At 35.7% G+C, this 60,876-nt stretch overlaps 1 protein-coding gene and 1 long non-coding RNA gene across 4 annotated transcripts; one reads left to right on the top strand and one right to left on the bottom strand.

Annotated features, from left to right (window-relative positions):
* Nucleotides 1–11,026: 11,026 nt before the first annotated feature.
* LOC145004349 (dammarenediol II synthase-like) lies at nucleotides 11,027–38,313 on the bottom strand. 3 transcript variants are annotated; one of them, XM_078963244.1, is made up of 14 exons: nucleotides 38,009–38,312; nucleotides 31,597–31,785; nucleotides 24,422–24,511; nucleotides 14,930–15,124; nucleotides 14,550–14,634; nucleotides 14,221–14,387; nucleotides 13,944–14,132; nucleotides 12,921–13,277; nucleotides 12,683–12,841; nucleotides 12,304–12,350; nucleotides 12,082–12,225; nucleotides 11,596–11,854; nucleotides 11,438–11,521; nucleotides 11,028–11,365 (listed from the first exon to the last, which is right to left on the bottom strand). In XM_078963244.1, exons 1-14 carry the CDS (start codon nucleotides 38,207–38,209, stop codon nucleotides 11,255–11,257), a joined length of 2,277 nt encoding a protein of 758 aa, XP_078819370.1. In that variant the 5' UTR covers nucleotides 38,210–38,312; the 3' UTR covers nucleotides 11,028–11,254. The 3 variants fall into 3 exon arrangements, with proteins under 3 accessions (XP_078819371.1, XP_078819370.1, XP_078819372.1); XM_078963245.1 differs by lacking the exon at nucleotides 24,422–24,511 and having other exon boundaries at nucleotides 11,027–11,365; nucleotides 38,009–38,313; XM_078963246.1 differs by lacking the exon at nucleotides 14,930–15,124.
* Nucleotides 19,208–21,016, top strand: LOC145006024 (uncharacterized). The gene is made up of 3 exons (XR_013662755.1): nucleotides 19,208–19,568; nucleotides 20,070–20,828; nucleotides 20,919–21,016. It is a non-coding gene; the product is annotated as an uncharacterized LOC145006024 (long non-coding RNA).
* Nucleotides 38,314–60,876: the final 22,563 nt, after the last annotated feature.

Below are 60,876 nucleotides of genomic sequence, written 5' to 3'. Positions count from 1 at the left end.
TCGTTACGGTCATTACGAATTCATCGTGATGAACTTCGGTCCGAAAAATGCCCCCGTTGCATTTATGGACCCCATGAATCGAGTCTGCCACTCATTTCTTGATAAATTCATAATCGTTTTCATCGATGATATCCTCGTGTACTCTCGAAGTGAAGAGGATCATAACCAACACCTCCGACAGATCTTAGAGACCCTTCAAGATGAAAAGTTATATGTGAAACTCTCCAAGTGTGAGTTTTGGCTTCGCAATGTGAATTTCTTGGGGCATGTAGTTAGTCAGGAAGGCATCCGTGTAGATCCCTCCAAAGTCAAGACCATTGAAGGCTGGGCGATTACAACAACGCCAACGGAAATTCGTCAGTTTTGTTATGAGATTTGATTTGTGCCAGATACTATGATGTTTTATGATACACGATTCACGTTTTATTTATGACAACAAATGATTTATGATTTTAACAATGATTTGAAAACAAACTTTTTGGACCGTATTTTCGAGATGTTTCAGGCGTACCAGAGGGTACACTGGGCGTACCAGGCTCATAGTGAAAACCCTAATTGTAGGGTGTGTCCCTATTTAAGGAACATGTTGGCCTTATTTCTGGCCACCATTTCCAACCCTCAACCCTCTCAAACCCTAATTTTCATCCCTTTAGCTTGAGTGACCATTTGTGAGCTTCTAAGTGTTCTTTTGGGATTCTTTGAGTGAAGAAGAAGCATTGAAGAGAATAGAGTTGGAGTCCAGGCTTTGGATCTAAGCTTTTCTGTGGTTGGAGCATCATTTGAAGGTATAAAGCTCAGAGATTTCTCATCCTTTTTGATTTGTTCATATTATGGTCCATTTTAGGGTTTTTGGTCCCAAAGCTTGAAGCTTTATGAGTTGTTCAACTCCAGGGCCTAATATCTATCCCTTTAAGTGTTTCTAGTAGAGTGGATTCATAAAAATGAGGTCTTGGACGTTAAAAACCACCCCATGCATGAGATATGAGCATTTTTTGGGAGTAAAGAGTGAGAGTTTTTAGGTTTGGGACTTGCTCAACCATGCAAAGGCTTAAAGTCACGAACTTTATTGTGTGTGATCCTTTAGGGAGTCAAGATCTGAGAGTATGGCTATGGTCTTAATGGATTAAGAGTAAGGGAGTGGGAAAAGCAAGTTTGGGACGTACGCCAAGCGTACTCCCAGTACGCGCAGCGTAGCGCCAAGGATCCCCGATGCATGCATGACGTGGTAGTACGCCCAACGTAAAGGGGCTGTACGCCCAACGTACGCGCTGTAGTTGATTTTTGTTGACTTTTAGGGTTTGGTCAAATTATGGACTATAGAGGCCAGGGAAGGGTAAAATGGTATTTTATCCTTTTGTGATGTTGTGGTGGGTTTAGCCTAGCTTCTTTGAGGGTCGTTTATTAATTAGAAATAATTATGGTATGTGTTAGGTGGAGGCTAGACCGGTGATTCGTGTATGAGGTTTATTTGCTTGCTTACGAGGTGAGTCTTCTCACTATACTTACCATTAGTGGTAACTTTGTGTGACCAGAGGGTCTTGTATGCTTATATTGAGTATTGTGATATCCTGCATTATGTCTTTGTGATTTATGTTGTGTATTATTCTGAGCTTTACTGAGTTAGGACCGGAGGGTCCACCCGAGTTGTGGGACTGGAGGGTTCCACTGAGACACATTGACCAGAGGGTCTAATTTGAGATATAGCCATGAGAGGATAATGATATATATATATATATATATATATATATATATATGTGTGTGTGTGTGTGTGTGTGTGTGTGGTATTTTGGGGAAGTCACTAAGCTTTGTGCTTACCGTTTTATGTGATATATGTTTCAGGTACTTCTTAGGATCGCGGGAAGGCGTCGGCTTGATTGTACACACGAGATGAAGTTATGTTTTTGAGGATTCTGGATTTTTATTCAAACAATTATGGATATGTGTTTTTGATAATTTGATACTTTGGGGGGTTTTTGTTGAATGTGTTAATAAGAATTATGTGATTTTAAAATGAAAAAAAAAATTGTTTGAAAATTTACGGTGTTACAAGTTGGTATCAGATCCTTGGTTTGAGGGATTCGGATGTACTCTCGGGTATATATGGACTCAAACTGAGGATTTGAGAAAAGTTTCAAAGAAATGATTTTAAGAGAAAAATGAGTTGGAGCAGTGTGTACAATCAGTCAGTGCCCGAACGGTGATTTCCTAAAATACCCTTACTTATTTGTGTTATGAGATATTCATTAGATATTAGGGATGAATGCTAGAGGATAGTCTAGGTATTTCATATTTTAGGGCTAGAGTTGCCTAATTTATGATGCCTTAGCCTAGGACATGCTATCGATCGATATTATCTGCTATTTTCCTTGAGTATGTGTTGAGTAGGAGTATCCATCAGGAATCACTTAGAAGGAGTTCTGAGTCGAGGAATAATCTATGAGAGATACCTAGATGAGAATATGAGGGGTATACTAAGAGAGTATTCTAATATTCATGAGAGATAGAGTACCTGTGAATTGGGATCCTAGGAGGAGGATTTGGGGTGAGTATAGGTTGGTGTGGAAGGTAGTATTGGGCCCGTACTACTAAAAGCACTGGATCTGTCTGCAACCTAAGTAAGAATCCTTAGGATGCTAAGAAGCATGTAGGGATGGGTAATCGAGTGTGAGTATGCTCGAGCTAGTCTCTGATGATTTTCGTGTTGTGTTTCAGAGACATTATGGTGGGTACATGCCACAATCCCACGAGCAGTGGGACTAGTGATGATGAGATCCGCAGGATCATTGTGGAGGAGGTGACCGCAACTATTCAGGAGGCGATACCGAAGATGTTTGGGTCTATTAAGACCACATTGATTGAGACATTCGATGAGGGATATGTTGTCATTACTGAGGCTGATGCTGCTGCAGCCACCGCAGCCATCGCCGCTGCTAGGCCACAAGGAGGTGACTCATTGTTTCTATGGGAGTTCAACAACATGAAGCCACCAGAGTTTGATGGGACACAAGATCCGATTGCTGCTATGAGATGGATCTCTGACATAAAAGGGTGTTTTTACACGTGTTCATGCCCCGAGCACCTGATAGTTCGGTTTGCGCTGAACCAGCTTCGCTTGGGAGCGAAGGACTGGTGGAAGTTCGTAACCGCTAATTTTACTCTTGCAGATCATGCTGCAGTGACATGGGAGAGGTTTACAAAGCTATTATGAGATAAGTATGTTCCCTCGGTGGAGAGGGAATGGTTAGCCCAGGAGTTTTTGTCTCTCAAGCAGAAGACAAAAACTGTGATTGAGATCACGAGGATGTTCCATGAGAGGGTGTTGTTTTGCCTTGAGCACGTGTCTTCTGAGCAAGCACGTGTGAGCCGATATTTGAGCATACTGAGGAGGGATATACGGGAGTTCATGGCGAACTCGTCGTACTGGACATTGGCTGAACTTCAGACCAATGTGGTGCGGAAGGAGATAGAGCTAGAGTTACAGGCTAGGGAGGAGGGGGAGTCCCAGGGGAGGGACCGAAGACCAGTGCAGTCGCAGTCGACGACGAAGCGGGCTAAGCTCGTTGGGCACGAATTTGCTACAATGGTGGAAAAGAGGGGCACATGGCGAAGGATTGCCCCAAGGGGTTTGTAGTTTGCTTTCACTGCAACCAGACCGACCATCAAAAGGCTGAGTGCCCTCAGCTCATTTAGGGATCAACCCATGGTTCTACACCTGCTGCTTTTCGTGCTACTGATAGTCGGATAGAGAAGGTCAAGACACTGAGAGCTCCTGGGAGAGCTTTTCACGTGACAGGGAAGGAGGTCCACGTAACACCTAAGGTCGTGGTCGGTGCGTATTTCCTTATTTGTATAATTTTGAGATTTGTTGTGCTTCTATTGTATTGTATATATGTACTTTTCTTGTGACTTATGTACCTGCTTTGGTGTTATTTTACTCGGGTGCAAGTCGATCCTTTGTGTCTTTAGCTTTTAGTCATCACATCAGTATCAGACGTGAGGCATTGGGTCGACCTCTGAGGGTTTCTACATCCGAAGAGCATGCAAGTTTTGCCACTGATGTATTCCGGAGATGTGTGCTAGAGATTTTTGGCGTTGAGTTTTTAATAGATCTAGTGCTGATAGCGATGGGTGATGTTTGTGTCATAGTGAGCATGGATTGGTTGAGTCGGTTTGGAGATGTGATCGATTGTGAGCGTCCGATGGTGACCATACGAGAACTTAGTAGGGGAGTGCTTATGGTGTTTGTCGAGGGTACCAGATCTGTATCAGCTTTCCGATCCGCCGCCAGGGTGACACAAAGTCTACAACAGGGTTGTATGGATTTTTGGCGTACGTGATGGATATGCGGGTTGCTACAGAGAGACCGAGTTCTATATCAGACCGAGTAGCTCACCATGGGGAGCGCTGATCCTTTTTGTTAAGAAAAAGGATGGTTTACACCGGATGTACATCGATTACCGGGGGTTGAACAAGCTGACAGTAAAGAATCGTTATCCTCTACAGAGGACTGACGATTTATTTGATCGGTTGCAGGGGGAATCTTGGTTTTCCAAGATTAATTTGAGATCTGGATACCATCAGATGAGGGTTTTCGAGGAGGATATCCAGAAGATGGCCTTTAAGACTCGTTATGGGCACTATAATTTTGTGGTGATGCCTTTCGAACTCACCAACGCACCGGCAACGGTCATGGATCATGAATCGGGTGTGCAGGCCCATGTTGGATCGGTCGGTGATTATGTTCATAGACGATATTATGGTATACTCGAGGTCCAGAGAGCAGCACGAGGAGCATCTTTGGGAGATTCTTGGAGTATTGAGGGCGGAGAGGCTTTACGTCAAATTCTCCAAGTGTGACTTCTGGTTACGAGAGGTCCAGTTCCTGGGACACCTCGTTAATCAGAATGTGATATTGGTCGACCCGGCCAAGATTGATGCAATTATGAGATGGGAGGTGCCGAGATCCCCATCCGAGATCAGGAGTTTTCTGGGTTTGGCCGGATACTATCAGAGGTTTATTAGAGATTTCTCCAAGATTGTTGTTCCTCTTACCAGATTGACCAGGAAGGGTGTCACTTTTGCCTGGGGGCCCGAGCAGCAGGCCTCTTTTGAGACTCTTCGCCAGAGATTGTGCGAAGCTCTAGTGTCAGCCCTTCCAGACGGAGAGAAGGACTTCGTACTTTACTGAGGTGCATCTATATCAGAGATGGGTGCGGTATTAATGCAGAAGGGGCACGAGATAACATATGTATCGAGGCAGTTAAAGCCTCACGAGACGAGGTATCCCACCCATGATTTGGAGTTGGGTGCGGTGGTGTTCGCCCTCAAGATCTGGTGCCACTATCTGTATGGAGTTCGGTGTACCATATACACGGACCATAAGAGCTTGAAGTGCCTCATAGATCAACCCAACCTAAATATGAGATAGAGTAGGTGTTGGATGTAGGGAAAGACCATGACTACGAGATCTTGTATCATCCGGGTAAGGCTAACGTGGTAGCTGATGCCTTGAGCCATAGAGTGCTCCGATTCGAGATGTGTGTATGAGGATGACGATGATGACATCGAGTGCTCCGATTCAAGATGTGTATATGAGGATGACGATGACGACTCCAGTCTTAGATTCCATCTGAGAGGCCCATGTGGAGGCCGTGAGACCAGAGAATCGTAAGAGAGAGTGGGTAATCGGGCAGATTTATGAGTTTAGGATGGATAGTTGGGGATTATGACTTTCTGTGGGCGGATTTGGGTGCCATATACAGGTGGAGCTTGGCGCATACTGATGGAGGAGGCACATAGATTGAGATTCTCGATCCACCCGGGAGCCACTAAGATGTATTTGAATCTGAAGAGGGATTATTGGTGGCCCTGTATGAAGAGAGATGTGGCATGGGTAGTTGAGAGGTGCTTGACCTGTCGCCAGGTTAAAGCGGAGCACCAGTGTCCACATGGCCCGTTGCATCCTCTAAAGATTCCTCAATGGAAGTGGGAACATATTTTCATGGATATTATGATTCTATCACCAAATTACCGAGGAATGTGCGAGGTGTCGACATAATATGGGTGATTGTAGACCGATTGACGAAGAGTGCTCACTTCCTAGCTATCAGTGAGAGCTCTTCTATGGAGAAATTGGCCAAGATTTATGTGAGAGAGGTGGTAGCACGGTATGGAGTGCCGACATCGATAGTGTCATATCGAGATGTGCGCTTTATTTCCAGGTTCTGGAAGAAATATCATGAGGAGTTGGGTACCCGATTTCACTTCAGTACCGCATACCACCCACAGACAGATGGCCAGAGTGAGCGGATGATTCAGACGCTCGAGGACATGCTACGTGCATGTGTTATGGACTTCGGTGGAAGTTGGGACACTTATTTGCCTTTAGCTGAGTTTTCATACAATAAAAACCACCATTCCAATATTTATGCCTCCCTTTGAGCTCTTATATGGGAGGAGGTGTTGGACTTCAATCTGTAGGGGATAGGTAGGGCAGAGAGTGATGGGTGGCACTGAGATAGTGATCAAGATGACTAAGCTGATTCAGCAGGTCAGACAGAGGTTACTGATGGCCCATAGTCGCCAGAAGAGTTACGTAGACCGGTGATGATCCGAGCTAGAGTTCCAGGTCGAAGATTTTGTCCTCCAGAAGGTATCTTCGTGGAAAGAGGTGATCCGATTCAGGAGGCGGGGAAAGTTGGGTCCTAGATATATCGATCCTTTCAGAGTGACCGCCCGTGTGGGGAAGGTAGCTTATCGGTTAAAGTTGCCTGCAGAGTTGAGCCATATTCATAACACCTTCCATGTGTCCCGGCTGAGGAAGTGTGTAGCCCATGAGACGACGTTAGTATCTTTAGAGGACATTCAGGTTGATGAAAGCTTGAACTATATTGAGAGGCCGATAGCGATCTTGGATAGGAAGATGAAGGTCTTGAGGATTAAAGTGGTACCCTTGGTTCAGGTCCAGTGGCAACAATGGAAGGGATCCGAGTGGACTTGGGAGCCGGAGTCTGAGATGGGTGAGCAGTACCTAGAGTTATTTCCAGAAGATGAATTTCGAGGGCGAAGTCTGATTCTAGTGGGGGAGAATTGTAACATCCTGAGACAAGAATATCTCATTAACCCTTGTTTTATTGTAGTTGTCAAGTTTAACCTTTCACTTGAGAAAATGTGTTAGTTGAGTATGTAAGGCGTACGCGTGTGTACGCTCGGCGTACTCATGTGCGTCCAAATGCGTGATCTGGACGCGGAGACCACCTATTACGCTGGGCGTACTTGGGTCAGAGTTAAAACCATAATTGTGGGGTGTATCCCTATTTAAGGAACGCGATGACCTTATTTCTGGCCACCATTTCCATCCCTCAACCTTCTCAAAACCCTAATTTCCTTCCCTTTAGCTCGAGTTACCATTTGTGAGCTTCTAAATGTTATTGTGGGATTCATTGAGTGAAGAAGGATCATTGAAGAGAATAGAGTTGGAGTTCAGGCTTTGGATCTCAACTTTTCTGTGGTTGGAGCATCATTTGAAGGTATAAAGCTTAGAGATTTCTTATCCTTTTTGATTTGTGCATATTATGGTCCATTTTAGGGTTTTTGGTCCCAAAGCTTGAAGCTTTATGAGTTGTTGAACTTCAGAGCCTAATATCTATCCCTTTAAGTGTTTCTAGTAGTTTGGATTCATAAAAATGAGGTCTTGGATGTTAAAAACCACCCCATGCATGAGATATGAGCATTTTTGGGAGTAAATAGTGAGAGTTTTTAGGTTTGAGACTTGCTCAGCCATGCAAAGGCTTAAAGTCACAGACTTTATTATGTATGAGCCTTTAGGGAGTCAAGATCTGAGAGTATAGCTATGGTCTTAAAGGATTGAGACCAAGGGAGTGGGAAAAGCAAGTTTGGGACGTACGCCGAGTGTACTCCTAGTACGCGCAGCATAGCGTCAAGGATCCCCGATGTATGCATTACGAGGTAGTACGCCCAACGTAAAGGGGCTGTACGCCCAACATATGCGCTGCAATTGATTTTTGTTGACTTTTAGGGTTTGGTCAAATTATGGACTATAGAGGCCATGAAAGGGTAAAATGGTATTTTATCCTTATGTGAGTTTGTAGTGGGTTTAGCCTATCTTCTTTGAGGGTTGTTTATTAATTAGAGACAATTATGGTATGTGTTAGGAGGAGGCTAGACTGATGATTCGTGTACGAGGTTTATTTGCTTGCTTATGAGGTGAGTATTCTCACTATACTTACCATTAGTGGTAACTTTGTGTGACCGAGGGGTCTTGTATGCTTATATTGAGTATTGTGATTTCCTGCATTATGTCTTTGTGATTTATGTTGTGTATTATTTTGAGCTTTACTGAGTAAGGACCGCAAGGTCCACCCGAGTTGTGGGACCGGAGGGTTCCACTGAGACACATTGACCAGAGGGCCTTATTCGAGATATAGCCATGAGAGGCTAGTAAGAAATGTGTGGTATTTTGGGGAACCCACTAAGCTTTGTGCTTACCGTATTATGTGATATGTGTTTCAGGTACTTCTCAGGATCGCGGGAAGTCGCCGACTTGATTGTACACACGAGATAGAGTAATGTTGTTGAGGATCCTGGATTTTTATTCAAATAATTATGGATATGTGTTTTTTATAATTCGATACTTTGGAGTTTTTGTGGAATGTGTTAATGAGAATTATGTGATTTTAAAATGAAAAAAAAATGTTTGAAAATTTACGGTGTTATGGCACCGGTGGTGCTTTGCCGAAAGGGTCGCCGATGGTGATATTTTGTGGAACGGTGACGAGAACAAGGGAAGTAGGAGGAAGTCTGAGATGAGCGAGAGAGAGAGAGGGAGAGAGAAAGAGACAGAAAGAGAGAGAGGTGGCATCCTTTATATATTAAATAATTACATTTTCTTTTATCTTTTTTTAATAACAAAAAACTTCATAAATGGTCCCTATTTTGCGAAATGATGAAAATGCCCTTCTAGTAACGGTCAAAGGATGACGACGTCAACTAAAATGATCATTTGTTAAAAGTTTTGAAACCATAGAGACCATTGGTAAGGTTTTTTAAAATTAGGGATAAAACTTAGATTTTATGAAACCATAGGGAATATTTATGAAGTTTTGTCAAAAAAATCTTGTAGACTTACACCTCGTTCCTGAGTTTAACAAGAAGAAAAAGAAAATAAAGTCACGAGACAAAAGAAGAGAAAAGAAAGGTAAACAAAATTTTCTTTCGTGATCCCGAGTTGGAGAGAAGTGGAAGGAAAAAAGAATCATTTTGTTCTTTCTTTCCAAATCCTCCCAAATCGGAAGGAAAGTTAGGCCCCGTTTGATATGCATCTTTCCAGGTCCAAACAGATCTTTATGGCTGAATGGACCGGAAAGACTGTTTGATTTACACAAAAAAATAGATCTTTCCCGGTAAGATGCGTCTTTCCCAGAAAGCCCAAAATCATATCTTTCTGGCTGAATGGGCTGAAAAGACAATTATGCACCAAACCCCACCTCTTTCTTTCTTTCTTGGATTATTAATTTTTTTTAAATAATTTTTTTAATTTATTTTTTATTGAATCATTACTTTTTTTTTATCATTCAGCACAGTCAATCAGATGTACAATCAAACAACATGATTTTTTTTCTCAGTCAGAAAACTTTCCCAGACAACACTTTACCAGACAACACTTTTCAAGACAGAAACTATCAAATGGAACCTTAGGAGGGAAAGTGATCCTCCCATTTCCCTCCACTTCCTTCCACTTCCCTCCTATAATGAAACTCGGGAACACCAATCTCTTTTATTTTCTTCTCATTTCCACTCATTTCCTTTCTTCCTCTTGTTAAGTTGAACTCGGAAATGGGGTGGTTCTATATATCACGCTTAAAATGAACAGACATAAACCGACTATGCAAATTGTTGATCGTATTTGTAGTCAGGGAAATTTTTTGTACTCGACCCTTTTCCGATTGAAAGGGGGATTCTCGATTAGTTGGCAAGATAAAAACAATTCGTATTTCATCTTCTTTTTTCTTAAGATAAAATGGCAAAGAAATCTCCAAATTGGTTGTTAATGCATGACGAACTGATGGAAAATATACTTCAAAGATTGAATAGCGTGGAAAAAGCAGAAAAAGTACGCAGAACTTGGCGAAGAATTTGCAAGGATCCGGCGATGTGGAAGGTCGTCGATATCAATAAATGGCGGGATGGTAGTGATACGAATTACAAACTCGAGATCGAGATGCTGACTAAGCAGGCAGGCGATCTCAGCTGTGGGGAACTAATCGACTTCAGTATCGGAGGATTTTGCACCGATGATCTCCTTGATTATGTCATGCTACGGTAGGTTTTATTCCTTCCCATTGCTATTCAATTTCATACTCATGTTTCACACGCACACACCATTAGCGACTAAAAATCCTCATTTGGTTATGGTAAAATAAATTATCATCTACTTTTTTTTAGCATTTGGATGCATACGTCTAACATTTGGAACTTGGGAATGATAATATAAACCATCACACACTTGAGATGAATAGTGGTTGCAATTTTTCCCAAATTAGTTGATAATCAATCCTTCAAAATATGAAGAACTTTGAAGTAGCGCATCACAAATTCACAATCACATATAGCTAGCCAGATTATGGTGTTAAATTGTTGAGTTTATTTTAGTTTTAATTAATAGTTTTAACTTTTAAATGTTTCTATTAATTTGTGTGGGTCCGGTCCAGCTCAAGTAAGCTGAAACATCTTTGCGTTTGGGCGTGCTATGATATGACGAGCAGTGGGTTGAGTCAAGCAGTCAAAAGGGTTCCACTATTAGAGAAACTCTTGTTTATTTGCAACTCCCTTAAGGTGCAAGACATTGATGTTATTGGACAAAATTTCCCTCAGCTTAAGTCCTATCACTAGGCCTAATTTTAATCAAAGTACATAACTTCGATAATTAATAACAACTATTAGTTTTATTTTTATGTCAAAAATTGTGTTAACTTCTTTGTCGAACATATTAATCATGTATATAGTTTATTTGATTAAAGTATAATACAAAAAATGTGCAACACTTCAAAAGTTTTTGAGTACATGTCCAACTTATTTTCACAGCATATATAACAGATCCCAGGCTATAGTACAACTTATTTTTATATCATATAAAAGACCCCACAACTTAAGCTACATGACACTCATCCACATGTGATGTGCATGCATTTTCTAGTCTTATTGTTGAAATAAGGAGCTCCAATTTATTATATCTTTATGTAGCCCAAAATATATTGCGATATTTCGAAAGTGCCAATAACGGGAATATATTCCTATATAACGGATAATGTAGAATGCAGTTCCTCATTGCAGTTCCAGTCATCTCCTACATTATTATTTAATTACATTATTAATAAAAACCGATAAACCATGTGTTTCAGTTCACATTCAAATTTACCTGTTGTGGAAAATCTCCATCATCCATCTGTGCATTGATCAAGATCTTTGCTGCTTTGTGTAATGGTGTTGGATCTCTTTCAGCCTGATCAATTGGCAAACAATTAATGTTAGTTTCTTTCAAGTAATCAAAAGAAAAAGTGATTGGTATAAGCTAACCTGTCCAGATGACATGAGACCTAGCATAGCCCATGCTGTTTGAACTATATTAGTTCTATTTCCATCTAGTGGTGTGTAGACTTCGCTAGGGCAAGATTTGTAGCTTTCTCCCCAACCACCTTCTTCATTTTGTATCGAAAGTAAAAACTTGGCTCCTTTGCAAACTGCTTCACAATCATTATATGTTTTTCCAGCTGATTCTAAGCCTCCTAACGAAAAGAATGTGCCGTATATGAAACATATCCCCCAATAGCCATACCTATATATATATCCAGTTCCACAAGTTTTTGGATCAATAAATTAAATCTGATTCAGACTGTTTGGTATCATATTTGGAAGCCTCGATCTTGGCTCTTTTGATATGCCTATTACTTGGTCAGATTAAGAGGTTGGTTGTGTCTGAGCCAATCGGACCTTTATTCATTCATATCTGACTCAATCAACAACTATCAAACAACGCTTAAGTATCTTTGTTCAAAAGCTTACCATGAACCATCTTCCCATTGTATATCCTCTAGATAACGCACTGCATTTGCCACAGCCTTTTCTATTTCTTTCTCCCGATGCCCGGGGTGGAAGTGTTTGAACTCTATGAGAGCTTGCATCACTGAAGTTGTACACTCAACATGCCTAATTAGATCACCAATAAATAGAAATGTAAGGGTTTATACAATTTTGCTAAATAGAAAGATTCGGTAAAGACTTTACTCTCTTTCAACAACAATGTCAGCGAACATTTCTGAAGGATTCAATGTCTACATAGAGAGAAGGCATAAAAGTGTTAGCATTTTATGTTAAGCCTAATCACAAAAATAGCCATCTATTTCTCAAAATAACTTTTTCATTGTGAGTAAAACATCAACTTTTTTTTTTCGAAATTATGCATTTTTCACGATATTGTGTTTTAAAAACATATTGAGACATTAAAAAAAATTGCGAAGAAAATATTGAAAAAGCAAATTTCCCAAAAAAATGTATTTTACAAAATAAGTGGGTGTGATAAAAGTTTGTGCGATATTACCTTTTTTGTTATTTTTGTAATTAGCATTTAATTTATCTCTAAAGGAATTATTGACAACATTTGTACCTGTAAATATGGATGTGGGATTGGTTTTTCCCAAACAGCAAAACCTCCTGTTGTAGGGCTTTGTACATAAAGAAGGAAGTTAACAGCATCATACAGTCGCTGGTTATCTACATTTTCTCCAGAAATTTCTTCGGGCATTTGGGATAGTAAAAGTAGGCACTGCAACATTTTTTTAGTGTTAAACAATATTTCCTCCAACATGTGAAAAATAAGAACATAAAATAGGTTGCAATATCACTTTCAATGCTTCTCCTGTGCAATCTGAGACAGGCCACCCATGATCTTGATCTGTGAATGTCCATGATCCTTTGCTAAACTGTCGACACATTTTAGTGAAATCTCCTTTCGGGTTTTGCTTAACCTGAGATTCTTTGATAAAGAAATGGGCCTTTTTAAGAGAATCCCCATATTCTTCAGGCATATTACTTGCGATTATTGCTTGAGTTGCAAATGCACTACACCATAATTGACTACCAAATGTTTGCGACTTCATTCCATCTTCTGCTAGCCACAAGTAATCCGGTAATCTAGCAAGGTGATGCTTGAATTCATTCCCGTTTGGGTTCTCTGCCCACCAACACATCATTTGAAAACCCTACATCCAAAACCATAGTTATAAATTTATGGGATGTTTTTTCTTCTCATTAAGTCATTTTTGGTCACTTAATTTTTGGTTTTGTGCTCATTTGGTCACTTAACTCTTTTTAAGTTTTAAAAGGTTATCAAACTTTTAGCTTTGTGCTCATTTAATCACTTAACTTTTGGTTTGGTCACTTAAATTTTAAATTTGTGCTGATTTAGTCGCCTAACTTTTAAAATTGTACTAATTTAGTCACTAAACTTTTATTTTTCTTAAAAGTTAAGTGACTAAATAAGCACAATTTTAAAAGTTAGATGACTAAATGAACACAAATCCAAATCTAAGTGACTAAATGAGCATAAAGTTAAAAGTATGATGACCTTTTAAAACTTAAAAAGAATTAAGTAACTAAATGAACACAAAACCAAAAGTTAAGTAACATAAAATGACCTAATCCCTATATACAAATATTTACAATCTGTTTCCTTTTTGGACTAAATATTAAAATTGCGTAAATCATCGCCATTTTACCCTTACATTCAAAAAAAAAAATCACAAAGTCTTTTGCTCAATTTTGTTGGTTTTGTAAATTTTGCTACTCATTTGTAGGTTTGAGATGGGAAATTTGAATCCATATCCCCTTTATGTTTTATCACTCAAAATACTTGATAGTACTTTTACCTTTTCAATACTTGCCATGGTAATGTACCTGCTTTCTTCAGCGTTATAACGAGTTAACTCAATTGTTCTTTTGAGGGCCTTTTCTCTTAGTTTGGTAAAAGGCCAGTACTTGAAGAGTGGCTCACTTAAGTAATAAAGACCATCCCATATCAAATCTTGGACTATTGTGTGAGGGTAATAGAGATCTTCCTGTATTTCATTAAAATAACAATATATTAGTTAGTACAAGACCTCTTTTTCGTGATAAACATGCTTGAAAAGTCGATTAGTTGACAACCTTACAACATTGATGGCGTTGTTTATTCCAATTTATCTCATCATATGGGGTAAGATAAATCTCTTGCCTCAGTTGAAGAACAAGATCAGTGATTGGACCATGGAATTTTCTCCCGTACAAGTATGACATGGGCATGTAGGCTGTTCGACAATAACACCACATTTTTCCTACACAATGGGCAAGAAAAATGGCGAGATTGATCAATTAAATTTTTTGGTTCAATATTAAAACATTATTGCTCGACTTTTATCTTAATCTTTTCGACATTTTCCAATTATTCGTTTTACTTTGTAAGCCTTACTTTGAGATATGAATTGGTATGTAAGTACCTGGATGAAAGGGTAGAAACTCGGGGAAAATCCAAAATTCTGGTGGTATTGGGTTGCATCCTTCCCATTCATATACACCAAGCACCTATACACACTAAAAGGTGTTAAGCATTTAAATAAATATTTTTCAAATATTATGCAACAAATTTCAATATATTTGATATTGTTTGTTGATAAAGTTGATTTTTAAAGGAAAAAAAATGAAAGTTTGAGAGAAATAAATAAATATTACTTTCTTTAATGTATTTTATTTATATGATACAAATGAACAAGATGAGATATGAAAATTTATATGATACAAATGAACAAGATGAGATACAGAAAACAAGATATACACAATACAGAATTTGTATAGATGTATGTGATGCAAAAATCTTTACCGAAAGATAAAGTTTTCCCCAAGATGGTACATAAGTTGCACCACCATGGTCAAGTATCCATTTCCTGGCTCGAGTAAGTGCAACATTTTTGTCATCTTTTTCTTCCCCTAGAAGTCGTAGGGATATGTAGCTTAACACGGACACAAACATAGTGCTATGTCCTTCAATATGAAACCCCCATCCTCCATCTTCATTCTAACAAAATTAACACATTCTCTAATTAAGTTGCTTAAACCAAGAAAATTAACAATATTAAGCCAACGCTTAGTTAAAAGTTGCAAATATGCATGGTAATTTTATTACATGGACATTTAACATAATATAATGATGAATGAATTAAAAATTGCAACTTGTGTTATTAAAATTATTGATGAATGAATTTTTAAATATCAAAGAAGATAAACATTGTTGAATCCATGATGAATATCTTGTGGGTTGAGTCCCCGATCTACTCAAACTCTTCTAATCATATAAATGGTTCAAATTCAATTACATGTTCATGCATATAAATGCACAAATCAGATATACAAATTACGTATATAATTCATTAGTTTATCTATGAGATTTTAGAGAGAATATTTAGATTAACTGAAAAACTAGCACCACTGTTGAAGCATGTAGAAATGTTCTCTTGATTTGTTTATGTGGACTAAGTCTATCTAAAGTTTAAGTTTCCATGTTTTGAGTTTGTGTCTTATTAAAATCAAACAGTCAGTAGTTCTAAATTGAATAGGATGTTGAGATGTTATTCAAAAGTTAATTTCAATTAATGGGCATTATTAATGCTCATTTTGTTTTCTAGCTAGGTAGTGTGGTAGAAAGGGGTCCAACTATTTAGATCATTTTTATATTCTTAAATGATCTTTTAATAATTATTCTAACTTTTTTATAAAATAAACTAATAATTACAAAATAATTATTTTTTTATTAAATACTATTATATAATATTAGACCCCCCATGATTATTTTATATTTTACTTCAAATAAAACTAATCATTACATTCTAAAAGGTTCAATATAAAGATATGTTAATAGAGAAAAAGAATATCATTTTTATAAAAAAGTATTAAAATAAAAATATATTTATTTTTTTCAAATCTATAAAATAAAATATTTTGAATAAAAATTTTAATTATTTTTTCTGTTTTTAAATAAAAGGGAAGAATAAGATTTTTGGTGTGTATGTAGATTTTCATTTCAGATTGATGTATACTTGTATACATACATGAAACAATGGTTACTATAGATATATGTACCGTCACTATATTTTCTATTAATAATACTTAGTTTTCATTTAAATATTTAATATCATTTTATTTTTATTTTTTGGTTTATAAAAATATTAAAATATATAGAAAACGTTGACACATTGTATATTATTTGATTATAAAAGAATAAAATATATAATAAATAAAAAATTGATACTAATTAAATGATAGGTACGAGTTTAAAAAAAATAGCTTTTAGTAATTATACAAGCTATTAATATTATAAATACACGGAAATTTATATCTAAAAAATCATTAATGAAAGGATCCTCTAAAAAAATTTAGATCCAATTAGTACCACCCGTAGGAATAATACAAATGGTCCAATATACTAATTTGTTTGTGGTCTAAAGTAGGTAATATGTGTAAGTTTTTATACTTTTAGTTAGGAGGTTGCTAAATTGATATTTGACACCCCTTAAACATCTTATGGATTTTTTATTAAAAGTGAATATATAATAAACTATTTATAATTTACTTTTTTTAAAAAACAATGCAAATTCAACAAATAAAAAACCTTAAAAATCAAATATATCTACTTCTAAATTTATAATTAATGCATTAATGACCGATAGCTATATATATCATATGTTATACCTGTTATATGAGAGGTCGTATCAATGTAATAAATGCCACCTTTTCATTTGTATCCTTTGATTACTAATATGACATTATATCCTAGTGGTTTGTATCATATAGGCAGATCAACTATCTCTCTTGTGTGGTTTTGCAAGATGCAATCTAATTCACTTTAATTTTTTTTCTTTGTATTGAGGTCTTTGGAATACTTATATCTTCGTTATTAAGAGGGGAAATACATGTTTAAAGAACAATGCATTTCTATAACCCATTATCGTGTCCTTGTGAACGTCAAGTAATTTAGATTATCGTGTCCTTGTGAACGTCAAGTAATTTAGACTTGTGTATAAGAAATTGATAGCTACTATGATTTCGTACATTTCAAATAAAAATACAATCAACAGTCTTGAACTCTTTCTTTATTACCCTTGGTGTAGTTACTGAAAGCTACACTAAATACCCTACACTCAAATGTTTTATAAAATCTAATTTTGTTTTTCAAAATATTGCATAAAAACTACACTAAACTGCTCTAAATATTGCAAAAAAAAAGTTTCATTTTTTAAATTGCTGGAAATTGAAGGCATTTTCTTTTTATAACATGTTCGTTTTCGTACAAGAGAACTTGTTTTTATAATTGTAAGATATATTGATGTAATATATAGAAAAAAACACATATAACTACACAAAAAGAATAATGCATGTGTCACCATTTCCTTTAAAGAACTTTGCCATACTATTGTACATTTGTTTTTTAAGATACAACAACAGCGAACAATTCTTTAATCCTGCCAATTCAACTAGACCTACTTGGCGATAGCTTTAAAACTTATAGTAGTAATATGGTGGTAGAATAAAGGAAATTAACACTTTTCTATGTATATCTTTTGTATTATAAGGCTATATTTATATAGCATTTTTGTAACAATTAAAATGAAAATTAATCCCGTACTAAATTCAAATAACAAAACTGAAATCATGTTTAGTTACTGATTTTTATTATGGGTTGACCACAAAATACAAAACCTAAATTATATTTAATTATTGTTTGAAATTCATCTTAAAACATACGTATTGCAATCCGAAAAAAGTGTTTATGAAAACTTATTATGTACTTTTGTGGTCGATTGGTTGTGCATACATGTCTAGAAGGCATGTGCTCACATATAAGATTAGTTAACGAAAGACAATTTTGGTACATATTTGAACACCTTCATAGGGATAACAGAGGGTATTTCTGCTATATATTTTGGTTGACAAGTTATTCCTATGTAGGATGAACAAACATCACCACACACACGACGACTGACCCACCATACTTTGTACAATAAATGACTTTTTTAAACATTCAAAATACAAAGAATAAAGCTATTAGAAAGGAAAACATAAACAAATAACGATTTTTCGATTTCAAGCTTATACAAGACCTACATCATGTTCCAAAATGGGTAAAACCTATTTGCAAAAAATGGGCAAACCTATATTTTTCCAACAAACCTCATATAAATGAAAACTGATCAATAAATTATTAGCCACCAATATAAAGTCCAACAATTGGTACCTAAAAATGATAGATATGTGTTACCATTAGAACATTCATTTAAGAAGGTATACTTATTCACCAGAGACCTGATGTTCTTGAACTATCATAAATTTTTTGTTAGCAATAACTACCTCTATGTAACTATTTGCTTAGTAGATCTACACTAATATCGTTTGTTTTTATATAGTCCGAGATATATAATATTAGGTATGGAACCATCAAAATTGACTTCATTTTGATTAAAAAATACAATATTTTTCATTGTTAGTTTTTTCCTATTGCTTTTGAGCTCATAATATTTATAATTTAATAATTTATCCCCAACATCTATTTATTTCTAATGTGTTGTTTATATTAGACATCTAGAAGGTTTCATAACATTCTTTGATACCTACCATATGTATACTTGTATCGTTCTTTTTGATGTGTTATGGGAAGAAGTTTATTAAGTTTTTAATGAACAATTTCAATCTTTCATTATAGTTTTCTATATTAAATTTGAATATGAAAGCTTATAGGTAATTGATTATGTATTCTTATATATGGTTTGTGGTGAAAAATTAAATATTTAAAACTCCATAAAAATATGTATAAATCATATCATCTAGTTTAATAGAGGATATAAGAAAGATGGTAGAGAGATTTGATTGTATTTAGTTAAAACTATTTAGTTTTTGATGATTATATACCTAATATTAGGTATAAAATAACCACATATTCTATATCTTCCATCCTAATAAATAAGTAGCCAATTGTTACGTGGCAATTGCTAAGCCCCTCCCAATCTAATTTTCCCGCTCAAACTTTCCAAGTGAAGTTCCGTAATTACCCTCTGCTACTATAAATTTGAAAAATCAGCAATAAAACTTATCTTGAAGAGTTCTTCGACCTAAAATCAGGAATGAAATCAACGAGAATCTCGCCTAAGTTTTTTCCTCTTCGTTCCATTTATATTGTTTAGAGTTCCCTTTTTTTATTTTCCCCTCAATTGTATATCCGACTATGTATCTTCATCACATAGAAAATCAGGAACTCATATATCATCCTTCCAAATCACAACATCTTATCAAACTAATCTTATACAAAATTGAAGGTGTAGGTTTTTTTTTTCACAAATCCTTTCTACATTGCTTCGCCGCCTTCTACCACCTTCGCCACCTCCGATTGTTGTACTGATCTAGGTTTCTCTCTACATGTTTAAATCTCAATTTATTTCAAGTGAAGATTCGTACCACACTTATAGTTTCAGGTAAACTTGGGTTATATAAATACTCAGTCGTCCAAATCCAATAAAAGATTTGGGTAGTTTCAAGCTTTGTTGTTCAATTATAGGTTCAAGCTAGCCAATTGCATAACTAGGCTCTTAAAATCAACAATCAATCTATTGACCTGCTTGAGCCCAAATCAGTAATCATTGAAATGAATTAGATTTGTTGTTGTCGGTGTGGCGAATCTGGAAGAATTTCACACAAATCCAATCTATTTACTTTTGTTTATATTTGAGTGATTAAGAAGGTTGGAGATGATGTCAGGTTACGTCTATGAAGGTTTCATGTAATTTCCTTAACAATCCAGATATATTTTTGTAATTTTTCGACTTTCAAGGTGATTCTCATTCTAGGTTTATTTAATGATTTCTTCGAACATATTTCTCATGCTTTAAATGTATGCTTATTTTGTTGACATTACGACATAATACCTAGGTTTGCAATATTTCTCTTATTAGGGACATTTTACTTTGACACAACAGGTTAAAGCAAGCCCCCAACTACAATTTTCTTGATCTTCATGACATGGTGGGCATTCATGCAATGATTTATGAGTGGTCATTTGAAGAAAGATGCGAACGCTATAGAGAGGTTTGCATCTCTTCATGCAGATATGTTGGATTAAGAAAACTTTGTTCTGCTTTTGTTGGATGTTGTATGGTTCCTCATATTACATCCGATATTCTTGGTACTCTTTAGTTTGATGATTCTCAATTAACCTTTTTTCTACATTTTTCAAGGTTGCAATTTCAATGCATTTACATTGAAATGGAAACTTAGGTTCGCTTTTATTGTTTACTATCAAATGAATATAAACAAATAATTAGCTAATAATGGAACTCATCAAATGGGATAAAAGGCATTTACTTTCATTTATTTGTTAAATATAACAAATAACAATCACATCATGCTTTCATTATATTAATACAAAGCCCTAGGGCGTGGTATGGTTTTCAGGTGGAAGCTTCGCAACATAATAGTGATCCAAAATATTGTCATTCTCTTGGGACATGGTACAATTTTACATGGAAATATGTTAATATCAAACATGATTCTATCTTTTTAATGTCATTTTTGATGCAGTATTATATAGAGGTTTTTAAACACAAATATTACATGTTTTTATATAATATAAATATAACTAATTTGCTAAATTTGTAAAACAGGTGACTAATGTTCATTGTAATGTTTCCTAAATAGGATGTGATTTGGATTCACTAAATTAAATGGTTTTTGGTTTGGTGAGTCTTTTTTTAATTGTATAAAGCTTTAGTTAATTCATATTTTTTGTTTCTATTTATAAAATTTGGATTTTATTAATTGGTTTGCAGAATGGAAAGATAATGACATTTGAAGAAAAAAAAGAGATATGACTAATCTTGGAGTGTAGTACCTTTGTAAAATGGTTTATGGAAACAAGTTATTTGGCACTGTAAATATTTGTTTGACTTTTTTTTTTTTTTTTTTTTTTTATAATTAATTTAATCAAATATTTTCCAGTTCCTAATTTTATTTTAATTTTAATTATAATTATAAAAATAGTTTAAGCTTGTTGGACAAAAAAAATTATGTTTTAATTTTTACAATCAATATATATTTACTTTATGAACCTGGTTTCTACGGATTTAAACCTAATACATATTATAGAGATCAGTTTAGGCCATCTTGGATTGTCCCTCAAGAAATTATATAGCCATTATGCGTCTTTTTCCTATTGATAGTGCTTTAAACTCGATTGCATTGTAGATCTTGATATTTTTATTTTATACGATGATTTACATGTTATAACTCTACCACTAAGTGTGAACATAATCATATTGCTTAATGTAAATCTTTGAAATATACATATCTACCTTACAATTTCTCATGATATCTCGTGAAGCGAAACAATTCTCTCTAATAAATGAATGTTTTTTTTATCACTTGTCAAATTCTTAAGAATTTTGCCACATGTAATTTTGTGGGCGTTTTAGAATTATTATTTTCCACTTAAATGTTTTTGGGAATTTCAATTTTTTAAAATAAAATTCCACAAAATTCTAACAAGTTTTATAAGGAAAGAGAATAATTCTATTAATTTGATAATAAAGTCTCATAAATGTTTTAAATACTATTTGATTTCTTTTAGAAATGTTCCAAAAAATTACATTATGTTATGTAAAAGTGTTATTTTATAAAATATTTAATGTTTTAAATATTGATATTAAATGTTTATTTTTAATAAACCCGTGTAATACACGGGTCTCACACTATACGAGTTTGAGTATAACCCCCATTTGCCTACTACAAAACCTTATGGTGCAACTAATAAGGTACATCAGAATACAAAGAGTTTATGTTTTTATAGAACTATTGGTTTTTGTAAAAACTAAGAAGATATATATATATATATATATATATATAATATAATATAATATAATATAATATAATTCTATATGGAACAATTTGTGTATGAAGCATAAACAGTGGAAATATTCTTTTCCTTCAAAATCACAAGAAATCAGTTTTTATAAATTATGAAAAATCGTTTTAAAAGTTAAAGAAAAATAACTTATAAATACAAGAAGTTCAAAATTTATTGCAACACCCCGACTCTCTGGTATAAACATTACAACTTTATTTTTATTTTGAAAGGTCTGCTCGACGAGTTGGATGCCCTGACTCGTCGAGTAGGAATGAACTTGGCCACGTGTCTTAAGTGACCAACTCGACGAGTTATAAGACATAACTTGACGAGTTATAAGACATAAGTCGACGAGTTGGAGCTGGAGGATGAAACACTAATTTTTAGGCTTTACACCCTATTTAAAGGACCTTAAGTCGTTTCCTCCATTCCTTCACCACCCCCTTTACGACTAAGAGAAACCCTAACCTGTCTAAATCTTGTTCTTGAGTGTTTTGAGGCTAAAAGTGCTTCGTTGGTGCATTCTTTGAAGAGATTTGAGGAGCCAGCGGATTGGGATGAAGATAAGCGTGTGGATCCAGTATCTACTTCATCTTCGCATCATTTTGAAGGTAACAAGTCATTACCTTGACTTCCTTCTAGCTAGACCTCTCCATGCTTGAGATTAGGTCCATTTTAGCATGTTGGTGATTCATTTCGGGTATTGGGCATGATCTGAAGTTGCAATTTCAGATATAAACCCATCTTGGTCTTTATAGTCACAAAGCTTCAGTCTTTAGCAAGATAATGCCTTTTCCTCACCTAGAACCTATTCTTTAGCTTGATTTTGGCCCTTAGCACCTTGTATGTATCTAAAGTTTGCAACTTTACGTAGGAAGTATGCCCTAGGAGCTTAGATCTGCAATATGGAGCTTTGGGATGGCTTATAAACATCTGAATGGAGAAAGGACTGAAGGGACTCGACGAGTTGCATGGCTAACTCGGCGAGTATGATGAAGATTAGCCTTTAAGGGTTTCTGCATGTACTCGACGATTCAACAAGATGACTCGACAAGTCAGTTAGGGTTTTCCCGACAATTAGACACACATGAACTCAACGAGTTGCTTGGGAACTTGGAGAGTCAACTAGGATCTTCAGAATTCCTTGAGTTCTGGAAGGACTCAACAAGTCAGTGAGCTGCACTCGACGAGTTGGGTCAACATGGACTGTTGACCTTAACTATTGACTTTGCCTTTGACCAAGGGTTGACCAGTTTGACTTCTGGGGTTATTTTGGTAATTTGGGATTTTATGGAATTGGATCATTGATGGGTGTAGGTGCTGGTGTTGGAGCTGTATTTAGAGGAGGTTGATATTATCATTCCGAGCTACTTGAGAGGTGATTTTTCCTCACTATACTAACAGGGTCGAAGGCACCAATGCCGACCTTTTACGGATTTGTATCCAGGTTATTGCATGACATGCTTATTGATTTACATCCTGGTAGTTAGGATGGTGATATGCTTAGTAACCTGGTTAGGTCGGTATCTTGATATATAAGATGATGTTATGTTAGTGACCGATTAGTTCTGTATCCTGCTTTGTGCTGAAGGACACCATATCTAGGGTGGTCCGGATAAACTGAAGGCCCTGTAAAGGGGTTCAGTCAGGCCGAAGGCCCACCGATCGGTTCGGATAGGCTGTAGGCTTTGCAAGGTGGTCCAGACGTGCCGAAGGCTCAGAGAGCGATCCAGATAGGCTGAAGGCCTGCGAGGAGGTCCAGTCAGGCTGAAGGCTCATTATGCATGCTGTTTGCTTATATGTTATTGATATGTTTTATGGTGTTGGTATTTTGGGGGTAACTCATGAAGCCTTCGAACTTACATTTATCGATTATTGTTTCAGGTACTTCTGATGATCGTGGGAAGACGAATGCATGATCGTGCACCTCATTATGTTTTATGATTTGATTCTGTGATACTCTGATGTTAAACAATTTTGAAAATATATTTGTAATAATTATTGGTTTTTGAATGATTTAAAAAGTTTTAAATTGGCGTGAATTTTATGGATGTTACATCTAATCTTGTATTTATTTCTATACAATTTTTTTTCCTAAGATTATAGGAAAGTACTAATATAATGTATATATAAAAAATATAGAACGTTTCCTCTAACTTATACTTATGAACACAAACTTTGGTAAATCGATGATATTCCATAATGAGAACTGATCCGTACACAATAATTTTTCTCCATACACAACAATTGGTGCTTTAAAATGTTATATTGTATAACTATATAATGCACGAATTATTGTGTATGACAAAAAATTGTTGTGTACCAATCACTTCCCTTCCATAAAACAAAAACAAAGATAATAAAAAGTATAACGGTGTGTAATAAAAATGTATTCAAATGAAAAGACAATGATTTAGACATGATTCTTACTTGATGATTGTAGATAAAACGTTTCATCTCTTTCTTGTGCTCCTTTGTTAAATGTGTATCGATGGCTCCACTAATGTATAAGATGATAATCTGCACATTCAAATTGAGTTATCTTTATTTTCCTATATATTAATAGTATAATGTTGATTTTAAATATACTTACAAGAACATAAATCAACTATCGATCCTTATGATTTATAAAATATTACACTTGTGAGCAAATTCGCATGCAATTTCTCTATAAAGCAAAAGTTGTGGCTCAAATTTGAGATATCAAATCATACATATTACTATAAAAAACAAGTATCATAGTTGTTGAAGTAGATTATTTAACAAAAAAATTGGTATCATATCTCATTGAAAATTTTGTTAATTATAACTAGTGAAAGGGTGATGAAATATTGTTAATCTTTCATACTGTATGAGAAATCCATCATACATAATTCATCGTTATGTATGATATTTGTTTTTATAGATAAGTGACTAAAAATGTGAAACATTTTACCTTTACATTTTAATGAAAATTTTATAATTTAACTACTAAAAACCTAATTAATCCCCTCATTTAATATTTAATATTGTTTCCCATCCTCCTCAATTTCATTCCTTTCAAAATTCCATTACAGCTAAAAGAAGAGGTACCCAAATTCATTTCCACAATTTGATACCATCCCCTAAAATTCGTTCTCTTCTACTGACTGAGAGGTGGTAGCTATATAATGAAGATGAAGACGATGATGATGCATCTGAAGCACATCCTTAATTCCTTATGGTAAATTCAATTCTGATGTATGCATGTGTTAAGTTTTGACTATAGCTTCAATTACCTCAACCACCTTTCTATTATCAACATGTCTTACAATATTTATACGCCCTAATTTTGTTTTGCATATTAATGTTGGTGATTCTAGTCTCACTTGTACCACACACCAATCAACCCTCATGTACTGATAGTCCTTAAGAAAATGATTTTATTGAATGAAATTAACATCTTCATCTTACTTATATCGGTTGCTCTCTATTAGTATCTTATGAGGTTCCTAGTGTATTGTAAGGAGAGGTTATCCAAACCATTATTAATGTTATTAGTCAAATTCCTACCACATATAATTTTGGCTTGTGTCCTTTTGAAAAACCATACTTGCACTTACATGATTATTCCTTGTTGTGTATCTTTGGTTGCACTTTTGTTCTTCGTCCTCATGTTAACCATAACATGTTGTCTCATCTATATGTGCTATTTATTCTTTGAGTATATGAAATCAATCAAAAGGGTATAGTTTCTTTGGTCTATTATGTCATATTTTTGGTGCATATTCCATTCGTTTCCAATTCCGATTTGCCTCATGACATGACAAAGTCAAATATTTTGTTCTTCGTCCTTGTGTTAAGCATAACAATTTGTCTCCTTGGTATGTGCTATGTGTCCTTTTAGGATGTGATATCGATCAGAAGGGTATAGTTTCTTTGGTCTGTTTAGTTAAAAAATTTATATCTCACATCATGTCATATTTTTTGAGCATTTTCCATTTGTTTCCGATCCTACTTTGTCTCATGACATGACAAAGTCAGACCTTTAGATTATTGATCCTTTTAGTGTTGGCATTGATGGAAATCCATCGAATGCCTTGTTTCATGAGATCCACACCATAAATTGTTACATGCCCCTTTTTCACGTATCATAATATTATTTGTTTTGGTCTCTCGACAAGAAAACTTCCTAGGGGGTCACCCATTCTAGAATTTCTCTCACCCAAACACACTTCACTGTAGAGTTCTTATGGGATCTACTGCCTCAGGACTTTAAAACGCATTGTGATAGGGAAGGTATCCACACTCCTTATAAGGAAAGTTTAGTTCTCTTTCCTATTCAATGTCAGAGTTAATGGTTATTTGTTATATAACTATTGGACTCTTATTATTTTTTATATCAAAACATCCTCTCTTCTTTCTTACGGATCATGTGATCGGTAATATCTATCGACGTAAAGGACAATGTTTTATCTCAAAGGAAAAATAGTCCAATGCTAGTGTTCAGACTCATAATTTTGATTGGCTCAATCAGGTTACTTTAAACTTTTAGGAGGCGTTGAGAGTTAAAGGTTATTTGTTATATACATGTAGGAATCTTATTATTCTTGATATCAGAACATCATCTCTTCTTTCTCGTGGATCATGTGATCGGTAATACCTTTTGACGTAAAAGAAAATGTTTCATATCAAAGGAACAATACTCTATGAGGGAAAGTAAGTAGTCTGAATGACTAAAAAGGATCTACGTGAGTTGCATTCCCAATGCCTTAAGTTATTCATGACCCACGAGCCCAGTTATCCCAGGGCGTTCGTAGTTTGACTAGTGGTACATGTATTGAAGGAATGGAAGATCATCTTAAGGTGATGATTGGATTGCACATATTCTGTAGGACTTGCAAGCCGTTGGTTTATTATTGGACGACATTGGATCAAAAAGATAACCTTTATATAATATAAGATTTATAAAAAAGTATGAAATATATATATATATATATATATATATATATATATATATATATAGGTGTGAACATTATTATTGGGCATACACTATTATAAGCACATGATATATATTTGGTACTGGAGGAACCATGAGGAAACCCACAGACCTAGTGGACGATACTCATGAGTGGAATAGTGGTATGTATGGTAGATATTTTGTGTCATTGCCTTTCTGTGCTCGTTTTATGTTACCTCAGAGTCCTTTGGAGTCTGTGTTAAGTATTGAGATAAAAATAAGCGATTTTGTTCCTGTTCGGGAGAAGTTTGATGGGTATCTATTGTGATTTGTGGACACACTTTTTCTCTGGTTTTGACTTCGATCAAGATCAATTCATTTGACGTTGTCATTGGTATGAATTGAGTGGATAGGTTCGTGCTAGTGTCAAGGGTATCATTTGACTGTGTTGTATGATGTTATGCATGTTATATTTTTTGGTAGAACAATTTATCAATGATGACAGGACAATGCATTCTAGTGATGTGTTATGCTCTAATATTATGAGGATGTATTATGCATGTTATGTGGTGATGAGAAAATGATGAAATATAAATGTCCCTTTATATGTAAATGAGTAACAAATTAATAATAGGGGAAAACATACTTAGAACGGAAATGGTAGTAACCTAGAATTAGGTGCTTACCCTATCCGGATCGTATGATAGCCGAATAGTTTGAAATAGTACCTATAGGATAAGAGCATAAGCCAATAGCGAAGTCGAGTGTTTTTCTAGACAACCATTTGGTACATGGTCCCTGTAGTGTAGTGGATGTACTGGAGTGATGTTAGCTATGCGGTTGGCGCAACGCAGACATCACGTTTGAGTGGGAGGTATAAAGATGGAAATAGTAATTTTACCACTCTCGAATGGCCACACATCGTAATTCTACATGCATCATCAGAGTAGCAAACACGGAGTTTTGGGGCAATGTTATGGGTGAAAGTCGTGTCTTACTTAGTGCATTACACCGAATCGATCATGTTAGTAGTGAAAAAGGGTTATTCCTTATGGGTTAGTGATGAACATAAAGACCTCAATAATGAAGTAAAAAAGATAATAACGAATATTAATATGTAAAATATTATAGTGATGAAAAATGAAGAATAATTACAAGGATGAGTAGTGATGAGTAATTATTAAGACTAAATTGCAAATTTTGTCCCTATGGTTAGCAAAAAAATGTGGATAATGTCCAAAATCTTTTGACCTTGCATGGATGGTCCAATACCGAATCTTTTTTTGGTTATTATCCATGTCAAACATAAAATGACTATTATACCCTTTTAATTTGATTATTCCAATATTATTTTATAATTTAAAAATAAAAAAGAAATATCATCCCCTGTGTTACCCTCTCTCTCTCTCTCTCTCCCTTTCTCTCTCTCTCTCTCTCTCTTGCTTCTTGATTCACCACACACAAGAACAACCATGGGCTATAACCCATATATGCAACACCTTTAAGTGGATGTTTCTAAAAAAATCAGAAGAATGCATTTATGGAGAACTGAGTCACTACAACGAATATAGGGATTTGGACCTTCAAGAAATTGAGATATGAAAATGATGGTGATGAATAAGTGTTTAGAAATCGACCCTTTATCATATAGACACACTGATGAACCCATAAATTGACACCACCATACCATCTGATAACCCTAAGTCTTTGATTCGAACAAATACAAGACCCTAGTATCTGATCTAAAAACCCTAAATCGTTGTCAATGGAGAAAACCACCATATGAGCTACTATACGCGCGCGCACACACACACACACACCAGATGCCCCGCTATTAATAGTTGTCGAATGAAAACCTAGATTTAACGGTGAAAACCGTACCGCCTTAGAAGTATTTGGTCAATGGAACCCTAGAAATTTTTGACGTCGACTTCGCTAGAACCCCAAAAATATCCTACCATTGATAATACTTTGAAGTGTTGTCCATCTGGTTCATCTAACAGATTTATACCCTAAATAGATCTACAATATGCTTGCTTGTGTATGTCAAATATTCATCTAATTTATCTCACAATTCAGCTCATGATTTTATAAACATGAAGTGTTCTTGATTTGGTTTATCAGAGTTTGTGTTTATTGAATCAAGAAGAGAGATCGAGAGACACAGGAGAGAGAGAGAGAGAGAGAGTGAGAGAGAGAGATAGAGAGAGAGAGAGGTATGTGTGTGCTTATATGTGTATTAAATCTGCTTAAGGTTTTCCCAGAACTTCATTATGTTCGTCCATGTAGTTACTCAATTTCTAAAAGGTCCAAATCCCTAAATATGTTCACATTTTTTACAACCCATAAGGACTAGTTTTGCAGTTTAGTTAATTATTAATGAAGATTAAAATGAAGGTTGGTAATAACATATTATACTGATAACTGTATAATGTATGTGATGCTACATAATGCGTGAAGTTGATTACATGTTTTGTGATGATTTACTGACCTGTTTTGGGATATGCATGTTCTCCAACATTGTGCTTATGATTGACTTACTTTGCACTTGCTGACACTTATTCTTTTCTTGTTGCTATTGCCTTGCGTTGGTTCAGGTTTCATAGGATATTGCTTGTGAGTTTGGGATGCTTTTGGGCAGTTTACATTTATTGTTCTTTTTAGTACTTGATACCTTCTTGGAATGTATGGTGTTTACTTTGTTATTGAACTTATAAACCTTTCATATAACATTTGAATAATGTGTTTCTTGATTTTGTCATGAAGGTGACACTGTGGTTTTAAATGAAGGTTTCTGTTAAAATGAAAGATTATTTAAAATCTTCTGCTAACGTATTCTGCTAGAAGTTTTGAAAAAAAAATGTGAAATTTGAGTAAAAATCACAACGTTACAAGTTGATATCAGAGCTAGGACACATGTCGATGTGTTCGACAGGAACATCAAACTTGTAAAGGGGGTGAAGGTGGGTGGATACTTTCACATGATCCCACATTGGCTAGGAAGGAGAACTAAGCATTCCTTATAAGGGATGTGGATACCTTATCTACTGTAACCGTAGTTGTCCCTCTTCTATGATAGTCCACACATCTTAGTAATTCTAACAACCTCCATGTTTATTATTACTCCTTTTATTCATCATCTTTTGCTTCTTTTATTGATAATAAACATCATTTTCTATGAAACTAAGCCCAATAGAAAGATTACTATTGAACCCATTTGGTAACATGTTATGGATGAGGAATTGGTTTCCTTTAAATAGATATCAAGAACACATTCTGATTTGGTAATATTCGTGATGAGGTTTACATGACACCTCGTTAGGGTATTATATCAACCTAGTGAAGTTTCTTGAGTTAACAAACCCCTATACGAACTCAAAAAAAGCTCTTATTGCTTAGTTTTAGAAGTTTTATACAATGAATACTTTGCTTGGTTTTTTCTATTGTATTCTCATCGTTTTTAAAAATACATAATGGTAAATCAGATTCTATTATCCATATATATATATATGTAAATGACATGATTATCACTTGTGATGACTATGATGGATTTGAGTCTCAAAAGTGTAATTTGGCATATTGTTTTGATATGAAAAACTTGGGAATGATATGTTATTTTTTGGTATTAAAGTCTCTTAATATAAAAGTGTTATATTTTTTAGTAGAACTATATTTATGATGTATTTTAGAATGTTTGGCTCCCTAAAAACAAGACTATAGACACACCCTTCAACCAATGCTCTTTATTGATAGTGTTCATTCATTGGATTTGTGCTTATACCCTAATATTATGGGCAATTTGGTTTATCATTACTACTTTCTCAGACATAACACATTCTATTAATGTAGTTAGCCAATTTGTCATGGCTCCTAGTATCGTTTGCTAGGGAGCAGGTCTTCGCATTTTGAGATATCTACGAGTTACTCGGTTTTCAAAGTCTTGTGTTCCCTTCGACATTCTCTTTAGAGATGCATACTTATAATGATGTTGATTAGAATGATGATGCCAATGATCCCAAGTATAATATTGTTTTCTACATCTTTTCTTGAGATTCTCTTATCTTATGGAAGAGTAAGAAACATAATGTTGTTTCTCATTCTTCCATTGAGGTTGAGTATCATGAAATGGTCGTTACTAGTTATAGGATTATTTAGTTGTGTTTGTTTATTGTGGGCATATGTCTTGATGTTTCTTAGCCCACTCCCATACATTGTGACAACATACGTACAATGCATCATACAATGAGACAACACAATTACAATGCATACCAATCATAATTTTGTGATTAAATAGTAGACAAATCATATTGTGATTGAATGTGATTACATGTGTTATCATCTCCAACTTGAAATCATTTCTCTGTCTTATGTCCTTTAGCTCTACATTATACTAAAGTTCATATGACTTCAAGATTCGTTTCTCATCTAACAAACTCTTGATGTTTATTGGTGTTATATTGTGAGTTTGAAGGGAGCTTAACATATATTTATCTTAGGCCTTTATTTATCCCTTTTAGTTATGTTTTTTTTTAATTAACCGGGCTCTTAATCTTACGTCTTCACTTATATATAACGGTTATCGCAACCGGTAAACGATCAGATATTGGTTTTTAAACGTTTTTCACTACATATACAAAATCAGATAATAGATATCTTATGAATAAAAGGAGTATTTGACGAAACTTACAAGTGGAGGAGTGAAAAATAAAGGGCCACCATGTTCAGTAGCCCAATGACCATCTTTTGTTTGGATAGCACGATTAAATCTGACTGCTTTTCTTATTGCGGTTGTTACCGCTTTTTGATTCGCTTCCTCATTTTCCTCCAACCTTGCTGGTGGTATGCTTAATACATCAATTCCATTCTCCTTGATTAACTACAAAAGATTATCCACTTTATACATAGAACATTGTAATCATTACATTAAAAAACTGTAAATCACGTTAAAAGTACTTACGGAGAAACATAGAAGTATATGGCGATAGATGTTATAAGATGCTCTTGGTGAGTATTTGGGAAGTTTTAAGTACTATTAATGCGTATATATGTGTCTTTATGGTAAATACTGGTAACTAAAAATATAATGGATTATTATCAATCCTCTTGATGAATAAACTTATGATTGTTGTAAAAGCTCCCAATGAGCAGTGAGCTTAAAGAAGTTATAAATTTGATGCTCTTGATGAGCTTATAGAAGTTATGAAGTTAATGCTTTTATTAAACTTGAAAAAGTTATCAAGTTGATTCTTTTGATGAGCTTAAAGAAGTTATGAAGATGATGCTTTCGATGAGCTTAAAGAAGTTATGAAGATGATACTCTTGATAGGCTTAAAGAAGAAACGGAGTTGATTCTCTTGATGTGCTTAATAAAGTTATTAACATGATGTTTTTGATGAGCTTAAAGAAGACGATTTTCTTATTGAGCTTAAAAGGATGATGCTCTTATTGGGCTTAAAAGATACCGTTGATCATGCTCTTATTAAGCCTATAGAAGATAAAAAGATGATTATCTTATTTGGAAAATGTCAGATATTGTGATAATGCTAGTGACGAATGTATGACAAAATTTCAGGGGTAGCATATATGATTCTAAGGGTAGCACGCTAGAAAATTAAAATTACGTTGGAAAATTTCCCAAAAAATTTACAATGTGCTGCAAATTTGAGAGGTTGCATCGGCTACCGTGAGAACCCCTAAATCCGCCCCTAGATGATGTTATTTTGTAGCTTATGTGGGAATTCACGTGAAAGACGTTAATAGTGAGATTATGTAGATATGAAATGAATGTTTTGAGAATTGATACATGTTAGAATAATGAAGGTTATAAAATTATGTGAGAAATGATTAAAATTTGTTTGAAGTTAGAGTAAATTACATGAATGGTCCCTATGGTTTGGGGTAATTTGCACGTTTGGTCCTTAACTTACTTTTTTAACTCGGAAGGTCTTTACTGTTTGTTTTTGTTACGTGTTTAGTCCCTTCTATTTGTTTTTGTTACGCGCTTAGTCTCAGTCTTACCTAAAAAGACTATTATTTGATTAGGGAAAAATGATGGGATAAGTAGGGTAAGGTGAGTGGAGTGGGGTTGGGAGTGTGTTTATTTAAATAAATTAAAAAATCAAGGGCAAAATAGTCTTTTTAGGTAAGACAGGGACCAAACGTGTAACAAAAACAAACAGTATGGACCTTCCGAATTAAAAAAATAAGTTAGGGACCAAACGTACAAATTACCCTAAACCATAGGGACCACTCGTGTAATTTACTCTTGAAGTTAATATGACATGTTTTTACGATGAATGGTAAAGATGCAGATGTTAACTTTATGTTTCAATATGTGATGTAAACTAATAGAATGAAGATCACAAGATGGTTAAAATACTTTGATGAGTTTACACTTGATAGTATATAGTGAGAGATTGCTAAAAGTAGTAGTTGGTGCGTTTATTGAGTTGTTATGGAACAATGATGATTATGGATTGAAATTATATGTGCTTTTACTGTGAGTTATAATACATATAACTTGCAAAAGTTTGAAGTTATACGAACTCCATGGTTGTATGGAAAGTTTGTAATATTACGTACTAATCTTTAGAGTTTACCAATTTTTATGATGTATATTTATAGGTAATGTACTAATATATAAATTTGTATGATGTATATTTATAGGTAATTTATTAATATACAAATACGCAGAAAGGATGTTTTAGTTGAAGAACATGACCAAGATAAAGATCAAATTTAGAAGATAGTTGTTAGATTAGTCGACATGTATAGTTATAGTTTTCGTTATTTATTCAATTACTAATTGTGATCCATGTATATTATACGAGTTAATTAAAAAAAATTAAATATTTATTAAACAATTTTAAAGTAAAATTTGAAATAAATACAACCAAAATTTTGCATTATTTGAATGTGCTTAGATTTAGGAATTTTAAAATCAAATGGAAAATCTATATTATTGAAATTGATATTTATTTATTATTATATAAATACCATATAAAATTTAATAAATAGTAAAAAAAACATAAATAACATGTCAGCATTAATTAATCTAAAAATATAAGTGTCAAAAGGCTTAAGAAGATGACAAATCAAACAAATAAATCTTGATTTATTAAAATAGACTAGTTGTGAAACCAATGTACTACATGAGTTTATTTAAAAAAAATTAAATATAAAGTTCTAAACATTTAGGAGTTTTAATTTATAAAAAAACTAAGAAAAATCTTTAATTTTTGAAATTAAAGTATTCATCATGGTTGTCAAAATCGCGATCTTGATCGTAGGATCGTACGATCCTACGATCCTATGTATGAAAAATGATCCGAATCGTAAAATGATCGTATTTTGGGTAGGATCGCATGTAGGATCGTAAGATCGTAGGTAGAATCGTAGAATCGAGATCCGATCCGATCCTACCTTCCTTTAATTTTTTTTTCAAATGAATTTTTTTAACTATTTTATGTCTTTTACCCTTTACTAATCTACCATTTATCATTTTTATTGTGACTTATGACTAGTATTTTAAAGTTTTTATAACTTTTAAACGAAAAATTAAATGTTTGAAATATTTTTTATGATTAATATTATAAATTAAAATTATATTCTATTTTGTGGGATCTTAGGATCTCGATCCCGATCTTACGATTCCGATTTTGCAAACCCAAAAACGATCATAGGTAGGATCCCGATCTTGACAACCTTGGTATTCATTGCATTTTTAAATTTAAACAAATAATTTAAAAAAACAAAGAAAATAATTGAACATTAATTTAAGAATTTTGAAATTAGAAAGAAAGTTACATTAATAAATTTTATACCTATTTATTATTACATTTATTACAATTATTAAATTTAAATACTATATAAATTTAATAAAAAAACATAAAATGACGTGTGCGAAAAAAATATATTTAAAATAATCACAAAATGTAATATAGTAAAATAAATGAGAATATAACATGTAACAAATTTTTATTTTATTTATTATAATAAATATACAATAGTTTTTAAAAATAGTTTTTAAAATATAGACTAATTTCCACGATTTTATGAAAAATACAACATTATGTTTTCGATTTATAAAATAAAAAAGAATTTTTTTTATGTACCTTTAGCATAGTAATCAGGTGTCACATGAGTCATTTCAAAATGGTTTCATGCATCTTCTATCCTCTTATTTTGCTTTTCAATAACTTTTTTCTAGTTCAACAAATATATTCAGAATTTAAAAAAAAAGCCACGTAAATGTATTTACCCTAGGAAATAAGATAAGTTAGATTGAAATCTTCAACCCAATTAATAAATGTATTTACCCTAGGAAATAAGATAACTTGAATGTAATGAATCAATTGTAAGTTTTATTTAAAATAACTCATTTTGAAACAATGTTTTAAGGGTTATTATGAGATTGTTTATTTAAAATAACTTAATTTTTTTTATAAATATGTTTATTAATTTGTGTAAAGTTAAAATGATTTTCTTTTAAATGCATTAGTTTCAACGTAATAAGTAAAAAAATTGTTTTTTTTAATATTCACTAAATTCTACTTATATACGTAAAAAATTATATAAGTAAAAATTACTAGAAAATATCTATTTACATATTATTCGCTTATTTCTTTTTACAAATAACAATTTATATTTTATCATCTATAATAATATTTTTTATAAAGTTTTAAACCAATAACATTAATAAGATCCTTTATAGAAAGAAAATTAAATGTTATTGGTATAATGCATATATTTTTTAATATAAATACAGAAGATTAAGGCTATCCCCACGATACATTATGGGTGATGTGGATATTTCAACGCAACAACAGTTAAATATCATATCATCGATGTGGTGAAGGCAATGAGAAATGTCACAAGTTATAGTGTTTTAATGTTGAAGGGCAGGAAAAAAAATGTTAGTTGTGTTCATTTTTATTTTAATATGTATTATTTTTATTACAAATTTTTTTACAAAGTAATGAGATATTTATATTTTTATTAATTTTGTGTTTATTAAACATTTTTTCATATATATATATATATATATATATATATATATATATATATATATATATATATATATATATATACTAGCAGCGTACCCGCGCAAAGCGGCGGGGCATGTAAATTCTTTCGGTGATATGTTTCCTCTACAAAAATGTTATGTTACAAATGAAAGTACATGTCGAAGACAAAATAATCAAACTATGGTGTTATTTGGGAGATGAAGTCATTTTTTGTTCCCAGACGGTGGACTTTATAGCAGAGAAGGGAACAAAAAGGTATATGCGATTGGAGAGATATATTTGAATCAACATGTTAAATTTAAGGATATCTAAAATGGTTCAAAATTTGAATGAATCCGGGATTTGAGGAAACCATATCAAATTGTTGAGAAATATAAGGAGATTTGATGATAATTATTTGAATTCAAAATGTGGTTAAAATTTAATATTATTTTATTAATGATTAATTGTACTATCAGCTTCATCATTTGGACGTCTTAAAAAAATATTATTATTATAATCAATCTATTTTTAGAAATAATTAGATTTCTTTTATAAGATAGTAAAGATAATTTAACTAAAAAAAAGTGAAGGAATATGAAATGTGAGGATTTGAAAAAGTAATGAGAGCAAGAGAAAAGCGAGATAATTTTGAAGAGGCACGGAAAATAAAATAACATATGAGATGTTAGAATATCATCCGGTCTAAATGCAACAATTATAAGAAGTGGAATATAGGTCTCATTTTGAAAGTTTATATATATATATATATATATATATATATATATATATATATATATATATATATATATATATATATATATATATATATATATATATATATATACAAGGTTACAACCCGTGAGAACCACGAGTAAAAAATATATAAAACATTTATATTATTAATAAGAGTTAAGTTTGTTTAAAACTTTTGGTAGTGATTATTTAAGATTAATATATATTTATAAAACATAATATAAATTTGAGTATATTGAATATATTGAATATTGAATATGAGCATAATTTCAAATTTGAAAAAATAATCGGCAAAACTAATAAAACTTATAAACCAATATTTATTCTTCTTGGTTAATTCCTTAAATCTTGGACTTAGTGAGTTAATTTTGGATTAAAATAATGATTTCAAAAAGTGTCCGTATATAGAGGGATTCATACCGATGCATACCAAATATATGTATATCTATTTTTGTATTAAAAGCCCATGAACTTTTGTAATATAAAGGAAGGGCATCACAGTAAAATCACAATGAAGGAATATATATATATATATATATATATATATATATATATATATATATATATATATTATGCGTAAAAATATAGAAAAATAAATGAAAAAAAATGATATGTAATTTTGTTTAGATTAAAATAGGGGTAAAATTAGAAATATATTTTCAACTTTATTAAGAATATTCAAATTAGTAAGGAAAAATAATTTATCAAAAGCATATTATTTAAGTGGATAAGCGTTTTCATTTTATTTTGCCTAATATTATTCTTTTTAATAGCAGGACAATTAAAAATATTTATTTACCCTATCAAACTAATAAAACTTGGGGGAGTGGCTGCGGTAGAGACCGCAGTCTCCTTCCATCTCAGCATTAACACCGCCCCTCCACTGCGGTTTGGATGTTGTGGAGGCCGCACTGTTGTAGTCCCCGCTGCACTTTTTTTTTTTTTTCAACCAATCATTTTCTTTTTTTATTTATTCTTTTCTCTCTCCTAACCGTTTTCTCAGTCCCATATTGTAGTTTCAAATTGATGAAATAAAAAAAAAATGAGTTGACGTCTACGTGGCATAGGAGGGAGTGCGGTTTAGTGGCACGACTCCCTCCAACCTAAGATAATAAACAAAGTAAATTCCAAACAGCTCCTATATCTATTCAGAGTTGTGATATGTTCGTAACACATCATGAGAAATTAACATGTTTTTTAGGCCACCATATTACATTCAATTGAAATCATCTCTTTCGTTTATCACTATAAAAACTCATTTTAGTAGTTTTCTAGCAACAAATTTATAAAATACATATTAACCTTGTACATGCAAGATTTTTAGTGACATGAATTCACCTGTATCCGCATGAGTAAATCGCCAGATGCTTGAAAACCTTCCTTTTGACGTTTAAGGAAAAGTTGACGAGCGTTTTCTACTTCTTGGTGCTCTTCAGGAGTTCCAGCATCGGGATCAAACTCCCAAATTTGGCGGCCAACAAAGTTGTTGGTGCTAAATAAGTAAGGATCGTTACCTTCTGCTATCTTTAACTTCCACATCTTCTTTAACTTCAATGATATGCGTTTGCCGTGTTTATATATGGGGTTTGTTGGGTTCTCTTTTTAAACTTTTTCTTGGGGTAACAACTAACAACCTACGGCCATAGTTGGGGGACTTTACTCCTTTAAAAGGGGACTATTGAAAATATTATTTTTAATAACTTTCTGTTGGGTTTTGTTTTTCTTCTATCTCTTTCCTTTCACCAATATTATAATCTATTTCATCATACTTTTAAGTATATATATGATCAAAATTAAATCTATTCTTTCTCTAAAATGACTCAAGAACAAAATCTTTCTTTCATCTCCTTTCAATGAAAAGTCATTTATTATTAAAAATTTCCATCTTACCATGTCCACGATATGGTAATTTATTTTTCAATAAAAATCTACTATTACGAATTGTACCACGCAATTGAATTTCATAATTTTCTCAAGTTCTGTTTACTTATGAAAGACTTCACCAATAGATTGGTTTTTTCTCAACTTTTCTTGCGCCTTATGGTGATAACGTTGAATATTACCCATATGTTTCCGGAATGATTATTTTTTTTACTCCAAATGTCAAAGCCCTTCGGTTATAAATGCATCTCGACCTTGTTTCACTACCATGTCTCCAAACAAGTAGTAACACAAACAATATGCATTATTCTCTTTAATGCTATACTCTAACCATAGAAAGCCAGTAAAGCATTCCACTATAAAACGTCTTGGCTTCTTACCAAATAACATAAATTCAAAATTGTCCCTTTGGTTGACAATGTCCTTTAATATAATATGTCCTTATTTCATCCATTTGATTAGGATTATAATGTAATCTTTGGCCTATCCTCCGGGTCCGAAGGAAGATCATTAAAAAAAAAATTGTGTCACTTTTGGTTTTTGAGTAGGTTCATTAGATTGTGGTTATTATGGTTTTGGAATAGGTTCATTAGATTGTGGTTCTTATGGTTTTGGCATAGGTTGATTAGTTTGTGGAACTTGTGTACTTTCATTAGCCCTATTTTTCTTGGAAGTTTCTTCACCATTGTTGTCTCCAACATATAATTGTCTTTTGAAATTTTTTTTAATAGCAACCTACAATCAAAATATATCAACTATAAACTTGATTTCATGTTTCAACAACAAATAGCACCCTATAATCAAATTATCAAGATATATCAACTATAAACTTGATTTCAAGTTTCAACAACTATCAACCTATAATCAAAATATATCACATATAACTTGATTTCAAGTATCAACAAGTAATACTCACTAATTATTAAACCTAAGTCCCTAACTTAACAAACCTAATGGTAATTTTTATTTTTTCAACATAATGACAAAAATTGGAATTCAAATTAACCTAACAATAGATAAAAGGATTGTGTATCTTTTTATACTTACTTGTTTCATTGTGCACTTTGATGAGTTTGATCACTCACCACCGGATGAGGTCGTCGAAATAAGCCACCAACAATAGCAAAACGTCGGCATAAGGCAAGAAGGCAACGACGTTGACGATCTGATGCGATTATAAAACTATTAGATCGATAGATTCTAAACAGATTAACAAGAATAATAAAGCAAAGAACACGAGAATGGATCAAAAGATGTCGAATGCTTAATATCTCACACCTCAGAAGAGCTCGATGAAGAACTTCGATTGTAGAGGTGTGGTTAGGGTTACAATGCAGTTGCTATCAATGAAAACGTTAACCTTAAAGCTATACATGCATGCATATTATATAAGCTAACCATAATGCTTAAACCATGGTTGGACAAGCCTAACCCGGGTAATCAAAATATTAATAATGAGCCCATATGACGCAACACTCAAATCCCAACAATCTCCCCCTTTGCGTCGTTAGAGGCGAGATGTTAGTTCGGATGAGAAAGTGCAGACTTCTTCACCGTCTTGAACACCTTCGGTATAATGGCCAAAAGAGTGTGACGAAAATGTATATACCACCAAAGCATGTCAGAGAAGTTTTTCTTGTCCGAATCATTGTTGTGTTTACATTTGTGAGTGATATCAAGTACGTGCTCCAAGCAGGAAGCGGAGAACAAATGTTTGTCTTGTGAACATGACAGTGAGATGTGTCAGATCAATCTTACCTATCTTCATCTTGTTGAGATCACTTGGCTTCCCAATAGGCTTCACGGTCGGTTTCTTCCTCAAAACATTTGCCACTTCCTGATCCATCTTAGCAACTTCATGGATATAGGAAGCTAACATTCTCTTTATGTGATCTAGGATCGGCTCATATTGTTCTTGACTAGTAAACAGAATATTGAATAGCAGAATCCAGTCGTGTGGGTTCAGATTTGGAAGATCAGCCAACGAAATCATATGCACCGAGTCATCAGAACCTTGGGTCACGCTGAACTTCACATTAATGAATTTTCCAGCAACAATCAATTTAAATACCTTGACAGAGGTTATCTTCTGAGCACTCCATGTCAAGTATTGTGGCTGAGAAAATTCAAGATAATAATCGATTAGATCTTGATCAACTTTTGGGTGATGAGAAGGGACTTCAACTGTTGGATCAAAACAATGGAACACAAATTCCCTAAAAGTGATGGGCACGTCAAACTGCGAGTCCCTCATATTATCACAATAAAACGAGGCAACCGGTTCCAGCCAGTGAATGTTGGGAGACTCAATCGCTTCTTTTATTAGTCTTTCACTGGTCCAGGTGGGAAAGAGAGCTTGCTTGCAAACCAGAGCATCATGAACTTCTTTTTGTTTTCGCTCTTTCTCTTCTTCTTCTCTGGCTATTCTCAAATTTTCATCAATTTCATTATCCCTTTTCTTCCCCTTTAAAGCCTCAACAATCGTTTCTTTCTCATCATCATTCACAACACCATCCAATTTTTCATGTCAAGAACCCGAAGCCACATTAACCTTCATTTCGGTTTGAATAATGATTTTGGATAGAATTGGAGGATTCTGAGCTTCTCCCCCTTGTTGCGGATCGACCACAGGCTCTGTAACACCCTGAATCTGACTCAACATCTGAATAGCAGGAATAAGTTTGGCAGTCAAGTGATTCCGGATAGTAAGGGTGAGAATGGGATCATGAGCATTAACAAGATTACTGAGAATCGAGAGAACATCCCCAACACAACTTTTATGAACTGCCCGCTCAGTCTTAAGTGATGCAACCTCATTTTGAGCTTGACCAATATGAGCATATTGGACTTCAAGTCGTGTAGTCTTTTGAGCAAGTTCGTCTGTAATCTTATTATCCATGGCCAGGTCAGCCTGAAGCTTCTCAAGGAGAGAGTTGGTCGAGGTGAGAAGAGAATTGTGATCTGCTTGAAGTTCAGAACAAACAAAATCAAATTTGAGTTTCTCCTCTTGAAGTGACTTGGAGAGGGAATCAACAGAAGCGTTAACTTTTGTTGCATTGGAATCAACATGGCCTTTTTCAATCACATGTGATTATATCTATTCAATCACATGTGATTATTATAAATATATTGAAATAGAAGCGAAGTTATTAAACGTACCACCAAATAAGTAGATGTTCCATTAAATTTGTGTGTTGCACTGGATGGATCAAATGATTGTTTGGTTTTAACCAAACATTCTATCAAATAGGAGCACCAATCAACTTTGTTTATTTTTGTCTTTTTAGTTATGTAGTTCAACTGGTGTGTGTTTGCTTTTCCTGAAGAGCTTGATTCTTTCAAATAGTTGATCAACAAAACTATAAAATTCATCTTGAAGTTCATATCTGCTTTGTTTGAGGAAATTATCTTCATTTTTATCTCTTGTGGACGAATCATGGTATTGTTTTCAAATTGGTTTTTCCATTCTTCATATGTTTTATCGTTTTTTTTTTTTTTCTGAATGGAAGTTCTGAAAACTCAATACTTCCCAATGGAAATCCAAGCATTTGATGAATTGATTCTCTAGTCACATCAATTTTTACTTTTCAATATCACTTTTTTTGTGTTGGATTCAAACTTCTAAAGAACGAAACAACTTAATGCCCCCGACACCTCTCTCAACAGCATTTTTAAAAGCTCCCTAAAACCCATCTTTTTTTACACATCCTTTCTAAATATTATTAAAATTTTGCATTACAGAAAAAAATGCTCCATGGGGATCACCTATAATGAAATACAAGAAATGATTATTTAAATCCATATGTGATTATAAGAATTAATGAACTTAGTATATATGTGTGATATACCAGAAAAACACATGAAATATAATCACATGTGATTTGTGTATTTTGTATATGTAAAGGATTATCGAAATCATATGTGGTAAGGTGTTGGTGATATTTGAAACACAAGTGATTTAACTGAAAACACACATGAACTAGAATCACGTCTGACTTTTGTTTCTCTCTCTCTCTCTCTCTCTCTCTCTATATATATATATATATATATATATATATATATATATATATATATATATAAGATTATCAGAATCATACGCTATTATATATGTGTGATATTTCAAATCAAATGTGATTTAACTGAAAAACACAGTAAATATTATCACATGTGGTTTTGTATTTTGTATATATAAATGTATCTTTTTAATTATAACATATGTTAATTATATGTGATTTAAAACAGAATATTTTAAAGATGGTAATCACAAAAAATATATCTGTGTTTGATTGTGTCAAAATGCTTTTTTACTATCTTCTTTTTTCTTCTCTTTTTATCCTTTTTTTTGAAGTCAGAATCTTTACTTTCATCAACAATTTGTTTTTCTCTTTTTAAAGCTACATATTTTCTCTTTTTGACTTGGTTTTTTCTTCACAGTGTATGATAGCTGTAATGAAAGTCACATGTGTAAACACATCAATATTAAAGAAGTATACATTTTTCAACACACATGATTGAATTAATAAGTTTTTAAAATTGATTAATAATCACATGTGATTGAGTTATACATTTGTCTTGTTTTTGTTTAGACCTCTTTTTTGTTGTTTCTTCTTAAATGATTCTTTTTCCTTTTCCTTTAGATTTTTCTGAGACATATAAATATAGATATAAATCATAAAGTATAAATTTATACAATGTTATTATAATAAAACATATATTGTTATTTGATAGATGTTTATCACATTTGATCAAGGTTCTAAAAAGCTCACCATGGCTCCGCTATGGCGCCAAGGCTTGTATGTAACGCCAAGCTTTAACAAAATGTCGTCTTGACTCATATATGTGTTTAAAAATAAATAACTGTGAAAATACATATAAAATATGAATTATATACAAAATTGCCGCCTTAAGTCATGCCTTACAAACGATGTGACTCGCCAAGGCTTGAAAAAGCTTGAGGCTTGACATTGTCTCCAAGTCACACCTTACGTTATTTAGAACCATGCATTTGATTGTATATATTTTGTATATATAAAAGATTGTAATCACATTTGAATAAAAAGAGTGTGTTATGTTTATGTGTATAATCATATTTGATTGAATTATACATTTCTCATTCTTTTCTTCTGTTCATCTCTGTGTTTCTGCTGCTACACTCCCCCCCCCCCTTTCTCCTTTTATTTAGGATTTTCTGAGATATAAAAATACCTATATAATCTGAAAATCATAAAGTAAATTTTAATCACATGTGATTAAATATCTTTTGTGTACATATAGTGTTCATTATAGATAATAATCACATGTTATTGAATATGTTTTGGTACATAAAAGATATCAATCATATGTGATTAATAACAAAGTGTTTGTTTTTTTTGTTTTATAATCATCTGTGATTGAAGTATACTCTTTTCAACTATCTTTGTTGGTGATTTTCTTGTTGTTTTTCTTTCGATAAGTTTTTATTTTCTGTGTAGGCTTTTCTTTGTTTAGTTTAGAAAAAAATAAAGATATAATTAGAAAATCATATTTGATTATACATATAAAATATATGAATCATAACTGATTACTGAATGATTGAAGTATTACCATTTTGAGTTGGTCTTCTTGCTGTTGCTTTTGTATATTTGTAGTACTATTTTCTTGTTAGGTGCATTTTGTGCACCTTTTAGTCCCTTTTATGCATCCATTTAGCATTGTTGTTTTTCATTTTTTCTTGCTTTTCATCAAAGTCATGTTAGTCTCTAGAAAAACGTCATTTACACACTTTTATCCGCTTTTCAGGTAAACTGGAGGATGAAACACATTTTAAGAGGTGCCGGGAAGCACGGGTGAAGATTCCAGGATGATTGGATGCAAAACGGAAAAGTTGGAAAAATCAAGATTGTACTTGGAAGCGGAGCATACATAGGCGTGTTCGATTTGCACTAAAAAACGGACATGGGACGTGTTTGACCAAAAATGAGCTGTTGACCATGTTGAACACGACCCATATCAGTTTAGCCTATTTCGACACGGGGCATGTTTGACCAAAAAGGAGTTGTTGACCATGCAGAACACGACCCGTATCAGTTTAGCTTATTTTGATATGGGCCATGTTCAACCCAAAAACTGTCTTTTGACAGTTTTTCCTATCTTTCATATTGCGGGATTAGGGTCATTTGTAGAGACACACATCATATCATAGCACTATTGGTGAGAGGATTTCGAAGGCTTTTGCAATTTGATCATTTTCATTTGGAAACATTATTTCTCTTATTTGTAAGTTGTTATTGCATACTATTTCCATCCTTTCGAATTGTGATCTTGTTCTAGCCATGTGTGACTAGAACCCTAGTTTCTCCCACCTTATGTTTTGACTTCTTAGTTGTGATTTCTATCATATGACATGATGTTTACTTTTAATTTCTATCTAGTGAATTTGATTTTGCTTTAATCGAATGTTTGATTGTAATTGTGATTCTTATTGGCCATTTGAATTAGGGTTAGGTCATTCAAGTTATCTAATTGCAAAATCTGTAATTGTTTTGTGAATTGGACAAAGTAACAAGAACTAAACCGATTTTCATTGAATGAATTTAGTGTAAATCCTATATAGACACTCTTACGCTCCCGGGCTTGTGAGGAGTATTGGGTGTTGTTGGGAACATTCACATAAAGTTTAATGCAATCCTTCAATCTAATTCTAAAAGATTGTTTAGATTAGGGTAGTAAGGTTAGGGTTAATCAAAGAGCATGTTTTGGTTAATCAATGTAGTGAATGGGAAGTGTTAGAGTTTGTTAACACTTTCAAGTACCAACTTAGATAGGATTGAGGAAATATATGGTCATCTTTGAATGGCATTGCTAAGTCGTCATACATATAGTTGGAGTCCTTATAATTTCTGAATTTATTTCACTCATTTAGTCGATTGATTGTGTCTTTAGTTATCTGTTCTAATCATTTCATTCAAAAACCTCATTTTCTTATGATGAACGTACCTTACGCAAAGAGGTATACACGTTAGCCCTTTGTCTTTGTGGATCAACCCTGTTTTCCTTGTAATATCTTTTAGTGCAATATAGCAGTGTTCTTTTAGAGTATACTGTACCGCTTTATTTGTTGGGTTTGACACGCCTAACAAATTGATGTCATTTCCCGGGACACGGTGTTACTAATTGTTTATGCCTATATCTTTCCGTACAGGTACACCACTACCAATTGAGTAAGAGATAGAGAAGACTGTAAAGAGGTTACAGAAGCAAACCAAGCTTCGTAAGATGCAACCGGTTTTCAGGACTCCTTCATCATCAAACCCTCCTATCATTAACATTTGGGAGGATATAACCCTCTTAAGTGTGTCTGCATCTGAAACATAAAGTCCATTACTCTCACCTCAACCATCTTCAACCAGAAGTACCACTCAACCCTCTTCACCTACTCATAATATCCCAAACTCCCCAACCACAGAAAATTCAACCACTAATCACACAATGGGACACAACCTTGGAGAGAATAAAGATCCTCCAAATCCACTACCCGAGCAAACCGTTCGCCAATGGGCGAGACAAGAGGTTACTCAACAACCTTGTTGCATCACATATCCAATAGCCACCAACCTAGAACTAAAATCCGAGCTCATCCATTTACTCTTAACCTATAGAGGCTTAGAAAATGAAGATCCTCACAAGTTTCTAACTGAATTCCATGTTGTGTGTGTGGGCAAGAAACCATACAATGTCACAGAGGATCAAATCAAGCTTAGGGAATTCCCCTTCACGATGTATGATGCAACAAAAGTCTGGCTCTATGACTTCCCACTGGGGACAATTACTACTTGGGTAGATCTTGCATGCCTCTTTTTGGACAACTACTTCCCAGAGAGGAAAGCTTCAGCCCTACAAAGAGAAATCATTGGAATCAAGGAGCATAAGAGAGAAGCCTTCCACACATATTAGGACAAATTCAAAAAGATATGTGCCCATTCTCCAAAGCATGGAATCATTATATATAACTCCTTCAATACTTTCTTCAAGGAATGAATCCAATGGAAATAAGGTTGTTCAATGCCTCAAGTGGTGGGTCTTTACTTGACAAGAATCCAATCGAAATCCGCAACCTAATTAAGAACATGGCTGAACACTCTAAGCATTCAAGTCATAATGAAGAATGGTACACAGATACAGCCCGAGGTGTAAAAGAAGTCCACACTCCTCAAATTGAAGCTCAGTTGTTCGAGCTCACGAAAGTGGTAATGATGCTAGATAAAGACAAAGGTGTGTAACACACACTCTATCCTTGTGGTATTTGCATTTAAGTCGGACGCCCAACTGATATGTGTCCACAACATCAAGAAGAAGATTATGAAGAAGCAAAATCCATAGGAGGCTATTCCAAGTCAAATCAAAGAGGATATGAGAAGCTACAAGTTGACCAAAGGTGGACCAACAACCAAGGATGGGGAGGAAATCAAAGTGGGGGTTATCAACAAATACCACCATTTTAACCTCCAAATTTTCAACCAAGGCAGCCACAACAACCACCTCAACAAGTGGGTTCATCAAGTATGTCTTTGGAAGACATAGTTAAAAGTTTGGCAACTAGTAAACAAGCTTTCCAACTAGAAACAAAAGCAAGCATAAAAGAGCTTAGAGCAACAAGTTTCACAGCTTGCTACTTCCGTAATCAAACTAGAATCTCAAGGAAAGTTGCCTACCCAAACTGAAACGAACCCAGGGTACTACGTGTGTGCCATCACATTGAGAGGCGGAAAAAGTTACAATGGTACAGTAATGCTGGTTGATCAAGAGGAACAAGAAGAAGAAATAGTAGTTGAAGAGGCAACCAAAGAAGAGAAAAAGGAAGATAAAACAACCGAAAATAATCCCTTTTTCACTGTATCTAAAGCCACACCTACTCTATTTCCCGGAAGATTAAGGAGCAAGAAGAAAGAACGGGAGGAGAGTCGGATTATGAAAATGCTCAGAAGGGTTCAAATCAATATCCCACTCATTGAGGTCAACAAGCAGATACCTAGATATGCAAGGTTCCTTAAGGATCTTTGTGTATCTAAAAAAATTTAAAAGGAAACCAAACTGTAACAGTTAGGGAAAATGTGTTCACGGTTTTACAAAAGAGGATGCCCCCAAAGTGCAAGGATCCCAGTGTCTTTACCGTGCGCCGCAAATTGGGGAGTCTTCATGTACGTCGAGCCATGCTTGATCTAGGTGCATCAATAAATGTCCTACCCTATTCTATTTTTAAACAATTGGTGTAGGAACATTGAGCAGTACCCGTATGATCATCCAATTTACCGACTGGTCAATAATACACCCAAAAGGTGTATTAGAGGACGTGTTAGTGCAAGTCAATGAATTTGTTTTCCAAACTGATTTTTATGTTCTAGATATGGGAGATGATGACTTTACAAGTTCAAGTTCCATACTTTTGGGTAGACCTTTTCTTAAAACTTCTAAAACAAATTTTGATGTCTACAACGAAAATTAAACTATGAAATTTGGTGGTAATGTTATCAACTTCAATATTTATGAAGCAAAAAAGGTTCCTTACGATGTTCAATCTATCAATCTTGTGAATATGATCCAACCATCAACTAAAAAAGGTTTAAAATTGTCTAACAATGAATTTCCAGAGTTAGTTTTGTCAAGAAAACTAGACTGGGACAAAGCCAAAGAACTTACAAAGGAGTTCGATATAATTAACGAGGTGCTGGAGATTTTGGAGTTTGTTGATGACAAGAAGCATATGAGCATTGATGAAATGAAATCCAATCTACCTACAACCAAAGCTAAACTCCATCCACCGGTGGAACAAGCACAAAATTCAGAATTGAAAACTCCACCATACCCTTTAAAGAATGTGTATCTAGAGAAGGAGATCACCCAACCTGTCTTCAAATCAAACAAACTATCAAAAAAAGGAAAAGAAGGAGTTGATTACCATGCTAAACAAATACAAGAAAAGGATTGAGTGGACAATTTTCGACATCAAGGGCTTAAGTCCTTTTTGGTTTGTGCGCAAAAACAAAGCCAAAGGAAGGTTGAATATTCCATTGAAGGAGGTGGCGAGAAAGTTGATGTGTTGGAGAGGCCCACATACTTAGAATGATGCATATTATGGGGACAAGTCAAACCAACAACTTAAAACAAAGGAGGCTAACGGGAGGCAACCCGGGGGTATGTTTGTATTTTCCTTCAAAACATTTTCATTTCCTTGAAGTTTTTAGTTTTTAATGTTCCCGATGTGTTACAACATGCCTTTAATGTTCTCGATGTTCCCGATGGGATTTCGGGGGTCCAAAATTTAGTATTTGCATGCAGAGATGAACACAGGTTGTGCCTATTTTCTCTTGAAATCCAACATAGGTCATATTTGATCTTTTTGAAAAATTTCCTAAAAAATTCTCGCTAACACGATCCATGTCAATTTAGTGCAAATTAACACGGGTCGTGTTTAACATCTAATGCCATTTTCAGCCTTTTTTGCTGAACATGACCCATGTCCATGCAGCAAAAAAAGATCGAGTTTAGTGTCAAATACATTTTTCATCGCCCCATTCACCCATAACTTACCCCCAAAACAAATTCTCTCTTCCAAGAACCCCTAGGTCCGAAACTTTCACAATTTATTTTGTGCTTTTGGGATTGATTCTTCATGTAAGCAAGCTTGGGGTGGTTGAAGAGGAGGTTCTTGCCACCAACTACAAGGCTTCAAGAATGATTCAGTAAATTCTTTCTATATCTTTAATCGTCCATATTTTTGTTAAAATTTCAATTTGTGTGCACTTGTGATTGTTTTAGACTCTTACCCAACCTGACTACCATCCCCCACCACCTTCCGGTGATTAGACAAGTCCACCCTCTCTGAGCATCGGGGACGATGATTATATTTAAGCTTGGGAAGGGTAGAGTTGTGCATTGTCACACCCCCAAACCAGAATGGCGGAATCGTTCGAGAGTGGATGACTTCATTGTTGGATTAGTGTCTAAGTCCATAACTATTTTGGTATGTACTTGACCCGATGGTGCATGGTCCTTTTGGGTTGCCTTCACCAAAGCAACTTGATAGGATGAATTATGGAGAGTAAGGATTAAATATGATTTATTAATATATTATGGGAATAATATATTAAAAGAGAAATCATATTGTTTAATTAATATTAGTCAATAATTAATTGGTAATTAGTTTTGTGACTAAAAGAGATTAATTAAACTTAAGGGACTGGAATTGTAATTATAAGATAATTGCAATTTGGGCCATGGATTGCCTTGTATTAAGGGATGGACGAATTCTAATGGGAAACCCATAAGGAAATCGTCCATGGGCTTAATTAAAGGAGTCTATGGGTTACTTAGGGCTTAAGCATCCAAATTAGGGTTTCCTTGTTAGATAACCCTAATAGCCCAACTATATAAAGACCCCTTAAGGCTCAAAAACGTGGCTAAGCTTCTTGTAAGGGTTTCTACACGTTTTTGGCAGCCTCCATCCTTTCTCCTCTTCATCCTCTTGCTTATGGTGTTTGTGAGCCATTAGAGGAGTGACACTTGTGACTCTAAGCCTTCCAAAGTCAATTCAAGGAGGAATTGGGATTGTTATTGCTACATAACAATCAAGGTAACACTATAAACTTATTCTCATGATAATATGATTACTTGTATGCTAGTATTAGGGTTTATAGTCTTGGATTCAAAGCATGTACAATAGAGAAACCTAGATCCAAGCATTAGGGTTTGTATAAGCACATAGGATGTCTTATGACCAAAACCCATCAGTGGTATCAGAGCCTTGATTGGTTTCTATTGTATTGATGCATATTTGATCGTAATAAGCACTGAAAATCGATTTTTTTTGAGTTTTGAAGGTTTGACTCGCCGAGTCACTTGGTGAACTCGCCGAGTCAGCTGATCTCGACGAGTCCAAGCCCGACTCGACGAGTCAAAGTGTCTGACAGCTCGTTTTCGCGATTTTCTTCCTGTTTTGGTTTTGGATAATTACCATAAACTCGTTTTTGTGATAAAATCCGAATTTTTTCATTATTATGTGATTATCCTTACCTAAATAGAAGATAATTGTCAAAATTTAGATAATCACTTGTTTTATTAGATAAAGTTTGATTATTTGTAATTTAGATTTGCATTATCTTGTGAAATAGTTTCAATTTATCCCTTTAGGTTTTATAGTTTAAATTTGAACCCCAAAAGTTTTGTTGTTTTGAAATTTAAATAGTTAAAACCCTAATGTTTTGAAATGTTTCAAAACTTGCCCTCAAGTTTTGGAATTTAAAGGTTGATTAAAAGGTTAATTAGAAATGTTAAATTCTAAAACTCTAGTAATGTTTTGAAAAGTTCAAATCACCCCTTTATGGTTTTATTAATTAATTAAGGAGTATAATTAAAAGAGGTTTAATAAATCCATAAAAGTTTAGGTTAACAATTTAATTGAATTAAAAGTGTAATTATTAAAGTTAACCACATAGTATTTTAAAAGTATAAAATACACCCTATACTATATATAAGATTAAAAGTCTAACATTATATATATGTATGAGTAAAAGTCAGTCTTACCGTTAGTAGGCCTCATTCACGAAGCTGGTCTATAAGGGGTGTTTAAGGAAATTGCCTATAAAATGGCGATTGAATGGGTATCCACTCTTACCCACCGCACTCTTGACTAGTGGAGGGTCGTTAGCCGAACGGGTAGGATAGGATGAAACCTTCCATTATAAGTATAATGAAATACCAAGTAACTAAATGTTTTTCAAATTCCCAATCTTAGTTACTTAGGCAAAGTGAATTGATGCAATTCGATGAAATTACACTTTGTGCCCTTGCGAAGACGTTAGTGGAGCGTGTGTGGTTTACCGGCACACTAAATGGTTCTAAGCAAAGGTAGCAAAGGGTGACTCAATGTTTGTCATAGTTCGGTGGAGCGTGTGTGGTTTACCGGCACATCGAATAGATGATTGTAACATGTGAGGGCACCATGTAGTTTGCATGGTTATTCACACCCGCTTTGTGATCCTCGGCATCCCAGTCACAAACAAGAGGGGCATATCGAGATTTAAACATGCCATTGAAAGTTCAATGAATCTCAAAGGATCTAGGAGTTTTCATAGATTTAAAACTTAAATTTCTTTTTCGTTTTTCATGGTGGAAACTAGTGAATCGTCATTCACTTACCTTCAAATGTTCTGCAATTTGGGTTACGGCATCCCTCTCCCAAGTTGTAGGATATTGTGTTGGGTCCTAGCCTTGGAATTTCATTTGGGTGATTTACCAAGGATTCAAATCAATCGACTAACTTGAATTCGTTTTTCTCCCGATGTCAAAGTTCGACAACTATGGTCTTCTCAAGTCCCGTGGAACAAGCATTCCACATGAAGATGATATTCCACGATTCGATCGAGGAACAAGAAATCATACTTCACTTCCTCCTCCTCCTCCAATTATTCTCCCTAACCCACAAGATTGTAAAATTGAAAGGTTCAATATCACTCAAGCCCTTTTGGCAAGTGAACTTAAAGAGGGCAAGTCGGTGTGTGCACACGTCTTAGGGATAAAGTCACACATTGATAGATTAAGAATGATGGGATCCGTTGGCGGTGAAGCGATGGCTGTTGATTGGATTCTTCAGTCACTTCCTAACTCATATAGTGAGTTCGTAAGAGAGTATTATATGATGAACCGCGACGTGACCCTTATAGATCTCACCTACATGCTTATTGCTGCTGAATCAAAATGGTTTGGCGCAATAGAAAAGCAAAGTTGATTGGTGAATCTGCCTTCAAGACCTCTATGGATATAGACAATGGCAATGAAAGACATGAAATGATCGAAAAGTTTGATCATAAGAGAAAGGCGATGTCTGAAGTAGTTCCATGTGTTGTTCCAAAAGAGTCAATTTGCTTTTATTGCCAAGAGCAGGGGCATTGGAGATGAAGTTGCCCTATTTACCTAAGAGATCTAAGAGATGGGAGAGTCAAAAGTATGACTACGCTTTAGGTAAGAATCCACTATCTAACTCCATTAAGTTCCTATTCATTGATTCTTAATACATGATGTGATAAGATTGCATTTAAATGTTTTGAAGGATCGGTGAAAAGAAAGGAAGCTTGATAAGAGAGCAAGATGAATCTAATCACAAGAGATGGATCTCGATCTCATGGACTTGATGATTGGATTTTGAGCTTAGATAGTTATGATAAAGTTGTTAGAAATTTTCTTTTACATAATTTTAATAGATTTTGCATTGTAAGGACAAATGTTTTTCCGCTGCTTTTATAAATAAAATAAATTATGACTCACTTATTTATTTGTTTCCTTGCAATGAAATCGTTATGAAAATTGATGTTTGCATATTTCTACAACGAATGGATATGATTCTTGGTTATGTTATTTATGGAAGTGTCAAGAATTTACCAAATAGGGAGAGTTTCTCATCGCCCAAGTTTCAATTGGACCGAAACTTGGAATCATGCAACTTGGTTGCACGATGAATGAGAAATTACGTATTTGGAAATTAGACTAACTCATTGACAAAGTGTCAAGTGAAGGACTGGGAGATCAAGTACACAAAGTTGTGTGTTGATCAAGTTCACCATAAGAGTAACAAAGATATTCGTCATGATTTACTAAAGGCTTAGTAAATATGATTACACTTACAAGATTAAGTGTAATTCTGAATTGATTAAAGGGTTTAGATCAATAGTAGAACGAATAAGAAGAATCAAGTAGGCAGAAAGATAAAAGTTTATCCATTCTAAGAAGAAGGGAGAGTACCTTTTATGCTTTATGATAGGTCTTTATGATTAAGAACCATATCTCAATTGATCCTCTAAGTGAGTCTTGGTACAATTGTATGTCCAAGAAGAGGAATCAAAGATTGAAGAAATGGTCAAATCAAGAAGTCAATCATACTTCGTTCCAAAACAAGTCTTAAAGTCAAGATTGTGACATTGAGTGAATAGTATTAAGAAGGTTTATAACATTCATCAATTGTGGAAAGTTGTGATGTCTTGGATAAGACAAAGACAACTTGGACCAATTTATGAAGTGTTTTGATAAAAGCTACACTAACTCTTGAATATTTGTTTGTCAAGAAATGTTTTGATAAGAGAATCGTATATGTCAAGGAGTTAGTGGGAGTCTTAATAGTCTTGAAAAGTTTCAAGAAAAAATCAAATAAGCCTTATTGATCATCACTAGCACACGAGTTGAGGTTTACAACCTATCGTGAAGACATTATTTTGTTTCTGTGCCAATCCAATCGAGTTAATTATGCATGTGAGTCCTATGAGTTCTCATTTGAATGCATAAAAGGCAAGGACCTTGATCAATGGAAAGTACATTGATAGGAAAAGGTGAGCTGCTTAACTACTTGGAAGACGTGGTGGGCAGCTGTGCTACCATAAGGCAAGAAATCAGGATTAAGGAAGTTCGATCCATACGAGTTTGAATTTGTCGTAAACTTTAGTTTTAACAAATTCACATGGATAGGAACACATACACCGTTTAAATCTAAGTGTCATAAGATTTCCTCCTTCATGAAAATGACTGTGAGGAAATGCTTTCACTAAGAAAGATTTTAAAAGATAGTGATTGTAAAATTGCATTCTCGAATTCAATCATGGTTACGGTATCCCTTTCCATAATTTGAATTGTGAAGTTTGGCAATTAGTCTTAATTGTTTAGACACACATATCAACTATCAAAGGCGAAGGTGTACAAGTTCAAGAAGCCTTGATAAAAGATTATCAAAGCACTAAGTATTAGAAACATGAACTTAAGAAATTCAATAAGTATTGTTTTTCTGAAAGTTAAGATGTTTATGAATACATGTCGAAGCTAGTGGGAGCATAAGTGTTATGTTTTATAATAATCATCATGATAGTGGGAGCATAAATGTTATGATTGTATGTGTAACATCCGGATTTTACCAGGTATCTTGTAAATCTAATTTTGTCATATTGTGAGAGGGACTCGGCGAGTTGGAGCTCAGACTCGCCGAGTAGAGACGCGGAATTGAACATTGGTGCGCGCCTGGACTCGGCGAGTCTGCGCTGTGTAATGAAACCCTAAATCTCCGGGTTTGAGGCCTATTTAAAGGGCCTTATGGCCGTCATTTGTGCTCACCCAACCCTCAGTGAGTGACCCTTGTGTTCTTGAGCTATTTGTGAAGAGAAAGGAGCCATTCTTGATCTTGTGTGTGTTATTTAGCAAGAAGAAGGAGACCCTAGGCAAGAGGAAGCAAAGGAGGTTGCTATTTCGTGGATTTGGAGCTTAGATCATCACTCTAGAGGTATTATCTCGGACCATTTTCTGTTTAGTGAAGCATGATGCAATTTAGGGCTTGTGGTGGTCATTTATGGGATGATTTGATGCCCATTGGTTCCCTCTTTGAGTTGAGGCCATGGATCTGGATCCATAGAGGTCCAGAGAGCCTCACTCATCAAGCTTTATGAGTGACAATAGAGTCTTTGACCTTGTGTTGTAGTATTTGAGTCATAAACATCATATATGGTCATATAGAGGTTGCATGTGCATCAAGATTGTAACTTTACGTGCTAAATGAGCTTGGAGGGACTGGATCTATGGATTAATGAACTGGATGTGACCTTTAGAGCAAGATTGAGTCAGTGCATGGCATGGACTCGCCGAGTCCGAAGAACAGACTCGGCGAGTAGCATGAATGTTGCCCGACCACACTGTGAGTGGCCTCGCCGAGTTGGGAAAGGTGGACTCAGTGAGTCAAGGGGGAGTCAGAATGGACAGGTGGACTGAGTCTAACTGGACTCGCCGAGTTGTTCTTGAGACTCGGCTAGTTGAGTACCATTGACCAGCGTTGACCTAGATTGACTTGTTATAGTGTGGTCAACCCTAGTTGGGAAAGTGTTAATTAGAGGTGTATTGTGCTATAGGGGGACGACAGCTCGACAGGTCGAGTGATTAGCGATTTCAGGTTTACGATTTACCGAGACACGCGAGGTGAGTCTTCTCACTATACTTTACCTTGAGTAGGTAACCAGAGTTATGTGATAGAGTATTTGTATGCTATGTATGTTATGTGTTGTACTGCATTACTTCTATGTGATTGATGATGTGCATGTTTACAGAGTTAGAACCGGAAGGTTCACAGAGTTAGAACCTGAGGGTTCACAGAGTTTGGGTGCACGGACCCACAGAGTTATAGCCTCGAGTGGCTAATATGTGTTATATGTAGTATTTTAGGGAACTCACTAAGCCTTGTGCTTACAGTGTTGATGTTATTGTTTCAGGTACTAGTGACGACCGCGGGAAGGCGCCGGCTTGATCCGCACACACACACATTCGGAGCTTGATATCATGATCTTGGGATTTTGTATTGTCTTGTTTGGATAATTAAAATGGTTGTTTAATGAATATCCATGGAATTATGTTTTATAAAAATTGAAAAATTTGTTTTGAAAATTTTCGGTGTTACAAATTGGTATCAGAGCCTTGGTTTGAGGGATTCGGGTACACCTTCGGGGGTATTTGAACTCAAACTGAGGAATTGAAGAGATATTTCAAAATAAAACCAAAGTTTTCTAAGAGTAAAAGATTTTCCAGGAAGAAACGTGTGTACGATCAGCCAGCGCCCGAACGGTGAATTCCCAAAATACCTTTATATTATGTGATAATTATTATTAATGTGATGTATTTGCATGCTAGAGTAGGCTAGGTATTGCTAATAGGACTAGAGTGGCCTGTTTTGTGATGCCTTAGCCTAGGGAGGGGTAAGCTGCTATGAGATGCTGAGAGTAATTAGGTAGCAGCTAGGACTTTGTGTGAGACCTGTTACAGAGTGATTTAAGTATAATAGAGTACTTGGGGATTGGGATCCGAAGAGGAAGATTTGGGGTGTGTACTGAGACGGTGCGGACAGTAGTATTGGGCCCGTACTACTGAAAGCACCGGTGCGGTACACAGTCCAAATAAGAATCTTGGGATACCAAGAATCAAGGAGGGGTGGATTGTCGAATGTAAGAGTGTTCGAGTAAATTCTAATTATCGCATGTTGTATTTCAGAGGTTGATCATGGTGAGGACACGTCACATGCCGGAGGATGCCGGAACTAGCGATGAGGAGATTCGACAGATCATTCATGAGGAGGTGGCTGCGGTCATCAGAGCTGAGTTACCAGAGATGTTCGGGTCCATTAAGACCGCGTTGATTGAGACATTTGACGAGCGCTATGCCGCTCTTTCTGAGGCTGCAGTTGCAGCGGATACCGCAGCGATTGCTGCGGCAAGACCCCAGGGAGGTGATGCGACATTGTTTAGGGAGTTCAACAACACCAAGCCACCAGAGTTTGATGGTACGCAGGATCCGGTGGCAGCTATGAGGTGGATATCTGATATGGAGGGATGCTTCTTCACTTGCTCGTCCCCTGAGCATTTGAAGGTTCGGTTCGCGCTGAACCAGCTTCGCTTGGGAGCAAAGGACTGGTGGAAGTTTGTGACGGCACACTTCACACCGACTGAGCTTTCGGCAGTGACCTGGGAGAGGTTCACTACCATGTTCCGAGATGAGTTCGTTCCTCAGGTGGAGAGGGAACGTCTGGCACAGGAGTTTCTGACCCTCAAGCAGGGTACCGAGTCAGTCACAGCTATTACGAGGATGTTTCATGAGAGGGCGATGTTCTGCCCTGAGCACGTGTCCACCGAGCAGGCACGTATGAGCCGTTACCTGAGCATTCTGAGACGGGATATTCGGGAGTTCGCTGCGAACTCCTCGTATCGGACATTTGCCGAGCTTCAGGCAAATGCTCGGAAGAGGGAGATTGAGCTTGAGACTCAGGCCAGGGAGGAGGCGGAGTCTCTGGGGAGGGATCGGCGGCCGGCACAGTCCCAGCCGGCAGCCAAGCGGGCCAAGCCCGCTGATCCCCGACCCGAGAGCCAGAAGGGCCGCACCTGTGGAAAGTGCGGCAAGGGTCACGATGGAGTCTGTCGAGCGGGGTCTTGCTTCAAATGTGGCAAGGAGGGGCATATGGCCAAGGACTGCCCCAAGGGGTTTACAGTGTGCTTCCACTGTAACCAGACCGGACACCGGAAGGCAGAGTGTCCACTGCTGCGCGGAGCATCTCAGGGGTCTGCTCCCGCCGCCATCAGAGCTACTGCTACAGAGAGTCGGCCCGTGAAGGCCGAGGCACCGAGGGCTCGGGGGAGAGCCTTTCAGCTGACTGCGGAAGAGGTCCGCGCTGCACCCGACGTTGTGGCTGGTACGCTTTCTTTTTATTATTTATTTATGGTGTCGAGATATTATGCTTATATTATGCTATGCATAGGTACCTTCCTTGTGAATTCTGTACCTGCTTTAGTGTTATTTGACTCGGGTGCGAGTCGATCTTTTGTATCTTTGACATTTAGTCAGCATATCAATGTTAGTCGTGGGGCACTGAGTCGGCCCCTGCGGGTTTCCATAGCCGCCGACAGAGTGATTTGTGCCACGGAGGTCCTCCAGGGATGTGTATTAGAGATTTTTGGGGTTGAGTTCCCGATCGACCTGATTCCTATTGCGATGGGTGATGTCTGTGTTATAGTGGGCATGGACTGGTTGAGCCGATTCGGCGCGGTTATCGATTGCGAGCGTCAGATGGTGACTATACGAGATCCTAGTGGGGGAGTTCTTTCGGTTTACGGCGAGGGTACACGTTCTGGATCAGCCTTTTGTTCGGCTGCTAGGGCAAGGCAGTGTTTACAGCAGGGCTGTAAGGGTTTTGTGGCGTATGTGATGGATACGCGAGTGATCTCCGAGAGACCGAGTTCGGTGGATGAAGTTCCGGTGGTGCGTGAGTTTCCAGATGTCTTTCCCGAAGAGTTACCAGGTGTGCCTCCTGTGAGGCAAGTGGAGTTTGGTATCGATTTAGTTCCGGGAGCCGCGCCTATCGCTAAGGTGTCGTATCGCCTTGCGCCTCCAGAAATGCAAGAGTTATCCTCGCAACTTCAGGAGTTGCTGGGGAAGGGGTTTATTCGGCCGAGTAGCTCACCGTGGGGAGCACCCATCCTGTTTGTGAAGAAGAAAGATGGCTCGCATCGCATGTGTATTGATTATCGGGAACTGAATAAGTTGACGGTCAAGAACCGTTACCCGTTGCCGAGGATCGACGATTTATTCAATCAATTACAGGGAGCATCTTGGTTCTCCAAGATTGATTTGAGGTCGGGCTATCATCAGGTGAGAGTACGGGACGAGGACGTCCAGAAGACAGCATTCAGGACGCGTTATGGGCATTATGAGTTTGTGGTGATGCCTTTTGGGCTCACCAATGCCCCGGCTGTGTTCATGGACCTCATGAACAGGGTATGTCGGCCGATGTTGGATCGGTCGGTGATTGTGTTCATTGATGATATTCTGGTATATTCGAGATCTAGAGAGCAGCACGAGGAGCATTTGAGGGAGGTTCTTGGAGTTTTGAGATCGGAGAAACTTTATGCAAAGTTTTCCAAGTGTGATTTTTGGTTGCGGGAGGTCCAGTTTCTGGGACATCTCGTTAACCAGAAGGGGATATTGGTCGATCTGGCCAAGGTTGACGCAGTGATGAGGTGGGAGGTGCCAAGGTCACCTTCTGAGATCCGGAGTTTCCTTGGGTTGGCAGGGTATTATCGGAGGTTTATTAAGGATTTCTCCAAGATTGCGGTTCCACTCACCAGATTGACCCGGAAGGGTGTTACATTTCTATGGGGTCCCGAGCAGCAGACCTCCTTTGAGACGCTTCGCCAGAGGTTGTGTGAAGCTCCGGTATTAGCTCTTCCGGAAGGGATGGAGGGTTTTGTGGTATTCTGTGATGCATCGATTTTAGGACTGGGAGCGGTACTGATGCAGAAGGGACATGTGATAGCATATGCATCGGGGCAGTTGAAGCCTCACGAGACGAGGTACCCCACACATGATCTGGAGTTGGGGGCAGTGGTGTTCGCCCTCAAGATTTGGCGGCACTACTTGTATGGGGTTCGTTGTACGATTTACACGGACCATAAGAGCTTGAAGTACCTGATGGATCAGCCTAACCTAAACATGCGGCAAAGAAGGTGGTTAGATGTGGTCAAGGATTATGATTGCGAGATTTTGTACCACCCGGGCAAGGCTAATGTGGTAGCCGACGCATTGAGTCGCAGGGCGGAGAGTGCTCCACTGCGAAATGTATGTTTGCGACTGACTGTGATAGCTCCAGTTCTGGACGCCATTCATGGGGCACAGGCCGAGGCTGTGCGTCCGGAGATGCAGAAGAGAGAGCGGGTCGTTGGGTTGGTTTCGGAGTTCGTATCGGATAGTCGAGGCCTTATGACTTATCAGGGCCGGATCTGGGTACCGTTTGTAGGCGGTACACGTACTACATTGATGGAGGAGGCTCATAGATCGAAATTTTCGATCCATCCCGGGGCTACAAAGATGTATTTGGACCTAAGGAAGGAGTATTGGTGGCCTTGTATGAAGAGGGATGTCGCATGGTTTGTCGAGAGGTGTTTGACCTGTCGAAGGGTAAAGGCCGAACACCAGAGACCGCATGGCAAGTTGCAGCCATTGGAGGTTCCCGAATGGAAGTGGGAACAGATCACTATGGATTTCATCACCAAATTGCCGAGGACTGCCAGAGGAGTCGATGCAATTTGGGTGATTGTGGATAGGTTGACGAAGAGCGCTCACTTTCTTGCCATCAGTGAGAGTTCTTCGGCGGAGAAGTTGGCAGAGATTTATGTGAGGGAGGTTGTATCTCGGCATGGGGTGCCGATCTCGATCGTTTCAGACCGCGATGTGCGTTTCACTTCCCGCTTTTGGAAGAAATTTCATGAGGAGTTGGGTACTAAGCTGCATTTTAGTACCGCATACCACCCCCAGACTGACGGCCAGAGTGAGCGGACGATTCAGACACTTGAGGACATGCTTCGGGCATGTGTATTGGACTTTGGGGGTAGTTGGGATACGTATTTGCCTTTGGCGGAGTTTTCCTACAATAACAGCCATCATTCGAGCATCGGTATGCCGCCCTTTGAGCTGTTGTATGGTAGGAGGTGTCGGACTCCCATATGTTGGGGAGAGGTTGGGCAAAGGGTAATGGGCAGTACGGAGATCGTGAATCAGACGACAGAGCAGATACAGCTGGTCAGACAAAGGTTATTGACCGCTCAGAGCCGACAAAAGAGTTACGCGGATAGACGCCGGTCCGAGCTGGAATTTCAGGTCGGCGACTTTGTTCTCATGAAGGTTTCTCCTTGGAAAGGAGTGATCCAGTTCAGGAAGAGGGGCAAATTGGGGCCCCGGTTTATAGGTCCGTTTCGTGTGATCGAAAGGGTAGGCCGGGTAGCCTATCGGCT

Source organism: Lactuca saligna, chromosome 7, assembly GCF_052625555.1.
Source record: "Lactuca saligna cultivar CGN05327 chromosome 7, ASM5262555v1, whole genome shotgun sequence".
In the NCBI taxonomy this organism is placed as follows: domain Eukaryota; kingdom Viridiplantae; phylum Streptophyta; class Magnoliopsida; order Asterales; family Asteraceae; genus Lactuca; species Lactuca saligna.
The sequence above is the reverse complement of the archived record's forward strand: the minus strand, read 5'-3'. Positions and strand labels throughout refer to the sequence as shown.

Bases quoted from the DNA above. Each gene is read 5' to 3' on its own strand.
- LOC145004349 (XM_078963244.1), bottom strand. From the start codon at position 38,209: ATGTGGAAGTTAAAGATAGCAGAAGGTAACGATCCTTACTTATTTAGC. The intron at 12,351-12,682 runs GTACAAATGTTG...CTCTCTATGTAG, and splicing joins TCCCACATCCATATTTACAG to ACATTGAATCCTTCAGAAAT. The intron at 11,366-11,437 runs GTAAATTTGAAT...ATAATAATGTAG, and splicing joins ATGGAGATTTTCCACAACAG to GAGATGACTGGAACTGCAAT.